At 35.4% G+C, this 64,365-nt stretch overlaps 1 protein-coding gene and 1 long non-coding RNA gene across 4 annotated transcripts; one reads left to right on the top strand and one right to left on the bottom strand.

Annotated features, from left to right (window-relative positions):
* Positions 1 to 5,524: 5,524 nt before the first annotated feature.
* On the top strand, positions 5,525 to 49,064 carry PNPLA8 (patatin like phospholipase domain containing 8). Of its 3 annotated transcripts, none has more exons than XM_016138057.2 (10): positions 5,525 to 5,673; positions 14,576 to 15,596; positions 15,740 to 15,889; positions 22,090 to 22,241; positions 26,036 to 26,130; positions 28,694 to 28,865; positions 33,103 to 33,160; positions 35,242 to 35,436; positions 44,371 to 44,566; positions 47,846 to 49,064. In XM_016138057.2, the coding sequence occupies exons 2-10, from the start codon at positions 14,835 to 14,837 to the stop codon at positions 48,118 to 48,120; spliced, it is 2,055 nt and encodes a 684-aa protein (XP_015993543.2). In that variant the 5' UTR covers positions 5,525 to 5,673; positions 14,576 to 14,834; the 3' UTR covers positions 48,121 to 49,064. The 3 variants fall into 3 exon arrangements, with proteins under 3 accessions (XP_015993543.2, XP_015993542.2, XP_015993541.2); XM_016138056.2 differs by having other exon boundaries at positions 14,441 to 15,596; positions 35,242 to 35,250; XM_016138055.2 differs by having other exon boundaries at positions 14,441 to 15,596.
* Positions 30,591 to 58,987, bottom strand: LOC107507068. Its single transcript, XR_001596067.2, has 3 exons — positions 57,270 to 58,987; positions 44,793 to 44,852; positions 30,591 to 31,680 (listed from the first exon to the last, which is right to left on the bottom strand). It is a non-coding gene; the product is annotated as an uncharacterized LOC107507068 (long non-coding RNA).
* Positions 58,988 to 64,365: the final 5,378 nt, after the last annotated feature.

Below are 64,365 nucleotides of genomic sequence, written 5' to 3'. Positions count from 1 at the left end.
TAACTCAGATTTAAAAGCAAGTTAAAGAAAATACGATTAATTATTTGTCTTTGAGATTTTAACTTAATGTTGTTATTCTTATGTTAAAACCTGAGAATTAAACTGTCTGTTAATAAAACTATTTTTTTCACCCAGATATTACCTTATAGAGCTGGTTTAGCTCCTCTAAGGGTGTCCCAGCAGGAAGCTGGATAAACTGTCTCAAACTTAATAGAAAGTACTGGACTGCAGATATTGATAGTCAAAGTATTTAAGACAATTTTTGGAGTAGAGAATCCGTTAAATAGGATAAAAGATAACAACAATAAAGCCTCTCATCTCTCAAATCTTGCTCTCTCATGATGCCAAAAAGAATCTACTTAAAACTAAAAGTTGACCTTAGTGTTCTTTTGCCTTAAAATCTAACAGTAACTCTGATTACCTTGAAGATCAAGTCCAAGCTCAGCCTCAGCTCTCATCCAACTCATATATCACATTTCTAGGACCAGCAACATGGAGAACATTATAGTTATTTTCATATATCATGGTGAGCACTCAGTAATTGTGTTGTTTCTTATCCTATTGCCTTTGATCATGATGTCTAGTCTCTCTGTAAAACTAACTCCTTCTTCCATACTTTTACCACCTCCACTACTGTCATCCATCTTGCTAACAACTTCATCTTTTAAGGCTCAGCCTTTCCTAACTCCACAGGCTGGGCTGGGTATCCCTGCTCTGAGTTCTTATAGCAGGTGCATCTCCCTATTAGAGCTCTTTCTACATTCATAGTATAATTACCTAAACTTATATCATGAATTACATGAAGGCTCTTTTTTTTTTTTTTTTAATCAAACAGCTTGATGCCGGGTATATAGTAGCAACTCAGTAAATAATTGTTGAATCAATGAATCTAGTACATTCATGATGCACTCATCTAATATTTGAGTACCTATTAAATACTAGGTTTAGATGTTAAGGATAAAAACAGATAAAAGCCTTGCTTTTATTTCTTTAAATTATATAAAGTTAATTATACTAATTTCTATTACTGCTGAAACAAAAGATCACACATTTAGTAACTTAAAACAATTCAGATTTATTATGTTACAATTCTATAGGTCAGAAGTCGAGGTAGGATTGACTGGTTCCTATGCTCCAGGTCTCACAGGGTCAAAATCAAGATGTCAGTTGGCTTAAGCTTTTAAAGATCATTTAAGTTCTTACCATAATTCAGCTTCTTGCAGCTGTAGAGCCAAATGGAATTTCCATGCTGGTTGTCAGCCAGAAGCATCTCTTAACTTTTTAAGTCTCTTGTATTCCTTGTAAAATTATTCCCAATTCTCCTACCACTCATAAATATCTCCCTTCTGTCACATTTTTACTGCTTCCAGCCTGAGAAAGTTCTTTATTTTTTAGGGCTTATATGATTAGGTTGGGCCGACGTAGATAATTTGAATCATTTCCCTTTCTAAAATCTGTACCTTTAATGACATCTGCAAAGTCCCTTTTGCTATGTAACATAACATATTCATAGGTTCAAGGGATTAGGTCATGGGCTTTTTTTTTTTAGGAGTCCATTATTCTGCTTACCATAGTTATCATTCTTCCAGAATTATTTCTTGGCACTCAGGTAATTTAAAGAACTATCTTACAGTGATATAGCTAAATTTATTTTGGCTACAGCATTAAGTTTTGTTTGAATAACAAAGAGACTAGACGTTCTTTGAAGAGGTATTATAAGCCAGACCTTAATAGTCAATAGAAAGATAGGTTGATTTTGGATCTAGAGAAGGGAAAGACCTAAAACAGATAACTGGCAAATTTTGTAAATGAAATGAGAACAGCAAATGATACAGAAACAATGTTTAGCAGCAAAAGAATATAAGGCTGAACATTTACTGTATTTAACATTATTTCATGCTTGCTTCAGCAGCACACATACTAACATTATTCCAAATATGATGTTTCCATAAAGGCTATTAAGTATTATTGTTCTGCTATTTAAAATGAGATAATCTATTTTACACACTATTGAATTTATTTTGTTTGAAATTAACCCAAATTCTCTTTTCCCTTAAAACTTTTTCAACATCAAAAGAATCGTGAATGGGTTTGATTTTCCATTTTTAATTTATTAACCGGTAATCCTAATAAAATTAAAACTCAATTCAACAATACGGAATTTTAGAGGGTGTACTATTTCCTGGGTATTTATGCTAGATTCAGAAGATACAAATATATTTATGTTATACTCCTTGACTACAGAAAGCTCATTGGAATAGAAATGAATAAATAGCAATACTGTGTATCCAGGGCAATAAGAAAAGCAAGAACAAATGGAAGGAATGATTTACTCTAGTAAGATAAGGCTTTCCTGTTTTTTTTTTCAACTTTCTTTTTAAAGACAATTGTAGGGTTAACTCAGAACATAGCCCCTCCACATACTCAGAAGACAGTAGCTGCCCAGCCAGCAGCCAAGAAAGGCAGTGTACAAAGAGTTTTCAGCAGTGCCTACTCTCAAGGACATTTTATGTTCCTCCCATGGACGTTATCTGCTTCTATAAGCAAGCAGCACATCTTGCTCCCATCTGTCTGAGAAGGCAGCTACTCCTCCAATGGGGTAACCTCTCCCTCTGTTTGTGGGCATAAAAACTCTGCTTGCTCTTGGTCAGCAGCTTTATTCCTACAGCTTCAATTAACCACTGCTGAAGCTTTCCTGCCTTGTGAGTAATAAACTGCATTTCTTGTGCCCTCTAGTCCTCCTGGTGGTTCTTCCTAAATACCCAAACCCAGCTACAATTTTCAAGCCTGGGGCTCCTGCATTTCAACAATTTTTTAATAGATGTTTTTGGTTCACAGCAAAATTGAGAGGAAAGTACGGAGAATTTCCATGTACTCCCTGCGGCCATACATGCATAGCCTCCCTCATTATCAATATTACCCACCAAAATGTTACATTTGTTACAATCAATAAACCTACATTGACACATCATAAAAAAACCAAAGTCCACAGTTTACCTTAGAATTTACTTTGGGTGTTGTATGTTCAATAGGTTTGGACAAATGTTTAATGATATATATCCATCATTATAATTGCATACTGAGTATTTTCAGTGCCCTAAAAGTACTCTGGTCTTTACCTATTAATCCCAATCCCTAACAATCATTGATCTCTTTACTGACTACATAGTTTTACCTTTCCCAGATGTCATATAGTTGGAATCATACAGTAATGTAGTCTTTTGAGATTGGCTTCTTCCACTTACTAATAAGCATTTAAGATTTCTCCATAGCTTAGGACTCATTTCATTTTAGGGATGACTAATATTCCATTGTTTGGAAGTATCACAGTTTACTTAACCCATTACCTACTGAAGGATATCTTGGTTGCTTCCAAGTTTGGCAATTATGAATGAAGCTGCTATAAACATCTGTGTGTGTCTTTATGTGAACATGTTTTCAATTCCTTTGGGTAAATACAAGGAGCACTATTGCTGGATTATCCACTAAAAATATGTTTAGTTTTGTAGGCTTTCATGGTTTTCAAGGAAGCATGCTCGAAGGCACAAAGAATTTGGGGAACTATATTGAAAGGCACAAGTCATTTAGGAAACTACAGGTAAGGGGCAAGTGGTGAAGTGAAAGCTGGAAGGCTGGCAGGGTCAGAGCCTATAATGCCTTGTATTTTATTCAATGGAGATGAAGCATCACAAAAAAATTTATATTGGCGAAAATACGTCATTAAACTTACTCTTTAGAAAGATTACCTTGGCTACACAGAAGAGAATGACTCTAGGTTGGAGGTCAGTTACAGTTTGGAAAACCAAGTTAGGTAAGATTGAGTTGTGAGGATGAAAGCTTAAACTAAAGCAGTGGAAGTGACAATGCAGAGCAGTGGAAAGATTTTGCAGGAAGAATCATCAGACTTCATAACTGTTAAAGGTATGGGTGTGGACAAGGGAAAAAAGGGAAGGATGAGGGAGGGGAGAGAACAGCAAAGAAGGAGAAGGATTTGAGGTTATTGGAAAATTTCTGACATAGGAGGAAAATTAGAGACTTGAAAAAGTCTGACTAAATTAGGGAAAAAAGGAAAACGAGAGGAGAATTGACAGTGACACTTTCCCTTGATCAAACCTTAATTTGGTTTCTCTGTGGCCTCTTCTTGTTTAGGCTTCCTGCCTGAGATCTGTTTTTGGCCTGCCAAGTCCAGTTTTAGCAAGAATCCTCTTAAATCAGTTTAGAGATAATCTCCCACCCTTAATATCTGATCAAATTCCTCATCCCTCACTCTTAATATCTGATCACACTGATCTCTCTTCAGCAAGAATCCTGTTAAGTCAGTTTAGCAAGAATCACCTCTACCCTTGATTCAAAGGAGTAAGGGAAATTGTTGTAACTACCCACATTTGCTTGGCAGCATGAAAGCAACTTAACATATAAAAGAATGGGCATGGCTGTGTTCTGATACAACTTATTTTAAATGGACACTGAAACTTGAATTTTATGTTGTCATGTGTCCCAAAAGATTCTTTTTATGTTTTTAATCACTGAAAAAAAAAATGTAAAAGCCATTCTTAGCTCACCAATGCACAGAAACAGGTGGCGGGCTATATTTGTCCTATGGGCTACCTATAGTTTTCTGACCTGCCTGGTATGCATAAAAATGTCAGAATTCAAAAAATATGTTAAGCTGGGACTTTTTGTGGAGCAGTATATTAATTTCACAGGCTAACTTCCCATGTATGTGAATGTGCTTTCCTGTGATATTTAGTCCAGGATGCCATGCCCAGGAATAGTGACAGGAGAGTGGTAGGGGCCTGGCCCATGCTGCTTACCACCCTCCAAGTGCAGTGGCTGAAAAAATTGACTCTTACTAGAAATTACTGTTTGACTATCACTACGGGCACATAGGCCTTTGATTATAGGAACATAACATTCTAAACAAGCTTTCAGCTTCTGTACTCCCACTTACGCACCTGATCTGTGAGTTGACAGGTAGTGCACAGAAGATAGACCTTTGTGTTTAGACAAAATGAAGAATGGAATTTGGGGCTTAAAAACCCTGTACATCTACATTTTGGGGCTGCTTAATTTGGGGTCTACGTACCCCTGGCAGACCCAGCTGGCTGAATAAAGAGTGTTTCCTATAACTCACTGAGTTCCAGTGGTCCATGTGTCTTTCGGGGGCTAGCAGCTACAACACAAGTTGTTTGTAACACAGCACCAGGTCCAAGGCCCGGACAGAATGAGAACAAGGCCTTCACAGACCTGGAGATGGAGGATTAGCTCAACTAATAAAGTCTAGAGGCCGGCAAACAAGAGCCATGAGCTGAACAAACCCCATCCACGCGCTCCAAACAGCGCCTCTTCCAGCACAGGCTGGCGCCTGCCCACAAGCCTCCCTCCGAGCGCTTGGTCATTCTCTTTTGCGCATGTTACCGGACGCAGAAGGTAGGCGACTGACAGAGGGGCCGAGGCCGGAAATAGCCGGAAGAGTTCCGCCCTCAGTGGGTAGACCGCGTGCGCGTCACTTCCGCTCGGGTGTCGGGGCGGGGCTGGGGAGGAGGTGGTTCCCGGCTGCTGCCCTTCGGTTTGTGTTGGAAGCTCAGCTGATGCAGGTCAGCCGGAGTGGGCGTCAATGTCGGGAAGAAGCGCGTCTCCACTGTCGCCGAAGTAGTTGCGGCCTGCATCCGGGTAAGTGGCCTCTGGGGTACGGAAGCGGAACGATAGGATAGGGAAGCTAGCAGCCTGATAGCCCCGGACGCTTGTCTGGCTCTCCGGGTCTCCTTATCTCTCCTCGGAGGGTGCTTCCAGTGTGAGAGGGCGGGTTGACTCCCGGCTTGCAGGAGCCCCCAGGACCAAGGCTCCAAAAGGCGAGCGGGTACCAGAAGGAACCCGTGACTCTTGAGGCTGGTTGGTGCACGGTGCCCTCCGCCTCCCCTGTGGGTTTTGCTGGCCCAGCCATGCAAATTGTTTTGGTTCCCCTGCGCTTCCTGTCCAACCTCCTCGACTCCCAGCCTAGTTATCCCCAGTCTGTTTGACTTCCTTCGGACTGTAGGGTTTTCCAACAGTTCGCCGGTGACTGTGAAAAACGGTTTTCCTGTTCTACATCATTCTCGAATGTCAGTGCACCGGCTGATTCCATTGCTCGATATTTTCATTTATCAGCGATTTCTTTTCAACCCCACACACATTTAACTCTGTCCCTGTCTACTATTGCTTAAGCGGGTTTAGGTCTGTGCTTTTTAAAAGGAGAAACTGTATGTGAATCATTGTGTTGCAGTGCTTCCCGTCGTTGTCATTTCTATCATCACGCTAGGAGAAACCCGGTTTCTATACCTAATACAGCGATAACGTTAAAGCGGTGACTCCTAGGAAAAAGGAGATGGGGCATAAGGGACTGTCATATAATCCTATTTGAAATAGTGTTTTTACTTGTAGTAACAGTTTCATCCTGGTGTTACAGCCCGAAATTGTTGAGATTTCAAAAGCGACAAAACTGTTTCAGTGTATTGAGAAAATGCGGTTAAAACAGTGAAAGATTAAGAATTTAAAATCTGAGAATTTAAAAAAATATATTAAACTGTGAACTGAGAGTTTATACCTCTTATTGAGGCAGTTGTTTCAAAACCATTGTGATTTTATTAAATTCCTTGTGCAAATTAGTTGTACTTTTATGTTCTGATATCATTTTTACTGATTAATTTTTTCTTAATGTTAGTCTTATTTTTCTATTCCTATAGGGAATCTAAATTAAAATCTTGAAAGAATATCCTTTTAACAAATGATGTTGAATGAAAGAGTCAGTTTCACTAGTTTGTATACTTGCTTCACATGCAAAGTTGGTAAAAGTACAGCTTGTACTTTTGAGTTTTTTGTTTGTTTGTTTGTTTGGCTTAGTAATGGCAGAGGAATTGTGCTGAAGGGTACATATTGCCTCACTTGTGGAACCTATATTTATGAAAAGGTCAGAGTGAGAACCACCAGCCCTAGACACCTCCTGTCCTCTCATGTCTTAGTTTTAATCATTCTCTCAAGTGTCATATATTTTACTTTGTTCATTTTCCATAATTTTTTAGAATTTGCTGTTGGTTTTCATTGCCTTGATTTTTTCAGGTTATCATTTCTCCTGTGCTTTTTTGTTTCTTTGGAAACTTCCTCTTTCTAGCTCTGGATGACAGTCAAGATTCTACCCTTGTTCTCTCTAAACTAGAATTTTATCATTTGAAACCCAGGGAATACTTTTCATAGATCCATGGATATCCTGAAATGTCATGGGAAATATAGTGTATATATGCAAATAAGCATTTTCCAAGTAAGAATAGCTTTTATCAGGTTCTATGATCCCAAAATTCTCAAGGACTACTATAAAGCTTTCTTTGGTAAATCCAGTCTTACGGTTTCAGCTATCACTGTGCTGATAACTACAAAATAAACCCACAGTCTGTGATATGATATGTTTCCATTTGAATGTACTACTGTTATTTTATCCTGTAAATACAAGAGATACTTCTTTTATATTAAATTGGCCCCCTTCCCAATTATCTCATATTCACAAATAGCACACTCCTTGTGTTTCTGATTAAAAACCCTTAAGTCACCCTGACACCTCCCTCTCCTTATCCATTCTTCCCTGTCACCAAGTCCTGTGTTTTGCTGTTTCCCCACTTTCAAAGTGTGGCTCAGAGTAACCCTCTTCTCCATTATAGTACTATTACCATAATTCAAAACTTTGTCACTTTATGCCTGCATTATTGCAATCGCCAAGTGAAGTCCTTTATAAATTTATTCTTTCTATCTTCAGTTGAACCTCCACCTAGCAATTCCCTTATTTCCTCTAGGTAAAACTCAATTCCATTCCCTTATGGTTGGTCTAAGCCTCTATTCTATTTATACCTCAATTGTATTTATACTACCCTATAAATAGGTAATGTAGTCTTCCCTGATCATTTCTCAGTTGATGATTACACCTCCTACTTTATATTATTCTCTTTATACTTTTGCAGGTTAACTTCTGTTCTAGCTGAATTTACTCTCAAAACTCTTATCTGCACTTACCGATGTGTGATTTGAGAGCAGTTAAATTTAGCTTGTTGATAGCTCTCAATATTTAGTAATTTTTCTTGATACTTCTAGTTTCGAGAGAAGTGTATGAAAATATTATGATCATGAAATTGTCCAGTCTTCCTGTAATTGTCCCTTTTTTTTCTTTATATACCATATTTCACTGCCAAGTGGATAGATTTATTCATAATTGGTCATAAGGGTTATATCTTTTTGAAAAGAAACAATTATAGACCCCTTTCTGTAGCCTAGCCTTATGTAGCTCTGTTGTCTGCTTGACTCTTGGGTCCATCTCTACCATTTATCCCATTTCTTACTTCCCTTCAACCACTTTGTCGTTTTTGCTGTTCTTAAATAGACAAAGCCCATTGCTGTCTCCAAAGCCTTGGTTGCTTTTTCCTCTGCCAGATGCTTTTAATAATTTGCTTCCTCACTTCGTTTAGGTTTCTAATAAAATGTCTACTTGGTTCTTCTCCTGACCACATCAACTAAAATAACACTCAGTGCCCTTCCTCCCCAACCCCCAACTCAGTTTTCTTCATGATATTTCTCCACTTGATATTTATTATATGTTATTTATTTGTTAATAGATTGTCTTGTTCTCCGACACCTGGAAGACTACCTAAGGTTTAACAAGTAAATTAATTATTTCTTTTACTATTACATAATATCCCTTTTTTATCCTTATTTAATGCTTTTACCTTAAAGTGCTTTAATTTTAATAAATTTGCCTTAAAGTGCTTTTTGTTGTTGTTAATATAGGCATGGTATATTATTTTTCACATTCTTTTATTTTTAATTGTTTTTGTTGTTGTTGTATTATAGTATGTCTAGTAACTAGCATGTAGCTGGAGTTTTAAACTAAAATTTTGCCTTCTGTTTATTCTTTGTACAGTTTTTTTTTTTTTTGCTGCCTTATATTTGTTCCGTTATATCATTGACATTGTAAATCTACTTAAATTTTTTTATTATTCTTAAAACTTGGTTACACATTTTCCTGTTGGCTATATTTGCTGGTACTCTCTTGAGGTGATGGTTCATTTCCTTGCATGTTTTGTAATTTCTGTGAGTTAAACTTTAGTGATGGTGTCTCAGTGTAAGGAGTCCCATTTGTCCTGAGCTTTGGAAGTGTCCTTAAATGGTGGTTTCAGTCGACTTTGCTCAAGTCCCATGACTAGTTTCCATTTACTTAGAGTCTCTTTACCATCAAGGCGATGTGACTGTAGATCCAGGAATGTGATTCCTCTTTAACTGTGGATTTCCCACTATTTGTTGTTGTTGTTGTTGTGATAAGAAAAAAACATATAGAAGTTACCATCTTAACTATTTTTAAGTGTATATAGTTCAGTGGCATTAAGTACATGCACATTGTTGTAAAACAGGTTTCCAGTACTTTTTCATCTGAAACTATACCCATTAAACAACTCCCCTTTTCCCTTTTTCTTTCCCCCATACCCTTAAAACCACCATTGTACTTTCTCTGTCTATGAATTTGACTACTCTAGACACCTCATATAAGTAGAACCAGTATTTGTCCTTTCGTGACTGGCTTATTTTACTTAAAATAATGTCCTAAAGATTCATCTATAATGTAGCATGTGATAGGATTTCCTTCCTTTTTTAAGGCTGCATAATATTCCACTGTATTTATATACCATTTTGTTTATGTATCTGTCCATTGAGTTGTAGGAGCCTGTTATTGGTTTTGAGCATATTTTTTTATCTATGTCCTTTAATTGTACTTTATCAAGTATTTCTGTGTTGGGGATTGTAGAGCTTTTTTGTTAATTCAGCTTATTGCATTGACTGAAAGTCCTGAGGAGTTCAGAAGAGCCAGGAAGGCAGATAAGTTTGCTTTTTTTCTATTCTCCCCTCTGTAAAATCATGTATTTTAAAACAATATGTGCTCATATGCAATTTAGAAAGATTTTAATTCAGATTGCCTTCTTCTGAATGTCACAATATTTCTTGGTTTCTGTTTTTCTCAGTCTTATCCCATCACTTCTTTCTGTCAGAGATCTGCTGGAATCATCTTTCTGATTCATTCCTTTGCTTAAAATACTTTATTGACACTTTGATCTTAAATCTCCTTGGCAAGGTTTTTTTTAAGACCCTTTATTATCTGGTCTAGATTATCTTTGCAGTATCATCTACCTCCCTTATGATTCTCTCCAGGCCCTGGAGCAAAACTAGACTACTTGGAATTTTTGCTCATATTGTGTATGTTTTCTTAAACGCTTTTGTGTATGTGTGTTTGCTTCTGGGTTTTTTTCCCCTATTATCTAGAATTCTCTCCTTCCCTTTTCATCTTTACCTTGTTACGAATTTTTTAACTTTGCTCAGTTTTTAGTGTCTTTTTTCTCATTTACCTGGATATCTACTCTCACCTTGTATCTTCCATTCACAAAGCACCATCTGTTAAAGTGCTTTAAACTGTTTGATTTTTCTGATTACAAAGTAAAATTTGCTCATTGTAAAAAATTAGACATTACAAAAGTGAAATATAAAACCCCTTCTCATCCTCTTATGATTCTACTTCTCAGTTCACAAGAAAAAAAAACTGATGCTTATCCTTCCAGAATCAATGTTAATGTCAATATCTGTCAATATCTCTCTCCCCCTCTCCCCCTCTCTTTCCCCCTCCCCCTCTCCCCCTCTCCCCCTCTCTTTCTCTCTCCCTCTCCCCCTCTTACACTCACACACTTCCTCCCTCCTTCTCTCCCCACCCTCTCTCCCTCCCTCCTTCTGTGTGTATGCGTGTTTGTGTGTAAGCTACAGATTTAAACTGCATATGCAGATTTTTGTTTTCTTTTATTACATAATAACTACATGTTTACATCTTTGTTTCTTGATGTATGAATAATACATATGATATTGCACCTTGATGTTTTCACTGTTCTCTGTATGAAGGATATATCAGTCACAGATCATCTGGTTCTCTTTAACTGCTGTGATAACTCATACTATTGCATTTATATACCATGATTTTTTCCCCTGGCTTTATTGAAATATAATAGACAATTAGTTGCTCGTATTTATATTGTACAATTCAATGAGTTTTTTTCAGTTATAGTTGGCATACAAAAATTTATTAGTGATTAGAAATCTCTATAACTCACAAAGTGATCACCCCACTAAATCTAGTACCCCTCTTCCCCTTTCATATTTTTTACAACATTGTTAACTGTTTTCTTTATGCTTCACTTTATATCTCCATGTCTATTTTGTAGCTATCCATTTGTACTTCTTAATCCCTTTGTCCCTTTTCGCCATCCCTCCCAACTCTCCTCCTTTCTAGTAGCCCTCAAAATATTCTCTGTATCTATGAGTTTATTTCTATTTTTGTTGTTGTTTATTTTGTTCTTTAGATTTCACATGTACGTGAAATCATGTGATATTTGTCTTTCTCTATCTGACTTATTTCATTCAGCACAATACCCTCTAGGTCTGTCAAGGCAATATCTTTTTCCATTCCCTTCCTTTTAGTCTTTATGTATCTTTTAATCTGAAATGAGTCTCTTGGATAAATTATCATTCTTTATTCATGTTTTTGATTCATGTTTTTTCTTCTTAAAGAAGTCTCTCCAACATTTTTTGTAATATTGGCTTGGTATCGATGAATTTCCTTAGCTTATTTTTCTCTGAGAAGCTCTTTATCTGTCCTTCGACTCTAAATGGTAGCTTTGCTGGATAAAGAATTCTTGGTTGTAGATCCTGGGTTTTCATCACATTGAATATTTTGTGCCAGGTACTTTGTCCTGCAAAGTCTCTGTTGAGAAATCAGCTGCCAGTCTTGTGGGCTCCCTTGTAAGTAACTAACTTTCTCTTACTGCTTTTAAGATTCTCTTTGTATTTAACCTTTGGTATTTTAATTAAGATGTGTCTTGGTGTGGGCCTCTTTGGGTTCATTTTTGGAGGGTTCATCTCTTTTCTCTGAGCTTCCTGGGGTTTATGTCTATTTCCTTCACCAGGTAAGGGAAGTTTTTCATCATTATTTCTTCAAATAGCTCATAAACTTCTTTTTTTTTTTTCTTCAGGTTCCCTTGTCATATGGATATTTTTACATTAAATTGTCTCATAAGCTCTTTAAATTATTATTGTAGTCTTGGCTTCTTTTTTTCTTGTCATTCTAATTGAGTTTCCTTGGCTTCCCCATCCTCTGTATCTGTAGTTCAATCAGTTTCTTTATCCACTCTGTTGATTCCTTCTAATATTTTTCATCTCAGATAATGTTCTTCATTTCTGACTAGTTCCCTTTTATAATTTCCATTTCCATTTTTATGTTTCTATCTCTTTGTTTAAGTTCTCACTAAATTCATCAACTCTTCCCCTATGTTCATTGAGCATTTTTATAAACAGTGTTTTGAACTCTGCCTCTGCTTGGTTGGTTGGCTCCATTATTCCTGGATCTCTGTTCTGTTCTCTCATATGGTTTCTGCTTCTTTGTCTTTCCATTTTGGCTGCCTTTCTGTGTCTGTTTCTATGTACTAAGCAAAGTAATAAGTCTTCTGGTCTTATTAGCGTGGCTTTGTATAGTAGGTGTCCAGTGAGTGGCACAGTCCTAAGAGGGTTTCAGCTACAGACCAAGTTTAGCCCCAGCCTTTGACCCTCTGAAGCCACCTGTTAAGATTCAGCAAGCAATCCACAGATGTTGTGCTTACGGTTGTCTCAAGAAGCCATGTGAGAAACCAAAGCTGCTACCAGTTTAGGTCTTGGAGTTGCCTCAGCGATGAGCACCAGACTTGCGGAGGACACAACTAGAGGTGGCTTGGGTGAGGTCGTAAGTTGGTGGAGGCAGAGTTTCAGGGAATCTTCTGGGCGGAGCGACCTCTATTATTCAATTTGATCATGTCTGGACTATGGTGGTGCTGCATTCGCACACTGGGACAGGGAAAGGCTCAACAGAGGAACAATGAATACTGCTGTCACTTCTGCCTGGAAGAGAGCCTTGCCTCTGGCCCTCGTTCCAACAACTCAGCGTCCCCTCTGTAAGACCCTGTTGTCCCCCGAGCAGCTGACCTGACGCTGGTGCTGTGAGTGAGTAGGTGTGTCCCACAAAAGTCCGCTCATGGACACGGCCCGTTTAAGAGGTGTCTGCAGTTGCCAGCTGCAGCTGCCCATTCTCTGTCCCAGTCAGCCTCTCAGGACCAGGTAGCCTTGTTTTTCGCCCGTTCCTACCTTCTACCTTTCAGTGTGATTTCTTATTTCTCTCCCTAGTTATAGTGTCTTGGTTCATTTAGATCCCAGGCAACTTTGCTTGCTGTTTGTTCCATGTTTCTGTCACAACTTTGATTTGGATGCAAGAGGGATGAATGAAGCCTCTATCGTCTACACCATTTTTTCCACTTATATATACCATAATTTAACCACCTCTTGCTAGAAAACATAGAGTTGTTTTTCAGTGTGTTATTATTTTAAGCAGAGCGACAGGGACTGTGTGTATGTACCTTTATACTCATGCAAATATTTTTGTAGTATAAATTCTTGATAGAGGAATTGCTGATCAAAGAATATATGCCTTTAAAACTTGAGAGAGAGCATTTAATATTTTATTAGAAACTGCCAAATAGCCATTTAGTCACCCTTTTCTGCATCTCATTATTAGTACTGGATATTATCACTCATGTATATTTTTACCAATTGAAAGAACAGAATATCTCTTTTAATCGGCTTTTTTCTTAGAAGAATGTTTTCATAATTTTACTGTTTGTTCTTAGTTTTATGTTCTTTGCTTCTTTTTCTTTTGAGTTAATCTTTCTTCTCTTATTCGTATATGTTCTTTTTATATTATAGTTATGAACCCCTTGTCTGTTAGATGTTGCACATAGCTTCTTTTAGTCTGAATTCCTTAACTTAACATGCACTTATTCCTAGATAGTGAAATCTTTCTTACATGGGTATCCCTAGCTCTAGACTGAAGGTTCTTCAGTATCCTGTTTGTTCTTCTGGTCTGCATCTGACAACATGTTTAGTATAGATTAAATATTATAAATGGTTTGTAATGAATGCCTGAATAAATGTAAGACCTGACTTTTGTCTTCAAAAAACTTAAAAGTCTAGTGTCACATAAAATTGTCAAGACTTTAACAATAAGGAAGAAAACAGCATAGCACTTAAATTGTGTATTCAATTATGTGTTGTAGGAAAACATCTACTGGTTACTTCTCTAAATTAGTGCTCATGAAACATCCTGCTACTCTCTTTTTTCATTGATGTCTATACTGAAAGATGAATTATTTTCTATTAGTTTAAAAGTGAAATCTATATCAAACATAGTGGAAATTTATTATTATGTCTTTTTTTGAGACGAGGTGCTGAGTTCATTTAATAATGTATTTTTTCTTATACCTAATTTTGGTTTTACCTTGAATCCTAATTTTTTTTCTTGCCATTTCAGGTAAGAGTATGAATTATGGCATTTCTTAAATGAAGCAATCAGGAGTGAAGTGAAAAATCATAACATATAGAAAATAAGTGATTTTTAAGTTATGTCTATTAGTTTGACTATAGATATATATATTTACCTCCTTAGTAATGCACGAAGTCTTTGTGGGAAGCAGAAAAGCAAGCAACTACATTTCTTGTGCTCACCTAAACATTACTGGAGGATAAGCCAGCACTTCAGTCTACGAAGAGATTTTCATACAAGCAAAATAAGATATAAATGGACCCAAACTGAAGCACGTTCTTGCAGTAAACACTGTTATTCTCCAAGCAGCAATGGGTCACATCTTGGAATTTTGAAACTTAGCACTTCTGCTCCCAAGGGACTTACAAAAGTGAGCATTCGTATGTCCCGTATTAAAAGTACTTTGAACTCTGTTTCAAAGGCTGTTTTTGGAAATCAGAATGAAATGATCTCACGTTTAGCTCAATTTATGCCAAGTTCTCAAATATTAAGAAAAACATCAGATGGTGGCTGGTTAAAACAGAAGAACCTTAAACAAACCATCAAATCTTTGAAAAAATATAGTGACAAATCAGCAGAAAAGAGTTCTCTTCCAGAAAAGCAAAGTCACATTATAGATAAAGACGAAGATACTGGTAAACAAAGCCTTTTTCATTACACAAATATTATAACTACAAAATTTGGAGAGTCATTCTACTTTTTATCCAGTCATATTAATTCATACTTCAAACGTGAGGAAAAAATGTCTCAAAAAAAGGAAAATAAACATTTCCAGGGCAAATCAGAACTTAAAGATAAAAAGATTGACGAAGAGAAATCCAATTCTCCAGATTCTGGTGTCCTGACTGATAAGAAGCTTGGCTCAGAATCTTCTTTACATACTGTGGACAAGCCTGAAAGTCGCAGTGGGACTCCTGAGGTTCTTCCAGTTTCTACTAAACAAAGTATTGCTAACTTTCTTTCTCGTCCGACTGAAGGTGTGCAAGCTTTAGTGGGTGGTTATATTGGTGGACTTGTCCCCAAATTAAAGTATGATTCAAAGAGTCAACCAGAAGAACAGGAAGAAGCTATTAAAGGTGAGCAGGCTTTCAGCAAAGACAAAAATGCAGAGGAGAAAAAGCGTTTATCGCTTCAGCGAGAAAAGGCAAGTTGTTTTTCAATGTGGTTTTAATTTTTGTCAAATTTATATTTTATTTCCTAATGAGACCTGAGAAACTTTAACCATTTGTTAGTATTACTAGAGCAATTTCATATTCTAATTATGTGTATTTTGATTTGTCTTTGTAGATTATTGCAAGAGTGAGTATTGATAACAGAACCCGGGCACTAGTTCAGGCCTTAAGAAGAACAACTGACCCAAAACTCTGCATTAATAGGGTTGAAGAACTAACTTTTCATCTTCTAGAATTTCCTGAAGGGAAAGGAGTGGCTGTTAAGGTAATTTAAATTTATTTATTTGGTTTTATCTTGGAATGAAAATACTAATAAACCTAAAATGGAGAACACAGTGCCTTTAATTTTTTTATTTAAATATTTTTGTGGCTTTTATTATACATGTGACTTATATTAGTAATTTCCCAATTTATGATATACATTATGCTAAATGTTCTCTTTTATTCTGTGACATAAAATATGCTATTAGTACCAATGTCTATACTTTGATATTAAACATTTTAAAATGGAAGCAAAATCTCAGTATATTAGCTTTTCTTTGCCTCATCTTTTCCAAATATTTAATGAACAATTTGAAAACATCATATAATGAATAGATGATGTTAACCATTTCATTAGAGATTTTTTAATGCTTATTTTTTACTTCCCATTCAGAAAACTGTAAGTTAACTTAGTTCATATTCAACTTTTTGACAGCCATCTTGCTGAAAAATTATGTAGTTTGTATAATGTATCCTTCTGTCATTTTATGTTGTATAATGCATAGATTATAATAGCTGAACTTGAGAATTTCATGTTCATAAAATTTGGGATTATCTTTCATATATATGTAATCTCTTACCTGAAAGATAGGTTTTCTAAATACAGATATACATTTAAGTCCATTTAACATTTCAGTGATACACTGAAAGCAGAGACCTAAAATAGCATTGCAACGTTTAAAGAACTCTTTAAAAATTTTTGTTCAAGTATGGTACACATGCAGTTTTAAGTATAAAGTTCAGTGAATTTTCACAAACTGAACACAGCTACATAATCAGCACCATTTGAAGAACAGACTGTGCTAGCACGCAGAAGCTTCCTTTGTGCCCCCAGTTACAAACTCCCAAAAAGTAATCACAGATTAGTTTTATCCAATTTTGTGTATTATGTGAAATATTGTGATTGGCTTCTTTCATTCAACATGTTGGTAGGAATCATTTCCACTGTATGAGTAATTATAGATCATTTTTCTTGTTGCTTTTATATTCCATGGTTTGAATGTATCACAATGTCATTGTACTATTGATAGATTTCTGAGTAGTTTTCAGTTTTAGTCTATTATGAATAGATTTGTTAAAAGAAAATTTGAGGACTGTTCTATTTTGCATAACCGATCCCAAATCTAAGCACCTTTCAGAACCAAGGAGAAATGTAATATAGGAATGTATATTCAGATCAGTTATTAATGAAAATCTAGATAGTCTGAAGGAAGTTCTCCTTTATCCCCTAAATAATAAGCATCTCAACAATGAACTTGATAAATTGCTTCAGACATGTTATCATGTACACTGTCATGTGAACTTTCTCAGCTAAATTTTTAATTATTAAGAATTGAGCTTTTTAAAAATGGTAGAATTATTTGTTATAAAACATCTATGTGAGTTTTATATTTTGTGTGTGTGTAATTGTTTATGGTGGCCAAATTAGGCAGTTGTCTTTGATAGTTAATGCCCTAGAATAAACTACTTTCCTCTTTTGTGTTTATATGTTTTGTGTACTGCATTTCTGGCAACCATATCTAGGAAATTGTTTTTGATGATTTTTTTTCATTATTAGTGGTGAAAGTGGTTTTCTTTCACTATTTTTTAAATAAAAAAGTAACATTTTATTATTTTTAAAAAGGGCAATACATAGACATAATAGAAAATTAGACAAAAAGAAAAGCAAAAATAAGGAAATAAAAATAACATATTTCTACTATTCTGAGATTACCACTGCAATGTGTTAGTATCTGTTTGTATTTGTCAGATTACGCTGAGTTAAGCTCTAATAACAAATAATGCCACATATCTCAGTGGCTTAACACAACAGAATTCAATATAATATAAAGGCTTAATTGAGTTAAACATTTTCTTGTTAAAACAAATTGGAGATGATGTCATGTGCTTCATATTGAATCATATCAGAACACGCATAATTGGTTGAACAACCATTAGTAATGCTAAGGTTGACCACTGGATTGGGGAGATTCAATTATTTCTAGTCACCAATTTTAAAAGTAAAGAGTTGCTTTAAAACTTCCTCAATGGTGACATAAATTTTTGACTTTTTAAAAAAACTATCATTATGAATTCACAGTTTTTAATAAATTGTGTTTCTGCAATCTTTTTCTCTCCCCCTCTCTTTTTAAATGCTGAATTTGTCTCAACTTTGACTACTGGGGGCTCCTTCAAGCTGATTTATGTGTCTTTTTGAAAAGTTTTTATAAAAATATATGTAGGCAAGTATATATCATAAATGTACAGCTTTTTGAATTTTCAAAAATTGAACACATCTATAAAACCACCACCCAGTGTAAGAAAAAAAGTGATACCAGCACTCCAGAAGCCCCTTTTTGTCCCCTTCTAATCAGTATTTCCAGAAAGATTGACTAATTTTTCTGATTTCTAGCACTGTAGATTAGTTGTGCCTCTTTTTTGCATGTTGTATAAATAAAATGATACAACATGTGCTCTTTTAAATCTGCCCCCTCACCCCTCTCCCCTCACACACACATTCAACATTATGTTTGTGAGAACTTTCTATATTATTGGGTGTAGTGGAACAGTGATTCTCATTGTGGTGTATTCTGTGGTATGAATATAGTACAACGTATTTATCCAATTTACTGCTGATGGACTTCTGAATAGTTTCCAGTTTGGGAATTTAGAAAAAGTGCTTCTGTGATAGATCTTTTGGAAAACATGTCTTCATTTCTTTGAGATGTATACCCAAGAGTGTATTCCTGATCATAGAGTATACCTGTTTGTATTTTTAGTATATACTGCCAAATGGTTTTGGTAAGTGCTTATAACCAGTTTATACTTTTGCCAGAATTGTGTGAACCTTCAGGTTGTTCTGCTTCTTCTCCAACACTTTATGTTATTTATCTCTTTTTCTTTAGCCATTTTGTTGGCTGTTTAGTGATATTAAATTGTGGATTTAATTTGTATTTTTCTGGTAACAGTGAAGTTCAGCACCTTTTCCAGTTTTTATTAGCAATTTGTATACTTCCTTTATGAAGTACGTATTCCAAGTCTTGCTCATTTTCCATTGGGTTGGCCAGTTTTTTCTTATTGGTTTGGAGAATCTCTTTATATATTATGGGTATAAGTATTTCAATATACATAATGGTGTATGTGTGTGTAATATATATATAAACATTCTCTATGGATTACCTTTTTTATTCTTCCTAATAGATTTTAATAAAAGATATTAATTTTAATATACTCCAATTTGTAATTATTTTCCTTTGTGGTTAAACTTTTGTGTCCTATTTAAGATATCTTTGCCTATCCTAAGATCGTAAAGATTTTTTTCTGTGTTTTCTTCTAAAACTTTATTGTTTTACCTTTCACACTTATATCTACTATTCATATGGAATAGATTTGCTTGTATGATGTGAGGTAAGTGTCCTGATCTTATTTTTTTTAAGTACACATATCCAGTTAACCTAGCACCATTTATTGAAAAAACTTTTGTCATAAATTAGATGATTATATGGATACTATTCTATTTCATTGCTATATTTATCGTTGCTCCAATGCTTTAATGCTTAAATTATAGTAACTTTATAATAGATTTGATGTCTGGTAGTATAAATCATCCAACTTTGTTCTTCCTCTTAATATTGACTTAAGCATTCTTGGCATATTGTATTTCCATATAAACTTTAGAATCAGCTTATCTATCAAGAAATAAAAAAAAGTAAAGAAGAAGAAAATCACGCTGGGATTACACTGAATCTGTGGAGCAATTTGGGATGAATTGAGTCTTTATAATATTGAGTTTTCTAAGCCTTGAATATGGTATATTCTTCCATTTATCTAGGCTATCTATACTTTCAATATTTTAGTCCATTAGGACTGCTATAACAAAACACCAAGTAGGTATCTTATAAACAACAGAAGTTTATTTCTCAGCGTTCTGAAAGCTTGAGGTTCAAAATCAGGACGCCAACATGATCACCTTCTCATGAGGGCCCTCTTCCTGGTTCATAGCGATGCCCTCTCCCTATGTCCTCACCTGATGGAGAGGGCAAGGGATCTTGCTGGAGCCTCTTTTATGAAGTCACTGATCCCATTCTTGAGGGCTCTGCTCTCATGACCTAAGCAACTCCCAAAGGTGCCACTATCTAATAACTATCATTTTGGGGGGTAGGATTTCAGCATAATGCATTTTGAGAGGACACAAATAGTCTGACCAGAGCACTTAATATTTAACATTTTTTCAGTGTTGATGTCTTGCACATCTTTCATTTGATTTTTAAATAATTAATTTCTAGGTATATAATGTTTTGGGATGGCAATTTTACTTTGGTTTTTTTCAAAATATATTTTACCGGTAATTCTATTATCAGGATTACCTCTTGGTCTTTGATCATTTGGTATTGGTTTCACATACATATAATTATTCTGAATGCTGGATTTTTTGAATTTTTTAAAATTGCATAGGATCTAGGTTATAGCAAATGATTTCTTTTTCCAGAGATAGTTTACTTGTTCATCTGTTTGAAATATAGAGTGGGGCACTGATGACCTTAATTTATTTTGAGTTGGAACTGGGTCAAGGCTGGGTTACAATTTGGTGAGAACTCTAGTTTGCTCTGTTTTTAGAGTATATTCCTATTGGGCTTTCAGTTGAGAGCCTGGTGTATTCAGTACCACCACTACCACTACCCAATGAACCCTAAAATCTCAAGAATATAGAAAATTCCACTCTCATTTCCATAGTTTTCAGGTTAACTTTTTAACTTCCCATACCACATAGTTAAAGAATCGATCAAATATCTTAGATGAAACCAGTCTTGTGATTGAGACCCCTCAAATCCTCAATTTTGTGGTTTCAAGCTATGAGACTCTAAATGATCAGCTTGTTTCTCTGTCCTCCCTTTATGGCAGTCTGTCTGAACCAGTTTTTCAATCCTTTTTTCTTCTTCAACTCAGCAAATGCCTGAGGAAAAGGAGGAAAAGCTGTAGTTTGTGAACTCACTTCCCAGCAATTGTCCTTTGCCAGATTCTTAGCCCCACTCCTGTCCTTATTGCTTCAACAGCTCTCCAGTGCTTTTAAGCCTTTTTTGAACAAAAAATTTTATCAAGCTTTTCTAGTTTTTGGAAAGAGACTTTCTATCATAACCAGAAATGGAACTTTACTTTTTTATGCTCCACCATTGCTTAGGTTCCTCTAGTGGAGCCTCAGAGCGCAACCCTAAGCCATTGCAGATTGCAAAAAAAAATTTTTTTTGAAAAATTCAGAACAGTAGTATTTCAAATTTGGTTTATCATAAAAAAATGAGTCATACATTGAAAAGTTATTTGATTTACTGTAGGTTACAAGCACAGATATAGCTGTCACTCAGCTATTTCCTTTAACCTTAAATCTGGGCTACTGACTGGATAAGATGCTTTTGTGCACAGAACCTATTGAGTGATAAACTCATTATAGAAACCTAGGATTTAAGCTCTTGCCTCTGATCATAAATATGAAGTCGAATGCTTAGAATCTTGAAGTCCCAGGTTTGTTTAAACTAATTATATAATTTAATGGTCAGCTTTTGCCTTCTACCTTAGTTTCATTTATTAACATTGGTTCATATTACACTATGAGCTACCCTTGTATCCTATGTGCAGTATATATAAGATGTTTTTTCTTTTAGTAAGTTTAATTTCATTTATTTATTTATTTATTTATTTATTTATTTATTTTTAGGTGAGGCGACCCTTGGTTGACCTCACAGATTGCTAGGATCTTGTCAATTTACGATCCCTTATTTTTTTATTTTTTACTCCTACAGCACCTAGTCTTCCTAGGTGGTCTCCCATCCAAGTTTAATTTCTAATAATTACTATGAAGCAGTTTCAGCTTCCTTAGGTTTTAGACAAAATATTGTAAAAAATGTGGCGTTGACCTTTTATTGTTATAATTACTAGTTTTTAAATTTGTGTTAAGCAAATTGTATTTTTTCTAATTGTTAAGCATTGCACTTTTCAAAGGAAATATTGGATAGAGGTTAATTTTTGTCCTAGATATTAGGACAAGTATATTCTAGATATTAATTGACATTAATACGTCAAGCACTAACGTATCATTTAGGTTACCGAGGAAGTAGTAAACACTAGCACCATGATTGCATGTGATGATCTATGTGTGTTGGTTTAAAATAATCATATAAAAATAACTTTTTATTTGACAGAGGCAACAAAATATCTTTTATCTCCATACAGGAAAAAGTTATTCCATATTTATTACGACTGAGACAAATTAAGGATGAAACTCTTCAAGCTGCAGTTAGAGAAATTTTGGCTTTAATTGGCTACGTGGATCCAGTGAAAGGAAGAGGAATCCGAATTCTCACAATTGATGGTGGAGGAACAAGGCAAGGCTAGAAAAATAATTTTTAAAAACTATAGCTCCTGTTGAGCTGTAGGAGTTTTTTAAAACTAGTTTGGTATAATTATTATAAAATCAAAATTTTAAAATAAAACATGAAATAGTTTTTCTTAATTTATTTCTACATTAAACTAAGAGCTTCTTTAACATATATCTGAATTTTATTTTAATTTGACATAGTTTTTACATTTTAGTTTGGTCTTTTCAGGCATTTTTGATAGTTTAAGACAGTTTATCAACCAAGATTATCTTAAAATTTGACAATGTTTTATAACATTAGCTTTCTTTTATCATATTTATCTTACCCATCTGCAAAGTGATGGTTATAAAAGGAATCTATATCAGTAACTTTTTGACTTCCTACATCTTTATGTGCAGATGCCAATTTGGTGCTACACAATAAATATTAAGTGCAGTCTTAGTTTAAAAGGAGAGAGAATTTTACCATGAAGCTCCTTTCTTACTACTGGCAGTCCATCCATGCTTCTTATTCTTAGTTTGTCTAGTTTCTCACTACTTGTTGGTTAGATTCTTTGGCTTAGTTTTATGAACCTTTCACTCTAAATTTATCTAACTTTGACTTCACTCTCTGGTATACCCTTCCTTGCCACTCAGGTCTTCTGTATGTTCAAGTACTACCCTTATCTTTTGGTTAAATTCTATAGTCATATGTGAACCAAGTCTTTTAAATTTTGACACCAGTGTAAAGGAAGGAGTGAGTGATGAGAGAAGAAGGCTATTTAATAATCTTGGCAGAGAACAATAAAATATTAACCTTGGATAGTGGTAAGTGGGGAGCAGGGGGAAGAAATGGTACACAAAAATTTCTGAAGATAAAGGGGGACTGGATATAATAAAAATAGGTTGAGGTCACTCTTAAGAGTAAACCCTTTGGATGGCTAGGATAGAATTGCAGGGATAGGGAAGAAGGTGATTGGTATTTAGAAAGAGTTCTGTTTTGAACATGTCAGATAAAAGGTTTTACACTTCCATTAGAAGTGCTCAGTTGACAGAAGAAGATAGAATTGATTGAGAGAGAAGTCTTAAAAGATCTTTTGGATATATCTTAGGGAAGTCAAATAATCCAAGAAGGTAGACATCATTCATGTGATAAAGTGGTAATGAGTTGGACAGAATCATTCTAATTTATAGAATTGGTTCCAAGTGATGAGAAATAAGGAAAATGGCAGTTAAGTTAGAAGGAATTTCACTGAGGAGCAGGAAGAAGCCAATCATCTCTGCCATTAAGCTCAGGAGAGTTGGGAGGGATGATGTCATTCATTGAGTCAACTAACAAGTTTTGATTGAGTGCCTACCATGTTTTAAACACTATTTAGGTCCTGGGGTCACTCAGTAAACAAAACAGGCAAAATCCAAGTCTTTGTGGTGCTAGTATTCTAGAGGAGAAAAGAAAAAAACAATAGAAAAACAAAAATATATATGTTATTGAGTAGTAACGGGTGCTGTGAAGAAATAAAAGCAAAGTAAAGGGATAAAGAGAAACTGCTGTTTAATGACTGTTCATGTCTGACTTTTTTTTTTTTCTTTTTTGAAGAAGTAACGTTTGAGTAGAGATCTGAAAGAAGAACATTAAAAGGCATTGAAATGTCTATTTAGAATGAGGGAGGTATGATGAAAGGAGGTTTGCAACCAACAGGTGTTTCCCTTTCTAGTTTGGGAATTTCTATAGTCATACAGGGAGGAAATTGGAGTGAAGATATTTTGGAAAACCTAGAGGGGAGTTAGATTGTAGGTCGATTTAGATCATGATTCTCCACTTGAGATGACCTTGCACCCTAGAAGACATTTATGTCTAGTGACATATTTGGTTGTCACAACTAGGGGACTGCCATTTGCATCTAGTGAGAAGACAATTATTGCTAAGTATCTACAATGCTGCCCCAATGGATGGCCCAGCACAACAAAGATTTATTCAGCCCAAAAGGTCAGTAGTGCTGCTGTTAAGAAACCTTGGTTTAGGGGAATATAAGAAAGCTGCCAGAATGGGAAATTTGTATTAAAAAAAGACTTGAGGGCTTGTGAGAGAAAAAATCCAAATCTTTTATTTCTTTTGTTTAAGAAAGCCTGATACACTATTAGACAAATGGAATCAACCTGGCAAATATATTTGCTTTTAAATTTATCCTGAGTTAAATTATAGCATTTTTAGTTTTCTTCTTCATTATACAAGTAAAACGGGAGAGAAAAAAAATATATATACACACACACACACACACACACACACACATATATATAAAGCAAAACAAATTATAGCTCACAATTCTAAGATTATTTTTAATTTTTTCATTTCTTCATATTTTTTTCTGTGTGAATATATATGTGCATATTTTATTTTTTTATAAATAATGGAGGTCTCATTGTTAAATATATTTTATCCAACATTATCTTTAATTCTTCATGTCTCACCTTGAATTCATAATGTAGCTCTATTGTAAGCCATCTTATGTTCTCTTACCACTCTTCAAATCCACATTACTTCTTGCAATTGAAAAAAAAAAAATCAGCATCTTTGGATTTTTACTTCAATTGTACAATATTTTCTGATGACTTCCTATTAGCAGTATCAAAGCACAGTTTGGGACTCTTTAACTTTTATTTTGTTGTGTCTGACTACTGTTGTGTTCCTGGACTTCTCTGCCCCATACCTTATGTTGAGATTGGGATGTTTCATTGTTTCTGTATTTTTCTCCCAGTGTTAAGACTTGTCTGGGTCCTAGAAGGTATTATGTATGCTAAGTGATATAAGTCAAACCAGGAAATATAAATACCTTTATTTTACTTATATGCGGAATCTAAAAAATAAAATAAATGAACAAACAAAACAGAAACAAACTCATAGATACAGAGAACGAATTGATGGTTGCCAGATGGGAGGGAGGTTTGGTGGGTGGGTGAAAAAGGGATAGAATTAAGAAGTACAAATTGCTAATTATAAAAATAGTCATGGGGATGTAAAGTACAGTGTAGGGAATATAGCCAGTAATGTTGTAATAACTATGTGATGTCAGACATGTACTAGAATTACAGTGGTAATCATTTCGTAAGGTATATAAATGTCTAAACACTATGTTGTACACCTGAAGCTAATATAATATTGTATGTCAACTGTAACTGAAAAATAAATTTAAACATTAAAAAAGAAAAAGAATTCTCCACATATTACACACACCCAAATTGGCCTACACCTCCTAGACTATTTCATCTTCACATTTATCATGAAACTATTTGTGGCCTTTGGCAGGGATCCAGAAATGAACGAAGTCAGCAGCACAAATTTATACATTCTTAATATAAACCATTGTTCTAACATTGTTGAAATTTTTTTTAAATGAACAAATGAAAGCTTAAAAATATGACTAGTGAAATATGTTAAACAAAAACATAGAGAAATATAGGTAACCAACTATATTGGTAAGAGAAGAAACCAGTATATGGCATCCCCAAACTGGTGAGTGGAGGCTTTAGTATTTTCCACAATTGGGGTGTTTAAAAGATATATCTTACATTGGCATATCTTTGTAGTGTTAAAAGATATTAGTATAAATTTTAAAATGTGCTGCTGTAGCACAGGTTTTATATCATTATTTAGATATTAGATTTTCAATAGTGATCTTAAAAACTTGAGCAACTTGTACTGATGCTAATTTATAGTATTAGTTTTTATGTTAGACTATAAGCTAGAAAAGCAGTTTTTAGGATTGCTTTATTCAGTAACTTCCTGAAAGAGAAATTCTCATTTTGCCTTTATCTTTTCTGTAGGGGTTTGGTTACTCTTCAGACACTACGAAAATTAGTTGAACTTACTCAGAAGCCAGTTCATCAACTCTTTGATTACATTTGTGGTGTAAGCACAGGTAATCATTATTATGTAGAAGTGATACATCCCAGCAGTACATTAAGAAAAAGAAAATTAAGCACTTATGTTCAAGATCTTGGTCATTCTCTGAAATGATGGATATTAATTTCATATTTTGATGAATAATCCTTTGGTTTGCTTAATGAACTTTTAAAAATATTTATTGGGAGTAAGTTAACATTCAGAAAAAGTTTTAATGTGTTTTTCTAATAGGTTTTAAATAAGCCACAGTGACGAGTACAAATTATGAATTATTGCTTTATGGTATAGTCACCTTAAGGAAAGTGATGAAATGGAAGGAAGGCAGGTATTCAGATTGTACTTGAACCAATAGAATATTAAAGATGGATAAGAGTTTACTTTTTGTAAGCGATGGCTCTCTGTGAGGAAATTGCTGCTTCTGTCATTTAAAAAAAAAAAAATTGGTCGTTCGAAGCCAGCATTTAAATTGATAAATACGAGAATCTGTGTGTTTTAAAGGCTATTTTTAATATTGCTAGTTATACATTTAAAATTATAGTTTTGTGTTTGTATAGAAGTTGGTAGTATAGAAAAATATGATTGTGACTGAATAATTTCTTAGTTTGACTGTCTCACCATGAGGCGAATTCTTGTTTTGTTTTCTGTTTATTTTTTTTATTTCCTTATACCAGCTCTTACACACATCTATTCCCTCCACCTCCATTAAGTCTCTCAGGATACCCATAGCTATTGCTTACTTCCCAGGTAACACTCAAGGACTCTTAAGACTATAGATCCTTGCTGTGTATTGTACTGTTTGACCTGATAATTTCTCACTTTGTATTAGTTTATCTTCATGGATTTTTATTTCTATTTCTTTTTCTCATTTTTTGAATTGTAATAGTAGCTCTAAAGACTACTGGCAACGAAAGCAAATGTTTTATCTACATTATCTGTGTCAAGTATGACAAATATCCCCAAAGAATTTATCAGTTGATGCTTAATTATGAAAATTAAATGATTACTATTTCAGGGATAATTCAAAAGCGTGAGGAATCAGTGGTTCCTATGATGTTCCACTGAACATCAGTTCCTCAAGATGTTAGCACAGTTGGAAAATATTGGGTTGAAGGAATTTAAACAGGTTTCTTTGCAGAGGGACTTCTGAGATTGTTTAGTATGTTAAAAATGCACTGTGGGGAAAAAAAAAGGAAAAAGTGCATTGACTCTCAGAATATAGTAATAATATATATGTATATCCCAAAGTGATTTAACTATGGAAACCTTTCTTAAAGAGACATTTCCTAGGGCTAGTGTTCTTTGGTATTTTTTGGAGCTATTATCCTGACCATTTTAGGATAGGCCTAGCAATTCAAACATTTAAACATCTATAGGCTAACTTCTTGCTTTGGCACTATTGTTAGTGGGTATGTGCTCAATAAAATTTTAAACCACAGAGATTCATCAATGGAGTATAATATGTATGTTTATATAATATGTACATTTCTGTATTTATCACAATATATCTTCCATTGTATCTTCTAGTTATGTTAACCTTAATTTGTAATAACAGTGCTTATAATTTTTTTTTTTTGTTTTCTATTCTAATGTAGAAATTTTGTCTCACTTATAATGTCTATGAAGTTAATAACCATATATTTAATTTAAAGGTAGTGTCCTTACCAGTTCAGTAAAATTTCATTTTTTAATATCTACTCATTTTTATAGTAGCTCTACTTAAAAGGGAAAAGACCTTAATTTTTTGACAAGTAATTTCCTTGTGTTAATTACAAATTTTCCTCAAACTGGAAACTAATAATTTTTATTATATAGTTATGCCATACAATGTATTTTAAAATATAAGCTGTCTTATCTTTTACTAGAATAAGGTCAAGCATAATAAAATAAAGAAATTGAAATATATTATGATAGTGATTTTCTGTTTTTTCCTTACAATCTCAAAGTATAAGCAGTGATGCTCTACAAGTCTTTGCCTCCTACCCGCTTTCCCTAATTCTCTGAAGCTGTCTTCTCCACTTTTTGTTGTTAGTTCAAGTTTAGGTCAATTAGATTCACTAAGTGGCTATGTGTCCTATTAAATGCAGCTAGGATATGAAATCGGCTATTTAAAAGGACATCCCAGAGACCTAATTTCTTTAATTATATTGGTTCCCAGGACCATCCTGAAGGAGTAATTATTTTAATGAATTGGTAAGTTGTCAAATATACTGTGACTAAAACTAAGAAATTATTTAAGGTTAGGAAGGACATTATCTACCACAATATCCTAATTATATGTTATTTAATTTAATGTAAAATGGCACATTTTCATAAATTTTTAAACTATTATCATCAGTTAGCATTTACTTATCTTTTTTGAGGCCTAGTAAAAAGCCCTTTACATGTGTTAATCCAATATAAGAACCATATACATTTTATTTGTTATAATTACCTTTGGGCTCTGAGAGGTTAAGTAGTTTGTCCCAGGTAACACACTTAGAAAGAATCAAAACTAGAATTTTATACGGGTTAATGGCTCAGGAGATTTTATAGATACTGTAATGACAACACTGACAAAAACTAAGGTATCTTTCTTTCAGGCGCTATATTGGCGTTCATGTTGGGATTGTTTCATATGTCCCTGGATGAATGTGAGGAACTTTATCGAAAATTAGGAGCAGATGTGTTTTCACAAAATGTCATTGTTGGAACAGTCAAAATGAGTTGGAGCCATGCCTTTTATGACAGTCAAACATGGGAAAATATTCTTAAGTAAGTTATAATTATTCTTGTAAAAAAATATTTTGATTATATAGGTAATATGTTCATATAAATTTTAAAAATGCCAAAAAATATAAAGAAGAATATTAAATTTTGATTTTACTAATTAGAGATAACTACTGTTAATATTTTGGTGAATCATATTCTAGTCACTATTCTCTTGGGCTCATATGGGTGAAGGTTGCATTTGCCTTTTTAAAAATCGTGACCATATTATACATGGACCATGTTTACATCCCATTGTTTTTACTTAACATATCAGTCTTCCTTAGGCATTAACAGATATTCTTTCAAAACATTAATTTTTAAACATTTTTTTCAAAATACTATTATACTCACTTTCCAAAAAATAGAAGCATAAAGTAAAAACTTAAAATCATTTGTAACATTATTAGAGCTGTAAACCTCGCAATATATTTCTTTCTAGTTTTTTTCTAGAATATATTTTCATATACTTTTTATATAGCAGAAAGGATATTGTACTCGTAATTTTGTATCCTTTCCATTTTTTTAAACTATATTAATATCTTGAGAAATTTTTAAAGACTACACTACATTCCACAGTATGATGGCACCGTATTTTCTTACCATTTACATTTAGGACATTTATGTTATTCCTGTTTTTTTTTTGTGATTATGAATAATGCTGTGGTTGGAAAGTTTACATTTTCCCCCACATTTCAGAATATATCAGTAGGTCAGTTTACAAGAAACATAATTATTGAATTAATGTTGATGTCTTTTTATAATCATATTTTTATATCATTATATGAAAAAGAGAACATATAAAGAAAACAATGAAAATAACTTATAATCACACTAAGAACAAAAGCACTGTTAACATGGTGATTTTCTCTAGAATTTCTTATAGGTAAATAAGTGTAAGTGTGGGGTGAGTTATGAGTGTGCATATGTATTTATCCCCTTCACAGAATTGGGATAATCACATGTAGTTTTGTATCCTGCATTTTTCATTTAGCATTTTATCATGAATGATTTCCTATTTCATTAAATATTTTTTGAGGGTGTTTTAATGGTTGTTCACTATCCTGTTTTATGGATGTACTATATTTTATTTAACAAATTCCCTACTGGAAAAGTTGGATACTTTAGATCTTTTTACAGTTCAAAATAAAGTTTAAATTGACATCCTACATCTCTACTTAAATCTCTGATTATATCTTTTAGTTAATTTCTAGGGTGAAATTTTGGGTCAGAAAGTGTACATGTTTTAAAAATCATGAGGTAGATATATGTATATACATACATGTTTGTGTGTGTATATATACACATACATATATATGTACATTATATATGAATTGTTCTTCAACACAGTTATCTCAATTTACTTACCCACGAGCATCAATTTGTATTTCTATTTTATGAAATATATATGAACACCATATATGTCAGTTTGAGAGATTTCCAATTTACATTACTTTGATTATTGATGCGATTGAACATTTGTTATGTTTTAATTATATTCTCTTTTTATGTGTGAATGTCAGGGGCATAATATTTTTTCCTGTTTCCTATCAGGGTATTCCTCACTATATTGTAAAAATATTAACTATTTATTATATGTTGAAAATGTGCTTTTTAATTATTTTTTTAATGTAGAGGAGTTTAAAATCTTTACTCAAATCTTTTTTTATAATTTTTAATTTGGCTTTCATATTTAGAAAGTCTTTTCTACTTTGAAATTAGGTACATTTTTATATTATTTTCTAGTCCTAAGGTTTATTTAAAATTTTTAAGTCATCTGAAATCTATGTATATCCTAAGGGGATCAAACTTTATTTTTTACTCCAATATTAATTCAAATGTCCCTGTGTACCTTCTACCAAGTACTTTTTTCTTAATCCTACTGATTTGAAATACCATCTTTATCATATTTAAATTTTTACCTACTTTGAGTCTATATCCAAGTCTTTGTTTTTTCTACTGATTTTTAAAATTTTTGTCCAAATTTTTTGCATAAAGTCGTTATAGTGATATAGGAAATCTTTTCTCCTTACTCCTCTTTTTCAAGAATCTGTGCACTATTTTCATTTAATCTCCAAAGTGAATCTTAGGTTACCTATTACATTTAAAAAATCCCACTAATATTTCGATTTAAACGTAGCAGTCATTTTGTGGAATAATATCTTTCCAATTGATCAGTCTTACCATTCATTAATGTATGTTGCTTGTTTTGGGGTTTTCTTTTCTGTCTATTAAAATATAATTTGCATCAGTTCTCTTAAAATAGTACTGATTAAGACTTTTTAATGAAGATGTGAAAATTTACTGTAAAATCAGTCTATCTACTATGAAATGTTATTTTCCTTTTGTTATTCATTAGAGTATCTTCACGTATTTGCATGTTGCTGTTTCACTGACACTCCTTGAAAGGCTTCTTCATTTCTAATCATATTATTGATAAACTTTCTAATAGTTATCAATTGTTTTTATTTTCACTCAGCCTTTGCTGCAAAAAAAAACAAAAACAAAAACAAAAACACTCCAGAACTGAACCGAGTGGTTTAAAAAAATAATTTAGTCTTAGGATTCTGTGGTTGGCTGGGTGTTTCTTCTGTTCTTGTCGAAACTCACTCACAGGGCTGCTGGCAGCTGGCAGCTCAGCTGAGATGGCTAGGACAGCTGGTCTCTCTTTTCACATGGTCACTCTTTTCCTGGACTTCATCCCATCATGGCAGTCTCAGAGTTCCAAGAGGGCACGTCCCAGTCCATAAGAACTTATCAAGCCTCAGTTTACGGCATGTTTGCTGATGTCCCATTGACTAAAGTCATTCAAACTCGGCATCTGTGTAGGAAGGGACGATATATGAGGATATGGATATCAGAAAGTGGGATTCATTGAGCACCATTATTGTTATAATCTACCACAACTACTCTCTGGCCTTTTTTGTCTTGTTGCATTTTTTTCTTCTGTTATTTATTGAGAGCATTTTTTTGGTTTCTTTTTCTGTGATGTTGATTTTATATTATTTTAGAGACACTGTTTTTAATTGTAGCATCAGTAGAATCTAAGAATGTAGAGAATTTTTTCATAATTTGACATTTCTCTGAAATAAGCAATTACTGTTTCTGCTTTCTCTTTGAATTTATATTCATAACTTAATTCTCTATAGCATTTTGGCTCTGTTCATAAAATGAAGGTTTAAATAAAAAGTAAATATGAACTTTGCTTAAAATGTAAAAGCAGCATGTGCCCAGGATTACTGTCCTTTATGAAAAGATAAAATGAAAGACCCATAGAAGAGTAAAATTGCATTGATTTTTATGCAGAAGAAACATATAGATAAGGTTGAGAAAGACAAAGATCTTATATGTTCTAGAGAGCATTTTTGCCCTGATATTTTGTAGAGATTGTAAAGGGTAGGATCGCTATCTAATTTGTAAATATTAACCTTATGTGAATTTACTAACATTCTAGTTGAGAAACATGAGCATTGTTTGAAAAAAATGTCATTAGGAAAATGTTTTTGCTTACTGAGGCAGGTTGGTAAAAAAAAAAAAAAAAAGAAAAGAAAAAAATAGTCTTTATATTTGATACAGGGAGAAAACATAATTTTTAAATCTGGAGAAAAATCCACATTGAAATAAAATTTCCTTATAATGGAATTGAAAAAATCGTTGCTCAAGGACAATTCTATAATGATACAGTAATTCAAGTGCCAGCTCAGATGATTTAAAAAACATTTAGGAAATGACATTGGCTTTGTATTGCTAAAACAAGTCTAAAGTATAAATCTCCTGATCCAGTTTTTAGATTACTCTGTAACTAGCCTAGCCTTACTTCTGTAGTCTTAACACAGCTCTTTTATCCTGTCAGGAAGATCCTGAAAAACAACAGATTTATTCTGCCTCTGCGCCTTTCCCCTGTACATGTCCTGGCTTTCAATATGTTGTCTTGCCATCTTTTGGTGTCCTTCTCAAGTTACACCTTTATACATCTTTCCCAGATACTCAGACTGTATTACTTGTCCTCCGTCAGAACTGTAGATACTTGCAGTTTGAATCAGAGATTAATAGATAACTGTATATTTTTTTCATGTACACTCAGTGGACTGGAAGCTTCCTAGAGGATAGATTCTTATCCCTCTCTTTTGACCCTCATAGTCTTTAATAAAGCCATGGGCAAACTAATTGCATAGTGTTATGTTTTCTGATGTTAGGAGATAAAATTATTTTGATATGATTTATTTTTTTGCTTTTAATAAAGGGATAAAATGGGATCTTCACTAATGATTGAAACAGCGAGAAACCCTACATGTCCTAAGGTAAGTATGGAGTCTCTTAAATATAACACCTAGTTGAAATTTAAGGTCAAGTGAAAGCACTTATTCTGAAAGGCCCTTTATTAAAGGATAAATTTCTTAGGAATCTCTTTTAATAGATTATATTGATTCCTTATTTATTGGGTCATCCTGCGAAAATATAGGATGTGATCATTAGACTTTTTCTACATCCAGTAAAAGTACAATAAAAGTTTAAGAACATGAAAGACTGGAACTAAAGATAAGGAAGAATTATTTTATTATAAGGGTTAATCAAATCTTGTAATTTAAGGAAAATTATGGCATTTCCTCCCCTAGGTTTTTTTTAAAGAAATATTATATGCCTACACACACACACACAGACACACACACACACACACACACACACACACAAATGGAATCCCAATTTTAAAGATGTTACTAGGATACGTGTCACTGTGGCTTCCCTTTTTTATTTTGTTTGACACATAATCTGAGTATTGCTTCAATTATATGTTCTTTGATAATACTTGTTATTTGATTGAGGAGTAGGATTTTTACACCATAGATGCAAAAATGAATAGATGTAGCTTCTATTTGTTCTTGGATAATATGCATTAAAAATCAAATACAGCTCCCTGTATTGCTCTTTCACTATCTTAATCATATTTTCATTCATTGTTTAGATATTAATTATGTGTCCAATGTGCCAGCACTATGCTAGGCACTTTGGATACATTAGTGAGTAAATGCAGGCATGGAATTTATAGTCCAGTAGGGAAAAATAGGCATTAATCAAATAATTACACAAATGAAATATAGTTTCCCTGAAATAACTGCTGTGGAGCACGAAAACAGTCCTCTGAACGCATATATTAACAGGGACATGAAGGAAGGCTATTCTAAGGAGATGAGGTTTGAGACAGCGTGAATTTTCCTGGCAAAGGGAATGACCTGTGTAGGAGGAGTTCTGGAGAAATGCAGGAACTGGAAGAGTTCTTGAAAACTAAAGCATAAGGTTCCAAAGGCATCATGTGAAATGAGTCTGGAGTGGTAGGTGGATCAAAGTAAGCAGAGTTTTAGAGGCTGTGATACTGAGATACACAGCTCTTTTGGAGAGGACCCTGGAATGCACTCTGCACTTCTTGTTTGTTCTCCTTTATCAGGGTTTCTTGTTTGTTTTTAAACTATGGGAGTTGCCAACTTTAAATAATACAGTGAATGTGAGAGAGCTTTAGCTGCCTCAGAAAATAATTCGCTCATAATAAATGGAACCTCTACCCATATGTTTCTTAATTCAGCCTATGTACCAAGTAATAGAAAGACCCTCTGGATTATTGCCTATGGCCAGCTCCTATACACACTGGCATCAGTCATAGGAACGTGGGAGATGGTTTTTGATTATAAAATAGCAAAGCAAACAGGCCCCTGGATGGGCTTGGCAAGGGACCCTAACAACTTTGGTCTCATCATTAACCTTTTAGCTTCTTAAGTTTATATTTCAAATCATTAATAAATACAGCACATTTTACATAAATCCAACTGACATGGACAAAATCTGTCACCCAGGGTGATCAACATTAGTTTTTTTTTAGTAAAATTAAATTTCCCAGCTGCCAGTTATTAACTATGATTAGAAAGCCTTGAGAGTTTCTGTAGTCTTAAGAGTTTGTTATTGAAGTCATAATGCTTTCAAAGAACATAGCAACAAAGACTAATTGGTAATTTACATTAGGAAAGTAGTATTTTTAAGTAGTTTTTATTCATTGCTACTATTGCTATATCAATTACTATATAAAGGTCTGCAAATTTATGCCCTCTTGAACATCTTTTCAAATACCTATAAAATCATGTAGTCAAAAATATCCTTTATTATTCTCGTCAGTACATTTCTCAGAATTATCTCAATCTTTGTATCTATTTCACCATAAAAAAAGATCTTTAAAAAGATTGGGTTTCCTTGGCTTAACATTAGTTATGTTATACATTCATCTTAATGCGTAGTGTTGTAGGTTGTTTATTCATAGTACTAAATAATACTTAACTTTTACAAATCTCAAATACTGCTGCTTACAGTGGGTATTGTTTACTTTTTAATTCACTAGGTAGCTGCAGTAAGTACCGTAGTAAACAGAGGGATAACACCAAAAGCTTTTGTGTTCAGAAATTATGGTCATTTTCCTGGAGTCAACTCTCACTATTTGGGAGGCTGTCAGTACAAAATGTGGCAAGCCATTAGGGCCTCATCTGCTGCTCCAGGCTACTTTGCAGAGTATGCACTGGGGAATGATCTTCATCAGGTAAGCTGACTACCCTATCTTTTAAAATTTTATGTGATTATAAAGAATTAGCACTTATTAAATGTCGCTGAACTTACAAAGGGATCAGCCACACTCTTCTTCATGTCTCCATGTGGCAGAAGATGTACAATACAAGATATTTTTTGTTTGTTTTTCTTAAATTACTATGCATTCTGGCTGGAGAGTATATTTTAGGAAAGATTTTTTTTTTTTTGTATTTGATATAATATGATTCATAGCCAATTATGATAATTTTATTGATGGAAAAATGAAACAATGTGTTTGATGGCTTTCCAAATGTGATAAAAATTAAAAATGAAACAGTCTCTGAAAATGCAGAACACAATCTGCTTGACAGTTAGTTGGTGATCATATTTTGAAGCAGAGGATATAATAAGATAATAGTAAACATTTACTAAGTTAGCAGTGTGTCACTTATGTATGTAGTCCTTTTCATGCATCATGCATTAACTCATTTAATCATCACCGCTTATGAGGTAGATAGAGTTATTTCCACTTTACGAATGAACAGTTAGAATCTTAAGAAACGTTAAGTAACTGGGCTAGAGTTATAGCTGTTAAGTGATAGAGTTAGAATGCTATCTATAATTATACTGTCTTAACAGTTATTGCTAAATGATATATAAAATTGAATATTATTTCTGGTAATTTATCCTTTTTCTTTATATAGACTATTATTATTAATCTTTTCTGTCAAGTTTTTCCCATTATTTATGGAAATCTTAACTTACACTAAGTGGTAAAAAAAAAGTCAATAATGCTTTTGAGCTGATACTTTATATATATATATATGTGTGTGTGTGTGTGTGTGTGTGTGTGTGTGTGTGTGTGTGTATATATATATATATATATATAAAAAAGCTTAATTCTTTATATAATATTCCACTTAAAATAAGTCTAATTTGATGGAGTCAGTAGCCTTAACTTTCCTCCCTGGTCACTGAAGTATGTGTGCTGTCTTTATTTATTTGGTATTCATGTTGAAGAAGAAAATAATTTGACAGTGATTTTCAGGTGTTATTCAAAGGCTCACACATGGATCTTTTGTATAAACTATATACTATATAATTTTAATTTACATGTGTCAGTGTTATAATTTTTATCAATTTTATTTTTCCTATGTATTTATATCGTAGCTTAAATATATTTTTAAATACTATGGTCAGCTCTCCCGTGATCTTTCTATCTCTCTAGAAGTAATATCATAATTTTTGTAATTAGATTAAAATAGGATTCCTTTCCTCTTTGGAGTCAATTTAGACTATTTCTTTGTCAAATCAGTCATTGTTGAATTATGTAAGGCACTTCCCTTTCTCACCTTTCTTTCTTCCACCCCCTCAGGACAGAAAGTACTAGTTGTAGAGTTTCTTTCTAACACTGATGTCAGTCCTTATTGGTCAAAATAAAATTTTTATTTTATTATGTTGCTTGCTGTTTCTAAGAATTATTTCTCCACATTCTTATAGTATTCCCACCATGACATATATGGAAAAGTAACAGTCTATTCAAAATATAATAGTTAAGTTTTATAACATTACTTTAAGAAAGTTATCATGCTGCAAAATTGCATTTACACCAAATATTAGTGAAAGTCTCAAATGATAAAATATTGCATTTCAGGACCATATATTCCCAAACCTCAAAAGAAGTTATCTCATTTGCTTTTTATTCTTTATCTAAGAAGTAGTTGTAAAGTTAAATTCAGTCCTGTGGCACCAGAACCCTGCCAAAGTGAATCCTGATCAATAGGGTCAGCCCTTTACCAGCCAATCTTCACAACCAGTCAGCCCAAGGGTCAGTCCCTCCTATAGAAGTGCAAACAGCAACTAAAGCTCAACTACATTAGGAGGGCAAACCTTGAGCACCTCATTCAGGTGACCAGGGTAGACAGTGCCACTGGGCCCCACAAGACACTATGTAACACCATTCTACTAAGCCCGGGAGATTTAGGAGCCCTATTTAATACAGAGAAACAAACACAGATAGGCAGCCAAAATGGGGGAACAAAGAAACATGCCCCAAATAAAAGAACAGAACAAAGCTTCAGAAAAAAACTAAACAAAATAGAGAAGCAATCTAACAAATGCAGAGTTTAAAACACTGGTTATAAGGATGCTCAATGAACTTAGGGGAAGAGTAGATGAACTCAAAACTTTAACAAAGAGAAAACATAAAAATGGAGGTGGAAAACATAAAAGGAGACCAGTCAGAAATGAAAAGTACAATATCTGAGATGAAGAGTATATTAAAGGAAATCAACAGATTAGATGAAGTGGAGGATCTAATCAGTGATTTAGAGGATAGAGTAATAGAGGACACCCTATCAGAACAGCAACAAGAAAAAGGAATCCAAAAAAAATTGAGGATAGTTTAAGTGGCCTCTGGGACAACATCAAGGGCAACAAATTCACATTATAGGGATGCCAGAAGAAGAGAGAGAGTAAGAAATTAAAAACCTATTTCAAGAAATAATGACTGAAAACGTCCTTAATAATGGTGAAGGAAATAGAGATACAAGCCCAGGAAACACAGACTCAAACAAGATGAACCCAAAGAGGCCCACACCAACACACATCATAATTAAAATGTCAAAGGTTAAAGACAAAGTTTCTTAAAAGCAGCAAGAGGAAAGCAGTTAGTTACCTACAGGGGCACTCCCATAAGACTGTTAGTAAGTTTCTCAACAGAAACTTTGCAGGCCAGAAGGGCTTGGTACAAAATTTTCAAAGTGATGGAAAGCCAAGTCCTACAACCAAGATCACCTGGCAAAGCTTTCATTTGATCGATAAAGAGCTTCCCAGACATGAAAAAGCTAAAGTTCATCACTACCAAGCTAGTATTATAGGAAATTGTTAGAGGAACTTCGTTAAGAAGAAAAAATATATTAAAAATGTATGAGTAGAGTGGCTATAACTACATATTTATCAAATACTTCAAATGAAAAGAAATTAAAAATGCTCCTGTCAAAAGATAGGGTAGCTGAGTGGATAAGGAAATAAGACCCTTACATATGCTGCCTAAAAGAGACTCACTTCAGATTAAAAGATACACACAGTAAAAGTAAAGGGATGGAAAAATTTATTTCATGATGGACCAAGAGGGTATTGGCTGGGTCGAGTAAGTCAGAGAAAGATAAATGCCATATGATTTAATGTACATATGGAATCTAAACAAAATAAACAACAACAACAACAAAAACAGGAAGAAACTCACAAAGAACATTCTGAGGATTACCAGATGGGAAGGGAGTTGGAGGAGTAGGTGAAAAAGGGGAAAGGGATTAAGAAGTACAAAATGATAGTTACGAAATAGTCATAGAGATAGAGCATAAGGAATGTAGTAAATTATTTATGGTGTCAAATAAGTACTGGATTTATTAGGATGATCACTTCATGAGATACATAGATATGTAAATACTATGTTGTACACCTTAAAACTAATATAATGTATGCCAACCATAATTGAAAAATAAATATTATTTTTAAAAAATTTAAAAATATGTACGGGGTTAAGAAGTACTATAGAAGATGTGATTTATTCTGTCAGAATTGGCTTTACAAAGACATTTTCATCTGAGTTGATCTATAAAGAATGAATAGTTGATTAGGATGGAAATCAGGGAGGGGAAAAAGGGGCGTGACTGTAATGGTTACAGAGTTTCTGACTGGAAATAGTGGTGATGGCTGTAAAACATTCTGAATGTCACTGAAATATAACCTTAAAAATGGTTTAAAAGATTAATTTTGTTATATTTTGTTATGTTTATTTTACCATAGTAAACAATCTTTATTTTAAAAAAGATGCTAAGATGAGATAGAGGACATTCACATTGTCCAGTCATTATTTTTCTGATAGGTGCTCTGATTTATGATTTGAAATGTGATTAAACAATAAAAATAATTAAAAGTACCTAAAATTTGGCTGTTAAGTATATGCACATGTACTGTAGTTAAAACACAATCCTCTGTGTACCTCTAAGAAATAAGTAGCAAATTGTTTAATCAATTCGTTTTCAAGTCTATTTTACCTCAGTACCTAGCAACGTGCCTGGCAAATACCAAGTACACAATATGAAAATAAATGTGAATGTGATTACTTAAGTGAATAGAAATACCACAGGAAATACCATAGATATAATATTTGCCTAATGAGTTAATACTGATAGAAGAGGCATCTGACAAGAGTAGGCTAACTATGAATAGAGCTTAAGAGGTGATATGCCTCACCACTGGAGTAGAGTAAGTATGAAAATCTAAACTTGCACTTCTTTGATGGAAAGCAGGTAAAGTTTAAGGAACAGGAATTTACTTTGAAACATGGCTATTGAAACTATTGGAAATATGGCAACTTTTTGATTTGGGATTAATCTTACTATTATCAGTTATTACTAAGCCTTTTTTGTCCCTTTCCTCCACCTTTTGTTTTTTTTTTAATCCTTCTTTATAGACATTTGTAATAATGAAGACAATTTCATCTAAAATACCCAAATGATTAGAGGTTACACAGAATATAACTATAGAATTTAAAATAAAAATAGTTAAAAAATAGATAATTTATTATAGGATGGGTGTCATTCTATTAATTGAAAACAATTGAAAGGATTAAATTAAAATTCATACTTGAGAAAGACTTTAGGAAATAATTACTAGTTTTAAGAATCCAAGTAGATTTGTACAAAGCTAAACAGTACAAATACCTAGCCAATTTATGACTTTCAACAGATATATAAAGGTAGCTAAATTTATAGTTTCTTCCATCTAGTGAATGGATAAAAAAAACAAAAACTGATACATCAAATAATGAACTATTACTCAACAGTAAAAAGGAATGAATTACTGACATGTGCAGAGACATGGATTGATCTCAGAATCATTATTCTAGGTGAAAGAAACCAGACTCAAAAAACTGTACTGTGTGATTCTGTTTATTTTGATTCAAGAGCTAATGTGTGACCGTGGAGAGTAAATGGACGAATAGTTTTTGTAGATAAGAATATTGAGGAGCTGAGAGTCCAAGGTGCTGTAAAGCTGTTAAGTCACATGGGGTAATATAAAGAATTTCTACTCCTTTCTACATGGGATAGAAAGGAAGTCTGTGAGCTAAGTGCTGACTAATTTGTTGAACGAGGAGGAGTGATTGGAGTTTGATACATGGACGACAGTGATGAGGAAATGTTGGCATAGCTGAATAGCAGAGCCTTTAAAGATCATTAATTTTCCTAGTAGATTTGGGACTAATAATAGTCTAGAAGGAGCACTAAAGAACAACTTTAAGACACCACTTCCTCTTAACCACTGAAGTATAAGCAATGAAAAAATAAACAACTATCTGGGAAATGATAACAGGGAAGAGCCATATTTCCGTTAAGTCAAAGAGGGAAAAAAGCACTTTCAGAGGAAGGTGAAATTTTGTCGGAAGTTTTAACTTTGGAAACAGTTCCACAGAATACAATGAAAGAGTTTAGGATGTGGGAAAGGAGTAGAGGACTGTGTCAGTGGCAAGGAAATTCAGAGAATTGAATGCCATTATAGCAGTAAAGGTACAGTGTAGTTTAGAATGATGTGAATTTAACCTCTACTGGTTCTTTAAGAAAAGTGGACCTAGTGGTTCTAAAACTTATCCCACAATTTATGGTTATCATTTCCAGCTAATATAGTCTGAGTTCATTTGCTTCAAACTCAGCAAACACAAGGATAGCAGTCTTCAAAACTATAGTCACTGCATGATTTTTGACCTTTTATAGATAGAATAAATGGACATTTTAGTTTTTAATGAATGAATTGAAACAGTCTACTTGGTATCAGAGATAGCTCACTTCTTACAATGTTAACTTATACTTTGATAAGTTGAGTTTAGGATTCTGATCTTTTTTGTATATTCTCTGCCATGCTACTTTGAGTTTGGGAGTCATTTAACTATATTACTACAGCATTTAACTATATTACTAAGATTTGCACTGAAAATTAAGTGTTTTGAGTCCATAAAAAAGGTAAATATAATGCTAGCATGTATGCTGCTGTTTACTCATTGTGCCCTTGGTACAAAGTTCCTTCTTCTTGAGCCTACACAAAGGAGAAAGGCTTCACTATTTTTAAGACACTTATTGCCAGTCAGGTGGCAAATCAGGTGAACCCAACCCCCACCCTCACCTTTTTTTTTTTTTTTTTTTTCCCCCTATCTGAGACCCGGGGCCATTCACAGGCTAGCTTTCTGTACTCTTTAGGTTTCAGAGACAATCTCAATTTATGCATATTTCAGCCACAAAGGGACATTTATGAAAAGAGCCCAGGACATGAAATATGATGGGCCTATGAATAAATGTGCCCCTCTTGACCACAGATGTCTTTTAAAAAGACAGCCTTTTCTCACAAAAGTGACAAATATGGAAACATAAGACACATTCTTTTGAAGAGTATAGTAATTAGAGTGTGGTGGAGATTGGCAACTCAGGGGAAGGGTAGAAATTGGATTGAAAGTGGCAGCAAACGACCCAACTTAAAATGGAGAATAGAGCAAGTAATGAAAATGTGACAAAATAGCTTTTCTGAGCATCTACACAGTGCTGTGCATCCTTGTTATTCCAGAGGTATAAAGCTACATATTTGGGTTGAATGACTTATGCCATAAAGGACCATTAACCCCAGATTGGCTATTCCATAATGAAAGAGCTAATTAACTTTCCCTTTAAAATGTGATTAGCGTTTTGAAATATTTCCATATTGCTGCCTTCCAGTGTAATCTCAGTGACCCAACGAGAGTGGCATTTGGGATTCACGTTTTTGAGAAAGTTGTTTTGGTAATGTTTAAAATAAAAAGCTATCATTATTTATGATTTGTGATAAATACTACCCGCCCCCCCCCCCACCCCACAGGTAACTGAACATAAATTCCCAAAAAGGTGAGAAGTGTTCCTTCTTCACATTACATGAGAAATGTTAGTAACAATTGTATGTACTTCATTAGGGCAAAATCCTGCTTAATGTTTTTAATGAGACCTTCAAGCCAGAGAACATTAATATTGACAGTTGTGGAGGTGTGGGGTAGATGATTTTCCATAAGAAAAAGAAAACCACTTGGGAGAAGTTTCTTTGATCTTTTGATTCTCTAATTTTGTAAAAAAAAAAAAAAAAAAAAGGACAAGCATATTATTATATTATTACCTCACTAGAGACTGGATTGCTGCATGTTCTTTTCATCTTTATCAGAAACCTGTAGATTATTCAAAAGGAAGCTGTCATCAAAAACCTTTTAAAGTTCTAGGGCCAGTACTAAAATAAGTTGCCATTGAGCCCATTTGACATCGTATGGGTATCCATACTCAACACCATACCTAATCATAAAATTTTTGATTTGTAATGGACTTTAGAAATTACGTAGTCAAACTTTATTTTAAAAGTCACCATGTCTCAACGAAATAAGGAAAACTGAGATTAGAATTATAGTATCAGTAGTCCTAATCTGTGTTATTCCTCCACAATCCTGAATCCTCAGAAAAAATGTAAATACCATTATTCTTTTTTAAAAAGAATATGGCTTATTCCAGAAAGTTTTATTTTTAAAAAATATATAAATATATACACACTCTCTGCCCTAAAGAAAACTCCACTATGCAAAGCAGTTTATTTGTCAAAGATCCTGGATTGCCATAATTTTACTGTACTAGTACATTAAAAAAGAATTTTGAAAAAATATGTCTTCTGTAAGAAAAACATATTTAGTTTATTACATATCTTTGCCTAAGAATGTTTGAATTACTATAATAATGCTATTTTCTTTTAAAATATATACTGCATTATTGTGTGACAATTTAAAGTTTTATTTCTCTTTCTATCATTGTGGAAGACATTATTTAAAAATTCTTTTTTAATGTATAGTATAGAATTCAGCAATATCTTCCAGTAGAAGTGGATTGTTTCCTACTCAATATGTTAGAATTATTTCAGGTTCTTGCTAGAATAAATGACTCTTTGACTATATTTCCATGGTCCAAGTGGGGGTTTGTTGAGGGCAACATGTAAAAAGCCATGAAGACAAGAGAATGTAGCTCATTTAGAAAACTGCAAATAATTCATAAATGGCTAGGCTGTAGGGTAAGAAGATGATCAATTCTGTATAATGCAAAATGCAAAATCTATAATTAATAGATAAAAATTACAAGGAGAGAGATTTAGGTTTATTAGAAGGGATCATTTTCTCTAAGAGTTTATAGCTTTTCAGAATTGAATGGATTAATACCAAGTGAGATTTATCCCAGGAATGTGAGATTGGTTATATACTTTTATTCTACTATATTTTTATAGTACTCTAACAGCATTTTAGCTTTCTTGTGAATGCCTCAAAATAATATTATTTATAAATGCTTAGAAATAAAGTTTGCCTAATTTATTTAGGTTACATCTGTATTGTAATGAATGTGACGCTTTGAAATTATACTGTTAATACAATTTCAACTTAAATTAGTTGAATTAATTTGATTATATTTGACTTTTGAAAGACCTAGTTGTAATTGTTTGGTAGAACCACAATTCTTTTGTTAGATTTTATATAGAATCTGTATTAACCACTAAACAAGGGTAAAGTTATTCAATTCATTACAACAGTATTGAAGAAAATATGTGAAGGAGTCCAAGAAGTTCAAAGAACCTCTATAATAGAAAAGGAAAGCTTAATAAAGCTGGTGAGGCCAGGGAGTTTGTACATGCTTTTTATTTTCTTTTTTACAGATATAGTACATAAAGTAAATTTAAAGGAACCTTTTGTTTTTAAATAATCTGTTGAATTTGTTATGCAGTTCAGCTTTTCCTGTGAGTAAATTTCAAACTGTTTAAAATATAATTTTTGTTTTCATGTTTATAAAATAGAATTTCACTTTTAAGAGTTCAATATTACATTTTCTTCACTTATGTTTTGCAGGATGGAGGTTTGGTTCTGAATAACCCTTCAGCATTAGCAATGCACGAGTGTAAATGTCTTTGGCCAGACGTCCCATTAGAGTGCATCGTATCCCTAGGCACCGGACGTTATGAGAGTGATGTGAGAAACACCATGACATACACAAGCTTGAAAACCAAACTGTCTAATGTTATCAGCAGTGCTACAGATACAGAAGGTTAGTTGTTTTCTACCTTGAGTACTTCAACCCCTAAAATTCAGCTTTTGGTAGAATATGCTGATCCTAACTGTAAAAGAGTATATTATGTCTATATTGTAGGCTTAGGAAGCACATGGGAGCAAGTCTTCTGTTGTTCTCATTTCTCCTTACCCATTTCTTCTAAGAAACCCTAAAATAGAGACTGTTTTTCATCCAGGAGCTAGTGCTGCCTTTGCCTACTTACAGTTGGAGAAGTATCCAAAGCTGGATTAACAGAAAGGCTTGGTTGGAGACTCTGAAGCCACTAAAAAAACAGGAAAGACAAGGAGTCAGCTTGATTCAAATATACACATAACAGTGAAAGAATTAAAAGTACTTAGGAATTAGATTATTTAGTAATGTGGATGCAAACTGGGAATAGCATAAGTCCTTCCTTGTATTCTTGCTGCCCCTAAAATCTCATGTTCATATAAAGGCTGAAATGATACTTTTAAAATATAAATCATGTCTCTTACCCTGCTCAAAACACTTTAGGCTTCCCATCACACCTAGAACCAAACCCAAAAATCTCATCACTGAAATTTACCTCCCCTTTCAAAGTATATTCTCTCTATAAAGTGTGTCCAACTACACTTTAATTCTTGCTGTGCCTCAAACTTGCTGAGAAGTCTCCTTCCTCAGGGCCTTGCACTTGCTATACTCTCTCTATATAAGGCCTTTCCCAGATATATACTTGATTCACTTCCTTGTTTCAACCAAGTATCTGCTCAGATGTCACTTCCCATTGAGACCTTTCTTGACTATTTTCCACTCACTCTAATTCCTTATCCTGCTTTTTTTTTTTTTTTCCTCTTAGAGCATTTAGCTCATTATGGATATATATTACATATTTGCTTGTTTAACTGCTTGGTATCCCCCTGTTTTATAAGAATGTAAGGCAGGAACTTATCCAGTTGACTACTTTGACTTCAATGCCTCGCACATAGAAGGCAGGCAGTGAGGATTTTTTGAATTTCTAGTTTTGGCCTTAAGATCTAGATCTCCTTATTTTACTATTTTATTTTTAAGTCCTATATGAAATCAGTTATTATTTTTTTGAATTGTTACCATTAACAGACCCTTGCTTCAGAATCTTATTTTTCTATAATATATTTTTAGCTAAGTTAATAGTCTACATGAGAATCTTAAACTCCCCACTAAGGACTTTTATCTATTACATGATAGCCCAAGAGAAGCTGATATCCTGGATTTTTTACTATGTGAAATTTTGTTGTCAAATCAATAAAATATTCTTTCTCTAAGCACTCTACTGAGAAAAAGATAGCTTTAATCATCCAGTTTCATAATACTTATACATATACCTTGTGCAAAACCTTTGATGGGCTCATTTGAAATTTTCAAGAAACTTGAAATGCTTTCTTCATGTACTTATACTGTAGTTAATGAAGAATTTATGTGGATGTGCAAAGTAGCTAGAATAGCCAAAACAGTTTTGAAAAAGAACAAGGTTGTTGGACTTACACTCTCTGATTTCAAAACTATAATACTACAGCAAGTAAGGGACTATATTATTTACATAAAGATAGAAAACATATAGACAAATAGTACATAATAGAAAGTACAGAAATTGATCTCTACAAGCTCAAAAGATTTTTGACAAAGGTAACTCAATGAGGAAAGGATAGTCTTTTCAACAAATGGTACTGGGACTATTAGGTAACTATAGTCAAAACATTAAACTTTGTATGCCAACTATAACTAAAAAATAAAAAAATATTAATAAGATGAAACTTGATGTGTCATACCATATACAAAAGTGAACTTGAAATGGATCATAGACCTAAATTTAAGATCTAAAACTGTAAAACTCCTAGAAGAATACTCTGGAGAAAATCTTAATGGCTTTGGGCTAAGTAGAGTTTTTTTTAAATAAGACACAAAAAGCATGAACCAAAAAGAAAAAAATAGATGAAGTAAACTTAAAATTAAGTTCAAATTTTACCCTTCAAATGACATTTTTAATATAATGAAAAGACAAGCTACAGACTGAAATAAAGTATTAGTAAAACATTTATCTGATCCATTCTCTATATGATCCAATATATATAGTGAATTCTTATATATAAAGGATATGTAAGGAAGAAAACACAAAATTCAGTGAAAAAAAGTGGCAAAATATTTAAACTGATGCTCCCTTAAAGAAGATATACAGATGACTAGTAAGCACATGAAAGATTTCTCAACGTCATTAGGGAAATGAAAATTAAAACCACAAGATATTACTACACATCCTCTAGAATGGCTAAAATTAAGACTGACAGTACTAAATTCTGACAAAGATGTGGAGCAGTGGGAATTCTGATATATTAATGCTTAGAATGCAAAATGATGCAGCCATTTGGAAAACAAGAACTGTGTTGCAGTTCTTAAAAAGATAAACATACTTTACCACGTGACCTAGCAATTTCATCCCCAGGTAGTAACCCAAGTGAAAAGGAATCATATATCCACAAAAAGATTTGTGTGTAAATATTTTATAGGATTATATTTATAGGATTATTTCTAATAGCTAAAAACAAAAGAACCAAAACCAGAATTAGAAAGAACAAATTGTGCTTTATTGTATAATGGATTACTACTCAGCAAAAAAAAAAAAAAAAAAAAAAAAAATGGAGTGTCAGTTCATACATGCTTACTTAGATGAATTTCAAAAGCATTTTACTAAGTAAAAGAAGTTAGACATAGAAGGGCTATATCCTTATGGTTCTGATTCTGTTTATGTGAAAATCTAGAAAAGGCTAAGAGTAAGGGGGCAATCAACTATAAAGAGGCATGAAGGAACTTTTTGGGATGTTGGAAATATTTTGTCATGATTGTTTTGGAGGTTACATAAGTGTACACATTTGTCAAAACTTGTCAAATTATACACTTCAAGTTGGTGCATTTTATTGTATGTAAATTATGCCTAATAAAGATGATCCCAAAAAATTAAAAACAAAAATGGAATGTTGGAAAAGTATTTCAGCAGTGGTTAACAGTATAACAAAAAGCATAGAACAAAGTATTAGAGCAAGTATCCTAATTTAGCAGAATTATATGAGGTATTCTGAGAAATGCATTTTATTTTATAGTTATATTTATTATTTGTAGATTCCTTACTTTCTAATTAACTGGAGTGATGAAATTAAAAAAAAGGCTCGTAATTTTCTCTAAAAGATAATTTTAAATAAAGAAAATTAGATCATTGCAGAATAACTCAGTTTTCTTATCCACCCTATCCTCTCTTTGTTTTAACAGAAGTCCATATAATGCTTGATGGTCTGTTACCTCCTGACACTTATTTTAGGTTCAATCCTGTAATGTGTGAAAACATACCTCTAGATGAAAGTCGAAATGAAAAACTCGATCAGCTGCAGTTGGAAGGTATGCAGTACATAGAAAGAAATGAAGAAAAAGTGAAAAAGCTTGCAGAAATATTAAGTCAAGAAAAAACGACCCTGCAGAAAATTAACGATTGGATAAAACTAAAAACTGACATGTATGAAGGTCTTCCATTCTTCTCAAAATTGTGATGAGTATATGTATATAGTCTCATAAATGAAGACCTATCAGAAGATCCACCGAATTCAGTAAGGAACTATAAGGTTCAGCATGAGTTACCGTAAAAAATACTTATAAGTCTGGGAAATCCTGGAAAAGATTGGACCAGCTCACACAGCACAGAGGGTATGTTTGGTTACAGAATTCAAAAGGGAATTAGGTTTTTGTGATGTTAATAATTAAGTATGCTGTAGGAATCTTATTGTGCTAGTTAGTTTTAGTAGGTATTGAAGTTATATTGTTTGATGTTTGAAAATGTATTATTATATGTGCTAAACAAGAACTGAAAAATATCATACTTGGTATTTTTGCTTAAACTCACCATAATCATGTTGAATTTTTTGATCATTGATTTTCTTCCATATGGAAAAGCTAATTTCTTCTTAAATTTACATCACATGTTTTCACGAGCTGCATTCTGCATTCCAAATGTTGCTTTTTACTGTAATATTTAAACAGGTGCAGAAAAATGGAATTTTCTCTATCAAAGGACTTTTAAATTTTAACTGTGAAAGAACCAGAGACAGTTTTCTATTCAGACTTTATTTCAACATTGTTTTGGTTCCAAAAGATAGGTGAAGTTCCAATCAATCACTTTTTCCCACTGAAATTTCAAGATAATGCTGTATGTTAACTTTTCCATCTCTAACTTATCATTCACTGTTATAATATTAATTACTTGAATTTAGTGAGAATATATCTCTATCATTAACAAAAATAAACTGTTGAAATCTATTGTTGAAAGGCTAATGTTATTTTAAAATTATTTATCGTTCATAATGTAGCTCCCCATCACTTTGTAGCATTTGAATATACCCTGTCAACAGTATGCTTTAAAAAATTAGGTGTGTCTTACTCCTTTAATTATGTGAATTTCACAGAGGTTAATAATATACAATTCAAATCATTTATGCCAGCCATATTCATTTTTGTTGTGTTTTCTATCTGCCTCGTAAATCCTTACATCATGTTTACATTTGTCAAGCAAAATGAAAATAAAAAGTGCCCTTTACTTCCTACATATAAACTAAAGCTAACCCCTTTTGCCTGGATTATCATATTGCCTCTCTGCAACGTAGATTCAAAGAGGCAATGAGGCATGTGTTACTGGGACAAAAGGGTTCATCTAAACCAAAGAAGAGATGTGTGCAGGTTTTGGTGCAAGGAAAGTAGAGAGTTGCAAGTCCCTGAGACAGGCGAGCTGTTGCTGTCAACAATTTGGCTCCCTGGGGTCTCCACAGTACAGATTATGTAAGGGAAAAACCAGTCATCATGGTAATTAAGAAAGTTGGGGTTGTGGGTGCTACTGATTGGAGGATTGAGGGGAGATGAGGTAATTGATCACTGTGTCCTGTTCTGGAATCAACCATGGTACCATCCAGTCTGGTCCAGTGGCCAGTAGAGTTGTTCTGCCTTGATGGGCCTGGGGCTGAAACACAGCTAAAACCAAGCTGTAATCCTTAGTCTAAGGGAAACCTGTTATCAGTATGGACCTGAGGCTCAATTTATCTTATGCCCTAAAGCTTAATTTAATGATTTAAGGAACAGACATCCAAAGGTGGAAAAATAAGAGTGAAAAAAAAAAAAAAAGTGAGTCACAATGCTATTGTCTGGGCAAAACCAGCTTGAATCAGAGAAAAAGAACTGTATTAAAGAAATGAAGTTTGTATGTGGCTACACATGGTTCAGTGAGTGCTTGGGAGAGTCTGAGAGTCTGGATGCTACTTACAGCTGTGAAGCAGAGTTTTTCTGTTTGACTTTGAGGAAGTTAGATACCTCTCTGGGCTTCAGATGTTTCATAGGAAAGCTAGCTCTATTTTTTTTTTTTCACTCTTCTTTATGGCAACCTAAAAAGTAAATTCTGCAAATGTTCAAGCAAAAGATAGGAAGAGATGTGAAAATGAATTTCAGTCCTATACAAGTAAAATGTCTATTTTTTTCCGAAGAAGCAAAGAGGAAGGAATAGTCTGTTTCAGAAATAGAATGGAATAAATTCTCCAACTCATCAATTACATAAAAAAATATAGAAAATAAAAATGGTTTTGATGCTCAGACCTTGGATTTTTATTTCTGTAATAAGGTATACTGGTGATATTTCTATTTTTGCTGCAGATATTAGTCTTTATTAATAGAGTTGCTCCTAGAGTCATATGGACTACATGGAATTCCTCTAGTGGGTAGAGAGCCTGGTCTGGGTTACGATTACACCGAATACTTTTCTTCCTCCCCTATTGTATTTTATCTGGGAGAAATTAGATATCAAAGGAATTTTCTGAATGGGAAGGAAGTCACAAAGAGCCTGAAGTCTAAGGGGATAGAGGGGCTCCTACAACTTTGTTTTGATAGGATAGAAGGACTCCCTTTGAATCTTCCCCTGCCAACAGCTACTGACAACTGCCTCTCCTTTTCGCTTATTATAGAGTTGCTACTATACTGACGTAGCTGGGACCCCTAGAGTTCGAAGTTCAAAATTTTCCCTAACCCGATATGCTCTAAAAACAATTCTGGTCACAGTTCTGAATATTTTACAGGTATCAGTGCTAGTAATATTAAAAACATTGATTTTAACATCTGGATTACAGTTTTTAGATGCAGCGTAAGTACAAAGCTACCAGTGATTTCTAAAGATAATGTAAAATAATTCTTTCAGTAACAAATACTGCATATTCATATGCAATTAGAAAAACATAAATGCACGAAAATACACATAATTAGAAAAGACTCTTTCTGGGTATTCTTCATAATAAACCAAATTCCATGTGACACAGAAAGCAAGGTAACTGTAAGTCAGGCTCCCTCCCCTCATCCATAGCTAACTTCCAAGGGGAAGAAATAGCACTTCTCATGTAACCAGGTACCCCATATGCAGGTGCAGGCTTCCATTATCTGGCATTTGTGTTACTATTATTTAACTTGTGTATAAAAAGGTGCCGCCACCACTCTGGGTGCCTACCCTCCCCTTGCTGGATAACACTGCTACCCTGTGAGGTGGGCTTTGCCCTTGCTGGAATAAAGAGCTATGTCGCAGTTGCCTATGGCCACTCACAGTTTCTTCCAGCTGCCCGAGTCTTGTACCCCTTACTACAGAACCGCTAATCTGCAGCAATACACATGCAAAATAAAGTAATATTTAATGCATTTTATATACACCTATCATAATTGTGCTATGACTCAGATATCCTAGTGAGTACCCAGGCTTCAAGAAATCTTTGCTGGAGGCTCTATAATCTCATTTTTTCTTGAGGTCGGAGAAGCAGCCCTTTCTCTTCTAGGCACAAAGCCTAGCTCTCTGCAGTTGGCCACTGGTCGCTAGGTGCCAGGACCCAGGATCTGAACTTTATTTGCCTCTTCTGCTGGAGCAGGAGTGGAGGGGCCCTAAAGACTGCTCCATGCATACCTCTTACTGTATGAGACAGACAAAATATCCACCAGCACACAGATTTTACTGGCAGCGAGCTCTCACAGTGTCTTTCTCTCAGTAACTTTTAGACTCGTCCACTGTGGCTGAGCAAATATCCACTTCTCCATCAGCAGATTAATGAACCAAGTGTGGCCCCAAGTCTCCTGGGTGGGTGCACAGGCTTCTCTAGCTGATTAAATTCTCAAAGCTCCACTTCTCTAGCCCCCGGAAGAAAAACATGGTGGTGCTTGGCTTCAAGCAAGCACTGCAGGGCACAGGTGCCCTCAATGGGCAGACTGGCTGACATATTTCTAGACTCAAACTCAGCTCTAATTTGTTTCTCTGATTGCAATTTCAATTGATCGCTTCACGCGTAGCCTTAATTTTCTCTCCCTAGCTGGAGGGGGTGGGTGGCATTTTCCTGTACTTGAAAGGACCTTCTAGTGCTGGAAGGTCACACCCCGTGGTAGGACCCCTAGGTCTCTTCTCTCCTGCCAGGGATGAGGGCAGCGCTCTCATTCAAGAAAGCCACACTGCATAGTCTCCCAAACTGGAGATGCATTTCTCTTCCCCTCCCTTATCACCTTTGTCTTCAAACACATGGTCATCACCATCTTATCCTACACTCCCTCTCAGTGCCATTTTCCCTGGGAAAATCTACTGCCTTAGATTCAGGCTTTCTTGGAAGCCACTCCTTTAACCTTTTGAGTTTTCCAATGTTATTGTGTACATTCATTTTTGTATTTGATGCCTAAATTTGCCAATTTGAAAAATGCTAATTTTGTTATTTTAGTTATCACTATAAATTAAAGGTCTTACAAGGTTTTTCTCTCAGTAACTTTCAAGGTCTTGCAGATAGCTAGAAATGTCAATGCAGTCACTGCTGCTTAAGGCTGAGGCAACTGAAAAAAAGGAGGGGGGCACTTTTAAAAGATAAAGGCTGATTTTATAAGCTGTACACTACTCCCACCTTTCCCCAGCCTCTATAAAACTATTAACAGCAAATGAATTACTTCTTTGCTTACATTCTAACTGCCATTAGATATCAAGAGTAAACTAATACAAAATTAGTTTTTTTTTTCTTTCTGCCGAAGAAGAATGTTTCTTAAAACTTCAGACTATTACTATTAAAAACTTTTCTGAGTAAAAAACAAGGGTTCTATATTATATCAAAATAATCTGTGTTTTAAATCTACAATTGAATACATTAAATTAAACCAATGTCTTATGAGTCTCTGGTCCAAAACATGAACCAGAAACTATATTCCTATAACTGAAAAATAGATAAATCTATATAACTGAATTCCTTGAATATTCAAGATCTCTCTTAGTATCTTTCTCTTGGTCCTTCTTAGGGCCTTCATTCTGTCTCTCTCACTGTCCCTATCTCTCTATTGTCTCTGTCCCTTGAGTCTCTCTTAGGCTCTCTCTGCCTCTAAGAGGAGACACACACTCTTTGGAGTGCTGCCTCTTCTTTGGCAAACTTTCCTTTTGACTTTAACTTTAGAATACCTTTGAATTCTTTCTTATACTTCACCAAGAACCCTCTTCTCTCAGTGTAGGGCTCAAGTTCCCCACCTACTCAGGGAATTTATCCTGTCCTACATCCCTATTACTTTACAGACGCTTTGCTCCCTCCCCATTTGGTCTCACCATCTACTATTTCAACTGGCTTTTCTATGCTGGAGATCCACGCTTTACAATAGGAAATCAATCACCTATACTATCCAAGAGTCCTCTTGGCTGTATTCTGGCACATTGGACTCAATTTGACTCTGAAGAAGCAGAGGCTTATTTCCTTTTACAACACTGTGCAGCCACAATGTAGACTCCCTGATGGAGATATCTAGTCACTTAATGGAAGTGTTAATTACATCACCATAGTCCAATTAGGTCTCTATTGCAAACGGCTGGGTAAACAGTCAGAGATACTTGACGTTCAAGCCTTTTTCCTACTCTGAGAAAATGATTCCATCTTACAGAAATACAGTCTAACTAGCCTTACTTTACACTAATAAGTTTACCTCTTCCTCTTCTGAATCTTCCTTGGCCAAACCATTGGTTTCTTCCACTCCCCCATACCCAGGAAAACACCATCTAAGACTTCCTCTATGCCTCCACAGAAGGTTTACCCTCTAGTAGAGGCTCAGAGAATTTGGACCCCAACTTGTCCACAAACCTGTTCACTTATAGAGCTCTAACAAGTAAAAGAATACTTAGGGAGCTATTCTGACAATCCCAATGGGCATATTAATACCTTTCAATATAATATGCTTGTTTATAACTTAACCTAGAAGGACACCATGATTATTCTGGGACTGACCTTATTGGACCAGGCGTTAGAGCCCCAGTCTCATGAAGGGAAAGGAAAGATGAAAGCTAGGCACCCGAGATACTAGCAGCCTTAAAGGCCAATTTCAGTTCACATCCACAGTGGTCTTGCTCCCAATGGAGAATTACTCATTGAACTGCAGCATCTGCCACCAACCAGGGCACTGGGCCAAAAAGTGCCCCAACAAGGACAAGTGTCCCAAATCTGCTTGCTACAAATAGCAGTTGAGTCACTGGGCTGCCCTCTGCCCCAAGGATCGAAAGACCCTTGGGTCATAGCCAGCCACAGTCGAGGGTACTTGTGGGTGTGGGAGGTAGGACAGTTACTTCCCTTTTGAATACTGAGCCATCTGCTCTGTCTACTTCCTTCTCTGGACCCTTATACTCTTGAAACTGCACCATTTTGGGAGTCACTGGTAAGCCAATTTCTCAATATTTTACTCTACCTTTATATTACCTATAGGATAAATGTCCATTTATATCTAAATACCCAAGCCCTTTCTGTGCCAGGACAGTTTTCACTTTTTTAGCCAAGCCTTAGTTCATGATCTACAAGATTTACAACTTGGGGAGGGACCCATTTTACAGTAAATAGATAATCTCCTCTCCGTTCTTCTACCACACTGACTCTATAACTCTAGGCTCTTATGTTAGGTCACTTAGCCACTTTATTAATCAAGGTGTACAAGAATAATTCTCCAGCCTCTCAGTTACAGCCAATTTGGAAAGGACTTTACCCTGTTCTTTTATCTTCCCCAACCACAGTGTAGGTCCCTGAAATTTCCAGTTAGATCTAACACTCTTGAGTCAAACTTTATCATGAGACTCTAGAGGCCCCTGCAGCAAATGCTACTTATACCTGTGAACAATAGAAGACCTGAGGTTCCTCTTCAATAAAAGAAAAACCAGGGTAAGTTTTGTATTGCAGGGGCAACTACAGACAGTGTTCAGTTGGCCTTAGGAAAGAGTTATTAAAGAATCCGCCAAGGCCATCAGGGAGACAGCCTTTGCTCTGACCCAAATCCAGAAACGACTGGTTTTCTTAGCAGGCATAGTACTTCAAAATTGAAGAGCCTTGGATCTTCTGACAGCAGGACAAGGGAGAACATGTGCTTACCTCAAAGAAAAATACTGTTTCTATGTCAACTGATTAGGACAAGTTTCCACATCTATCCAAAATATCCTTAAATCCATAGACCAGATAGAACACCTTAGCGTAGGCACCCTTACTGGAAATTGGCAATCATAGTTACAATCCATTCTCCTGTCGTTTGTTGTTCCCTTAATCTTACTTTTTATTCTTCTTCTAGGACTACCACTTATAAATCGCCTTGTTCAATTTGTTTCTTCCAGGGTCCAGGCAATTTATCTACATATTGTCCTTCAAGAAAACTATCACTTGAGTCAATCAACAGATCCTATAACATACTGTATTCTCCTAGATTGGCACTGACAATCTCTGCCCCAAGTCAACAGAGAGCAAGTGTAAGGGACCCAATCCTCCACCTGCACCCCTTCTCAGCCTGAAGTAGCTAGAGTGGTCACCACCCAAAACCCCAAAGATTTCAGTCCCTAATACTTGAGGAGGAAAATGTTAGGTAGGTAGACATGAGCAATAGGGGAACAAAGGAACAAAGGCCTAGTCCAGAGACCACCCAAAGAACAACCTATTTGTAGTTAAACAATCGCTCCTGCATCCTGAGAGGCAGAGGACTGGAAGGCCATAAACCAATAGCTGGTTTAGTCCAGCCACAGAAGCTTGCACAGAAAGTACTACCCTAACCTGCTCATAACATCAGCCTCATTATACTATCATTATAATACCGTGTTTATACCTAGAAGTTCATGAATCTAATTATAACAGACTAAATTCTAGGTAAGTACATGAGCAGTAGGGAAAGTGTTATATAGCAGCCAAGTGTCAATCAAAATGACCTCATGTGCCAATCACATAGGAAAGCCTTGTAACCACCCATTGTGGCCCTAATGTAATACAGACCTTTCCATTTCTGTGCTGTTAAAGCTTTCTTTGCTGAAAACCCACTCTCCTTTGGAGTGTACTCTATCTTTTATTTTTTCACCTCCCAAATTCCACAGGACTGTAGCCTGCCTTAGCATGGCCCATCTCCTTCTAAAATGTACTTTTAATAAATCTTACTTCTTCTAAATCTCGCTGACATATAATTCTTTATGAAGTCAGCAGGGAAGAACTAAGGACTCCTCCCCCACTCTACCCTGCCCCATGCTGCTGGAGTGATGCTAGATTTCACATCACCCAGAGGTAACAATATGGCTACTCACCTCAACATAATTTAACTCATCTGTTTTAAAGCTGAAGTAAATTCTCTGTCCCTTGTTTTATTCTTGGCTGATTAGCTCCCTCTTGAATAACCGTACAATATATGTGTCCTCTGGCTATAGCTTCTTTCTTAAACTATATAGCATAGCACCTAAGTATGTCCTTTCCCCATGTCCTTTTTTCATGTTGCTTTAGCTCTTTTTGCTCTCTAACAAAAGAAAAATACTTGTGTAGTTCACCAATTTTCAGTCATTTTATTGCCTTTTGTACTTGAAACTGGTTATCTGAAGAACTGTGTGACTCACCTGCAATAACTCTCATTTTATAAGGAAGTCAGTATTTTCCTTTGTCCAAAAGCAAAGCAGATTCTTTTCAGGAAAAAGCAGAAATAAAGAACACTCTTCTGAAAGATGAGCACTCATGACCAAGTAGGTTAATGATTCTCCATTGTACTGTTTTTAAAGTAGGATAAATTTTTTTTATGATAAAAATTTTAAAGGTAGGTGAATGGGCTAGTTAGGTTCCTTCCAACCTTATAATTCTGTGATAATTTACAGCAATAATCAGATAAGTTAAATTGAAGAGGAATTTTCCACTCAAATGATTAACCGTGTAATCACCTCTTTGTTCTACTAATGTAAAAATGCTTGCTGCATAGGCTGATGGGCAGGGTGACCTCAAGATCAACTGAAGACTTACTCTTCCCTTTGCTTGTTCTGTCTAGATAACAGATGTATTGCCTTTGCTTGGTAAGCCCTATAAAAGTAAGGTTACCCTGGAACTCAAGGCCCAGATCTTAGAGTGCTAACTCTTCTGGGACCACCGGCATAATAAACATGAGTTTTCCAATTCTCTGAGTGGTGCTTGTTTTCTTGCCAGTCTGATTTTTCTGCAACATTTCTGGAGGCCCCAGCAAAATTACAACCACACCAGCCAGACTAGTGATTCAGCTAGGCTGGGCTGGAGGGGCTCCGAAACGAACGAGGAGGCATGCCACCTGATTGTATTCTGGGTTCTATTTTGGACCAGTGCTCAGACTCTCCAGATGGCCGAGCCCTGACCAGACTCAAAGGAGGGACAAACCAACTCACCAGGAATGGTCGCAGGATAAGGTAAGGCCCTGGGGCTCAGCACCTCAGTCAGGTCCCCTCTTTGGATGGAAGAAGAGCTTGATCACCTCCTAAAGTCTTCAGTTAGAAGGGTCTTCACAATGAGGGAAGAAATCGGGGTCTTCCTAGCAGGGGAAGACAAAGGTCAGGGCCTTCCAAAAGGGAGGAGGCAATGATTTAACCTCTGGTATATGAATGCATGAGTGAATGAGTGTCCTGGCTTATTTGACTTAGTCAGGTACCAATTTGTGTCTCCATGGCTGGGCACCCAAAAGTCCCGTAAAGGCTGTGGAGTCTAAGTGGACCCATCTGCGATTCTGTAATGCAAGACATACGGTCCAGGATGGCAAAGGACTAGAGTCCGATCATAAGTCACAAAGCTGAGTCTGCTATGGCCAAGCATCACCTAAGCTACTTCAAGATACAGCCATTACAAGCACCTGAGTGATTTCCTCTTTGGAGGAGGCACCCACACTTTATCTTTGCATCACTGACACAAGGTGGGATACACAGGGAGGGTGGACAATTGGTTACTGAGTTGGTTTAAAGCATTGTTTATCTCCAAATGGCCCTTTTGACATAGGAGCCCTCTGTCAAATTATTTTCTTGAAATTTTTAAAGTCTATTTTCCCCTTCTATTAGGAAGCTTCCTAAGGCAATATGGGTGGATATTCCTTTAAGCCAACTGTTTTAAATTGTATGTTGAAAAATTGTAAGAAAGATTTCCCTCCTGAGTCTCTTATCTGCCCAAGCAAGCTGGTTCACCTGCCTCAATCTCAAAGAGGCCTTCTGCCTCCAGTTATCATTGGCTGGCCAGCCTTTGTTTGTCTTTGAGTGGTAAGACCCATACCCCAGGAGAAAGACACAACTGAATTGGACTCAACTGCTACAGGGCTTCAAGAACTCACCTACCCTGTTTGGCGAAGTGCTGGCTGCAGATCTGGCTTCTTTCCCCAGAGAGACTTTGAATTGCACTGTACTCCAGTAAGTAGATGACCTGTTGCTGGTTAGCCCCACCTAAGAAGACCACTAAAAAGGTAACTAGAGCCTTGTTGGCCCTACTCTATACCATGGGATACAAGGTATCATGGAGGAAGGCTCAAATCTGCAAACAGGAGGTCAAATCCTTGGGTTAATCATTTCAGAAGGACATCGAACACTTGGGCACGAAAGAAAACTGGCTCTCTGTTCAATACCTTGGCCAAACACTAAGAAAGAGGTCCGTGAATTCCTAGGAGCTGCTGGATTCTGCCAGATCTGGATACCAGGTTTCTCTGAAATTGTCAAGCCACTGTACAAGGCCACAGCTGGGTCTGGTAAAGATCCCTTGGAATGGGTTTCCAAACAAGAACAGGCCTTCAGAGAAAGGAGACTTTTGACCAGTACTCCAGCATTAGGACTACCAGATGTGACACTGGACTTTAACCTCTGCGTACATGAGAAGAATGCCTTACTGCATTAATGAATAATCAGGAACACAAGTGGCTGACCAACACCAGGATAACTCATTTTCAGGGACTGCTTTGCAAAAATCCACATATTTACCTTGAGGCTGTGTGGATGTTGAACCCTGCTAATTTTCTACCTACCGAGGATGGCCCTCACAATCATGATTGTGAAGAGGTCATGGACGAAGTCTACTCAAGCAGGCTAGACCTGATTGGTGTTCCTCTTTGGAATCCAGAACTGGTATTATTCACTGACCTGAGCAGCTTTATCCATGAAGGATAATGCAAAACCAGCTACACAATAATGACTACAGATGAGGTAATCAGAGCTGAAGCTCTGCCACAGGGCTGGTTGGTACAGTGGGCAAAGCCATGGGCACTCATCCAGGCACTACAGCAGGCTGAAGGGAAACAGGCCAATATCTCTATACCTACTCAAGGTATGTCTTTACTATTTTGCATGTACATGCAACCATTTATTAAAAGAGGGGTCTACTGATGGCAGGAGAAAAAGAAATCAAGAACAAAGAAGAAATCCTTCAACCGTTAGAGGCAGTCTGAAAGCCTTCTCAGGTGACAGTCATTCACTGCAAGGACCATCAGAGAGGAACCAATCTTGTCAGTAGGGGAAACCAACTGAAAGACCAAGTAGCTAAGGAGGCTGCCAACTAACCAAGTGCCACAATGGATTCTGAGCCAGTCTCCAAGTTTCTTTTAGCACCAGAATTGCCTCTGTCCCTGAAACACACCAAAGAAGAAGAACAATGAGCCTTAAGTGAAGGGGGAATCAAGAGAAAGGAGGGCTGGAGGGAGCTTCCAGATCAGTGCTAGATGTGTAACATGCATATTAAATAACACTGGCCAAAGGCCAAAATCCAATCCAGGGGTGCAAACAATTGGGACTACGCCATTTGAAGACCTAGAAGTGGATTTTACTGAGGTTAAGCCCTGCCGGTGCCACTGATACTTGCTTGTGTTAGTTTGCACATACTCCAGATGGGCTGAAGCTTTCCTTACATCAACTGAACAAGAAGTAGCGAGAGCCTTGTTGAGGGACATTTTTCCAAATAATATGGGCTGTTCCACTTAAGAAACCTGTATGATTCTTGTAGAAATGCAACATGGCCCACAGATCTTGTAGAAATGCAACATGAAATCTACAAAAATTCAGGTTACTGTCAGGAGAGACCAAATGATTGCTTAAGTGTCTTTCCTTGAGAATACTACTCTGAAACTTCCCAAGAAGAATGCCTACTGTTACCAGCATATCTCAGCTTTCTTTCCGTGGTCTTTAATCCCATCCCAACAGTTTCTCCAAGAGTGTCTGATATAAAATCATCTAATTTATAACCAAGCTGTCATCTCCTAGGAAGAAGACTCAGTTCACAACACCAAGACTGTCCTCAATTTAAAACATTTACAATAGAAATTTAGGCCAATGGCACCACTTTGTGTCATCCTAACAGTCCAGTCCATTCAGTACAAACTGGTCCTATATCACCAATTTTCCTTTTTGCGTGAAGTGTTCCCCCCAAGCATTGTTCCTATTTCCAAAAAGTATAGTGGAGACCTTGGCCCACAGAATGTAGCCTAACTATTCTGAACAAAACCTTATGTGTAGGACTTGGCAAATGGTAACAAGACCATCTTGGTAGGAAAAAAAAGTTAATAGAAGTACATGGCTTATGACTCAGTCATGTGCCGGGATCAGGGGAAGTAGAGTGGATGTTTGAAAACACACAGAACGATGGTCTCATTTTCAAGGTAAACTCAAATGGAAAGCGTTTCTCACACACTCAAGCGTGGTTCATTCAAAGAAGTAGAGTGAAAACCTACTCCCACAGCAACAGGACTAGTTATCTGGTAGACACTTTATTTCCGTGGGGTCTTCTTTGAACTCCACGTGAATATTGTGAGGTCTTCACGTGATCAGCCTGTGATACCCTAGTGATTGCTGCATGATTTCCAGGTGACTCGCACCTTATAACTCTTCTCCAGTCCACAACCAAATGTTTTCAAAACACGCCTCATAAACTATTCATTTTCAATATTTCATCATCGATGCATTGGCCATTAAGCAAATACCTCTAGATAGTATTGACATAAGGTCCGCATCTAAGAATAGTGTGGAGAGATGCACCTGAACCCATTAAGAGTTATGCTCACAATGCCTGAGCACTTATATGCTACAATACAGCAAAATCGCAGCTACTGTTTCCACTGCTGTAAAGTAGTTTTCTCAAGCAGACTCAGCCTCCAAATTTCAACGTGGTTCATGTGCGCCATCCACTCCCATAGCATTTAAACAGGTTGCCTGACCACAGACAAAATCTCAGACCAATTATCTAATAACAATTATCTGGTAGGCTACATTGCTGTCCTCAAGCAAGTCTTCTCATGCAGACATGACTTTTCGATTGATGGGCAGTGAGTTGGCTATCTCGGCCATGCTGTTACACACAGACTCGTTTCCTCAATGTTTATGTGACTTTCACCAAGGAGTATAGAATGGTAACTCAAATGTGAGAGCCACCTCATCACCCTAATGCCACATGATCTCCTTGTTATGCTTTAAGGCCGGTCTCTTGATTGTCACATGTTTCTTGCAGGTCAGACAGGTGAATGCCACAAGATTCTCTAGTTCTTGCTGTGAGATTTTCAGGTGACTTCCACCTCATTTTCCTCTGCTAGCCTAAACCATGGGTTTTCACAATACTTAGAAGGAACTACTTCAATGAAAATATCACAGCTTTCTTTCCATGGTCCTTAAGTCAGTCCCTCTTAGAATTTGTAGTCTGAGGTTTGGTATAGAGGAATTCTGAGGCAGCTGTTCTTTCCACTATAAAGCTATATTCTCACACTGACTCAACATTTTTCATTCAATAGAGCAAAGCAGTGGCTGCTGTTTCTACTGCTATCAACACTTCCTCACAGCACACTCAACCTCCAATTTTTAACACGACCAATATGTGACCACCGCCTCCACTGCTATAAAGCAGGTTTCCTGACAACAGAAAAACCTGAGGCAAATGAATGATCATTGCCTGCATATACCATTGACCTCAAGTAGGTTTTATAATGTGGACACAGCATTCGATTAGAGGTCAGTTAGAAGGCTGTCTTGGCCACCTTGTGTTATACATTGACTAATGTTTTCTCAGTGTTTATGTGAATTTTATGAAGTGATATGCACTTGATATATCAAAGGGAGCACTACGTAATCCCCATCTGTCACATGATCTCCCTGTTTTACATACAGGCCAGTCTCTTGTTGGGCCCGTGATTCCCTAGGGCTGGACACTGGATCCTGTCGTGACTCCCACGGGTCATGCTCCCAAGGTTAACACTGTCTAATTTTGAAAAGACTAGGCTAAAGACCTACTCACACTACCAACAACTGAGATCATGTGACAGAAACTAATTTTTAGTTCATTGCCCACAGATCAAAGCTGTCAACTTTTATGAAAAGAAAAAGAGACCTCCTTTCATGGTAACATTACTGTTCTATATTCAAATGATATAGACTGGAGGACTGAACCTATGACACAAAACCAGTCTTTCCCTGACAATAATACAATGGAGACCTGGTGTAAATCCACTAAATCTCTCCTCGCCGAATTTTTGTAGATTGGAGACCTTAATTTGTTAAGACCAGCCTTTCTTCTGGTAAGAATACCTTTCTTGAAGAACTAGAACTTTGGCTCCAGGCCTGGACTTTTTGTTAGGAGCGAGAGTGGTGACTTTGCCTTGCAATTAAAATCTCTTCACCTATTCCATGAGTTAGAGTAGAGACCTCGTCCCACAGCATTTCTTCTGTCTTTTCATAACAGAGACTGAAGTGGTAGCCTGGAACCATGGTTTTAAGATGGTCCTCCCTGAATGAATGTCAAGTGGTGTCCTAGGCCCATAGAAACAAGCCTTTCTTTATGTAAGGGAAATCAGAAAGGAGACTTAGGCCTATGACGCCAAGTGTGGATACTCCTCATAGGAACTAGTATGCAGTGCTAGGCTCTCAAGCTCAAGAGCATCTAATTTATAATAGAATAGACAAAACAACTACTCACATTAAACCTAAGGTAGCCCCAGTGTACAGAAACTCAGGTGGAGTGTATGGCCGACAAACAAAGCTGTCTTCTCTGAACATAATGAACAATGGAGGCCTTCATTCATACCAGCAACACTGTCTTCCCTGGAAAGGATGTGGAGTGGTGACACAGGCCTAAGGCACAAAGCCTGTCTTTTCCTATCAATAAGTACAAGGGAGACTTGTACCCATGGCAATAAACCTGTCCTCTCTGAAAACCTTACCCCAAAGGGAAGCCTGTCCTCAAGTAAGAGAATCATAACTCAAGACCTATGACTTTGTCCCCTGCCTGGATTTCTAATCTGGAACCAGAGTGCTGACCTTGATTTGCAGTTCCAATTCCTTCCTTTATTTCTAGGAGGTTGAACTGAGAAGTGGGCCCACAAAATTTTTCTTATATTTCCCTAACAGGGAATGAAGGGGTGGCCTGGGCCCAAGATTCCAAATCTGTCCTCTCTGAGCAAATGTTGTCTTCTGTCCTAGGCCCACAGCAACAAGCCTTTTTTATTGAAGAGAAACCTGAAAGGAGGCTGTGGAAATTAGCACCCAGTCTGGACTTCTTCAAAGGAATTAGTTGGAAGCCCCAGGACCACAAGGTCAAGACCATCCAATAGGTAACGAAATTCAGACTGAAGACCTAGGCCCAGAACACCCAGCCTAGCCCCTTATACCAGAAACTTTTGGGGAGACCTTAGCTCACAGAACCCAGCCGTCATCTCCTAAGAGGAGAAAGAATGGAGGACTCGGTTCATGGCACCTCGCATTAATGCATTTACAATAGTATTTTGGGCCAATGGCACCAAACTTGTGTCATCTTAACAGTCCATTTAGCAACAAACTGTTCCCACATCACCGATTTTCACTTTTGCTAATTATCAAAAAGTGATTGTACCCTATAGAACCAAGTTTTTCCCTGGTAAGAGATGATAGTGTGAGTACTTAGAAACTTGGCAAAAAACCTGGATTCTTCTTTCAAGAACTCGATCGGGAAGCTTGGAAACATGGCCAAGCATTATTCCTGTCTCTAAGAAGGAGAGTGGGGACCTTGGCCCACAGAATCTAGCCTAAATTTTCATAACAGAGCCCCTGGTAGAGGACTTGGCACATGGTAACAAGACCGTCTTGGTAGGAAAAAAAGGTCGATAGAAGTCCATGGCCCATGACCTATTCTTCTGTCTGGATCAGGGGAAGTAGAGTGGATATTTCAAAAACAACACCATGCTCAACTTATTTTCAAGGTAAAGTGAAGAGGTAAATGTTTCACATAAACTCAAGCCTGGTACGTTCTAAAACTAGAGTGAAAACCTAGGCCCACAGCAACAAGACTAGTCATCTGGTAGACACACGATTTCCATGGTGTCTTCCATGACCCCCATGTGGATCCCATAAGGTGTTCACGTCACCACTGCATGATTCTCTAGTGACTGCTATGTGATTTTCAGATGACTTCCAACTTATTTCTCTTCCTCCATCCTACAACAAGTGTTTTCAAAAAAAGTCTCATAAACTGCACATTTTCAATATTTCAGTATTGATGCATTGACTG

Source organism: Rousettus aegyptiacus, unplaced genomic scaffold, assembly GCF_014176215.1.
Source record: "Rousettus aegyptiacus isolate mRouAeg1 unplaced genomic scaffold, mRouAeg1.p scaffold_m13_p_13, whole genome shotgun sequence".
NCBI classification, from domain to species: Eukaryota; Metazoa; Chordata; class Mammalia; order Chiroptera; family Pteropodidae; genus Rousettus; species Rousettus aegyptiacus.
Note: the sequence above shows the minus strand (reverse complement) of the source record. Positions and strands in the feature narration are given on the sequence as shown.

Coding starts and splice junctions, on each gene's coding strand:
- PNPLA8 (XM_016138055.2), top strand. CDS start 14,532: ATGTCTATTAGTTTGACTATAGATATATATATTTACCTCCTTAGTAAT. Junction 28,866..33,102: donor ACATGGGAAAATATTCTTAA/GTAAGTTATAAT, acceptor CTTTTAATAAAG/GGATAAAATGGGATCTTCAC. Junction 35,437..44,370: donor TGGGGAATGATCTTCATCAG/GTAAGCTGACTA, acceptor TATGTTTTGCAG/GATGGAGGTTTGGTTCTGAA.